The sequence below is a fragment of the Pseudorca crassidens genome, chromosome 1 (genome assembly GCF_039906515.1).
Source record: "Pseudorca crassidens isolate mPseCra1 chromosome 1, mPseCra1.hap1, whole genome shotgun sequence".
Lineage (NCBI taxonomy): Eukaryota > Metazoa > Chordata > Mammalia > Artiodactyla > Delphinidae > Pseudorca > Pseudorca crassidens.
The window spans coordinates 134,406,321-134,478,409 of record NC_090296.1 but is presented as its reverse complement, the minus strand read 5'-3'; positions in this window follow the sequence as shown (position 1 = coordinate 134,478,409).

Here is a 72,089-nt window from a genome sequence, read left to right as displayed (position 1 = left end):
AGCTTATTAAAAATTTAATGCTGTAGCAAAGAACTATTGAAAATGAATCAAACACAAAACTCCTTAGGGTAAAATTCTAGGGTTAGTGTATATTCAGCTCAGTGTGCTTTCTCTAACCACACAACCTTTAATATTTCTGTAATGTTATATGCTAACTGAAGCGCATGCACATTCCTTTGCAAATGTGAACCTCTTGAAAACTCTGGAGGGTGGACAGGACAAGTGTTACTCTCTCAGTTGTAGAGGGGGAACTGAGTTACAAGATGGGAAATGCTCAAGATACAGAGCAAGCCAGTGACAAAGATGGGAAAATCATGTCTTTTATTACTTTTCCTTTCCTCAATGTTATTTCATTCAGAATGAAAAATCAAGTTTTTACAAAAATGATCAGTCATTTTAATACTTTGCTTTTTGTCTGCACTATCTATGACAAGAAAATGAATTAATATGTATAAGGCGGGTTTAAGCTACAGGTGTTAAAACAAGATAGCATTTTGAAGGAGTCTCAGTTAAACTGAAAATTCAATCAAACTAACCTATTCTGGCTGATTGGGTTTTTATAATAATAACAAGTATAATAAAACCCAACCTTGAATTTCCACAGTGCCTTTCCTTTTCCAGAGCTCTAAAGCCATCATGAAGATGATCCCACATGCTTGTGATGGGCCTGAGAAATTTGTCATAACAGCTATTCAGAGTGTGCTGGGCTTGCTACTGACTCTTAAAATTAAGATAATTAATGAATCTGCACTGAGGTGTATTTGCTCTGTACTCAGTAGAAACCTTCATCTTAATGTATGTAATTCATTTAATATTCTAAACATATCATATGCTGCAGAGGCTATTTATAAAAGGAAATACAGAAACCCTACACTGTCTCATATCCCCACCAATGTAGTATAAATATCAATAATATCCTTGATGTTTGTCATACAAAAGTTAGTTCTAAATGCTTTATTTAGACAATAATATTTAGAGAATAAAATCCTTAATTTATAAAGGTTACCTTTTTCCCTGAGATACCAAATGCACGTAAGCTTTTTTTTAAACCCCTCAACTAATTGTCCTTGTCCCTAGTTCTGATGATGGGAGCATATTAATTACTTTAATTCATCATAAGTTGATGCCTATGAATAAATAACAAACCTACTTTTCTCCAAAAAGTGTAACTTACTTTCATGTCTTTCCAAGGAGGAGGTTCACATCCTCCTCTTAGTTGGAGACACAGACGCTTTGACTTCAATGGAAGATCCTAAAAGCACATTGTGCCCATCGACTTGCTCAATCAAGTAAACAATCCTTCACATTCATGATGCAGGAAGGAACTCACCCCAAACTTGGCCCATGGCAGACTATGGGCACCAGGAAACCTGGCTTCTGTGGGGACTTTAAGGGTGTTTCAGATAGTTTTTACTTTGCTTCAATTTAATCTCACTACTCTAGTTTGAAGGTCAAGTTCTGAGTCAATTAAATTATTTTTGCAAAGTCACAGGAAGTGTAGGAATTTTTTCTCAAGATTCAAGATACTGTTGGCTATTGAGTAGCTAAATAGAAAATAAATTGTATTAATAATAACAAATTGAAAGTTGTAGTTGGGGGAATGAGTGAGATATGCAACTGGATAATCAGGCATTCAAGCAACAATTAAAAATAAAACAGTATGGCCATTTTACATGCTCATTACATTCTATTTTATTGCTACCATTAAATATATTTTCATTACAATGAAATATGTGCCACATGGAAAACATGTATAGGCATTTAAACATATGACATGCTTGAAATAAAACTGAATGTGGTCCCATAGGCTATTTCATGATATTGGATTATGAGGCTTTGGAAGTGTATCCAATGGGAAATGGGGATGTATAACACTTTTTGTTTAAACTTAAAATTCCAGAATTCCTTGAAGAAAAGAAAGCTAAAACTTTTAATACAGCTTAGATTTCTTGGCAAGGATTTTTAACTGGAATATACCTTGGACCTTCCCTTGATGGTGAAAATTGAAAAGATCTTATAACTGAGGGTTTTGAGACATATTTGCTGAGAGTTATTTTTGCTAATAACAATAATATCAGGATATGGTGAGTTTATAACTAGGTTAACTTTTGGAAATAGAAAGACCTGGAAGTCATCAAAAATCTTTGTCCATGACCAATTTCAAGATGAGCTTGTTTAAAATTTCCCCCAGCTTTAATTATTAAACAGAAAAGCAGGCAAAGGGAAGAAAAGGGAAGGGAAGGGAAGAGAAATAAAAGAACGTAAGCCAGAACTTTACTCATAAGTGTGATTCACTCTTTCACAGCTTCCCTGAAATATTAAAAATCAGTTAGGAGTGAAGGAAATTCCTCTCCTTGGGGTATAGTTCAATAGCCCAAATTTTTATCCCCCTAATTTAAATTTATTATTTTTCTTTAATTCAAATGGCATATCTATAGTTCCAAGGATGAGAAATGTTGATTTATAAACAATGAATTTTTATCATATCATCATCATCATCATTTTGTAACTGTGAGATGGATTAGGTGATACTGCATATGAAGAGCTCTCTTGATTTCTACTCCACCTAGGCAGATATTTAATAAACTGAACTGGCATATAGAAATAGGTATCGACATCCTTTTGAAGACATCATTCTGAAATTTTTCAATAATCTATTTAGGCCAATTACTTCCTATAAAGTTACATATGGGGCAATACTGTATTTCCACCATTCAGATTTAACCATGATTTTGGTTGACCCCTGCTCTGAACTTGCAGAACAGGACATTGTCATGGTCTCTTTGTTATTGGTGTGATAAATCTCTTCTTTTTTCCTCATCCTCCCCTTGAAAATAAATAAATATTTTATTAAATTATTTACTTATAATGTTATTTATTTATTAATGATGGTATTTATTTTTATACATACACATATACACACTTCTGTATTATAATAAAATACATTTAATAGGTAATATAAATGGAATAAAATATGCAATAAAATTCAAAAGACAAAAAGACTATTTACTGGAAAATTAATCTCTTTCTCCCCTTATCCACTAGGCATCTAAGGTTTCTAGATTCAAGCACTGTTACAAATTTCTTTAGTAATTTTTGAGGGGCTTTCAATGCATTTGCAAGCATAAATTGTCTGTAGGTATATCTGTTGTTATATGCATACCTTATACTGGCAAACATTTCACAGTTTTCAGTAATAATTTGTGTATATTTGTATGTTTAACCATAAAAATATATTTTGGAGAGTTCCTTATAAGAATCGGTAGATCTGTCTCATCGTTCTCAAAGTTGGCATAGTATTCCATTGTATAAGATGCTCTTTTTATTTTATAGTGCTCTTATTTATCCCATTTAATTATTTTTGCCCTAAATTCAACCTTTCTTAAATTAATATTATAATTATTTTGTTTGATTTGAATTTATAAAACTTGTTCCCTAAAATTTCATAATGAACTAATATAGTTTTTTTCTTAGATCCAAATTTTACTGAGCAATATCCTTCATGCTGTTGAACACACCTTTGATTATCTATTCAGTGACCACCTTCCTTTTCCTATGTCTCGCTACAGAAGCAGACATTTCTAGCTACTCCTCTCCATCTTCCCTTGGTGAGAGGGTTAGTTATGTGAGCCAGTTCTTATATGTGAATGTCTGCCGGGGGTGTTCTAGAAAGAGTATCCTTCCAAAAAGAAGGGATGATGTGCATGAGGGAGCCCCATGATGATCTTCTTCCATTGGAACGTGCCTGTGTGAGGATGAAATGCTTGGAGCCACCTTGAAATAATGAGGCTATGGACAACATGACTGGGGGTGTATAGGTAAAAGAGGGAAAAAGCTGTATTTGAGCCACAGTCCCACACCCAGTCCACTAACTTCCAGATTTCTTGCCATATGTGAAGAATAGCCTTTACCTTTACATGACTTTTTGTTAAGTATTTTGTCACTAGCAGTCAAAGACATTGGAACTGACAGAGGCTCCAACATACTGCTAGGCACTAAGCATACAAAAGGAAGTAGATACCGTCTTTGGCTCCTGTATAAGACAGATATTATCTCTTTTTGTATCTGTTAGACTGTTAGCATAACTGATGCCATCTTGGCCCCTCACAGTTCCTCCTGTCCTTTTACTGACCCTACCCAGGAGTGTACTGTGCAGTGAAACAATTCTCTGTCATCAAGGGCTTTGTAGTTAATAGATATTGTTTAATAATCATTAAGACCAGGTAGTCTTTATGTTCTGTTAGTCTCCAAACAATGATGAAAATCTTCCCTGTTGTACTCCTGATATCCATGATACTAATGACCCATTCATAAATCTTAGAAATGCACACGTTATTTCCAAGTACCTACCCCCAAACCCTAGGTTAACTATAAAATTGTCCGCCCCTCCAGGGTGCAGAGTGCAGCTGCTAATGCTTCCTGACCATTAACCACCTAATCCCAATCCCACCCTGTGAATAAGTTACCCTGTAATAAACTGATCCACTGATCATATGGAGTTGCCTCCCTTGTTTCCTTGTTTTTTTGTCTCAAGACGCCTTCTCCATTCGATAGGCACTTTCTGTTCCTTCTGTCCTCTGTCCTCCAACAATATCGATGTTCTGGGTTTTTATTTGTTGACTGACACAAATCTTCACCAGAATCTATGCTAAAAAGTGTTTTGTTGTCACCTTGGATTGTAACCACTAGCAAACTGTATCTATTTGTAGACTGTGATGAAATGGAGATAATGGTCAGTAGCAATAGTACAAATGACTTTTTCATAATGGATTTTAAAGTTCATAAATATATTTTTGGAAGGGGATACAAAATTACTATATAAACTGTCATTTTTACATAATCTTTATTTCCTGGCAAAAAAATGTGAATTTCATTTATGAAATGAAAGTTACTACAGCAAAAAAATTAATGATGTATGATTTTTTAATTGTGTTTTTTGATGCTAATACAGTGCAATATAAAGTGCATTTATGGACTTTATTTTAATAGTTTGGAGAAATGGCACTCATGAAAAGTCAATAATATCATTTGATCTATATATAGAAAGAATAGAATATATTTTATGTGAAATTTTTTTCTCAAGAAGTAGAATGAAGGTAATAAGAAAAATGTGCTCTCAGTAAGAGTATATCTGAATTCTGTCTCCTGCACTCCCATAGATCCTGGAAAAGATACTGGGTGGTGGTTTGGACCAGAAGTTTTGGCTAGATGCTCTCCAGCATAATAATTTAAAGCAAGGAATTGCTGACATGGCAAAACCCAAGCAAAGTTTTGGGGATAAAGGATTCAAGTTTCAGCAACAAAAACTAGAAGGGAACATAAAGTGCAAGGACTTTTGGATTCCTTCAAGGAACAGTAGTCAGCTTCAAACAAGATAGGAAGGAGGATAGGTCAAAAAGAAGAGGGTGGAGCCTAGATGTTAACTGTGAATGATTTTAGCTGCATATGAGTACATGGCAAATGAATAAGTGTGATAACTTTACTAACAGTACAGGATCTGGGCAGATAGGAAATCTATATTCAGAAATTGACTTTTAAACAAAATGTGCTTATTTATAATTCTTCAGACCCTGACTGTATACTATTTCCTCAAATGGCAAAGGTACTTAAAGAAATGAAACAAAGCAAACAACAAGAAACTTTGTACCAAATTGTATATAATAAAAGTCAAAATGAATAAGACTTTCCATAAGATCCATTTCACTAAAAAAACAAACAAAAAAAACAAAAACGGTGGTAGCCTTTTCATCTTAGTAAAAGGTCATAGGAAAAAGTTAATTAGAAGAAGAGTTATGGGGTTAAAGTACCATTGAAAATTTCTAAAGGAAAGAATTAGAAGAGACTAACACAGTCACTTTGTATTTATTTGATAGTCATGAAGTTATAAACTCCATTGAGAAAAAAAATGTTAATTATATGGCAATCCAATTAAAATAACTATTAAATTTTAGAATCATAAATATTTTTACTACCACAATTAGTGGAGAAGAATTGTTACTTTTCCCTGACATCCTTCAAAGTTAGTCTGCATGATCCTGTTTTATAATGCATTTATGACAGCGGATTTTCAACTCTGCTATGTAAATTGAGTTGGATTCCTCTTTTCTTCTTTCGTTTGCGGCACATTTTGCTGGTGGTGGCTAGACAAATATTTCGGTGAAAGTTAATGTGGTTGCCCTCTAGCACTTGAATGTCTGCTATTGCACAATCAAGGAACTGGTGTCACATTAAGGCAATTCTTATAATCAAAGTTTTCATGTTGTGCTCGCCTTTAGATGAAACAAACTAATGAAATGTATTGACCCTCCTCACGCAGTTCCGAAGAAAAATGACTAAGCAGTATTGAGACGACATAAAGTACATTGACATTGATTGTGAAGTCGGCATTTCCCAGTCACACTGGTGGATGATTAAAGTGTCACATTGACAATATAGACCCTTTTGAACAGGAAATTAATATCAGCTTGGTGGCAAAAAGAATTTTCTTCCACAAGGAAATTTGCGTCATCGCTATTCCTTCTTAGAAAAAAAGGTCACATTTTTTGCATTAGCGCAGCCTTGACTTTTCTTGTTATGAAAGAATAATCAGAAGTGTCATCACTGTATTTTTAAAAAATAGGATGTCTATGTTATTTCATGATAACTTTGGTTATGAGTAACTCAAAAATAAGGAGACAATAGAGAAAGAGTAAGAAATTTTTGAACCTTTCATTAACTCATTTGAATGGACATTTGGTTTAAACATTAAAAGGTTAAATTATTATCAATATTAGATAAATATTTAACATCATTCATTTCCTATACATTAAATAAGAAAAGAAATGGCATATTTCTGAAATTCTAGCTGTTTGATATTACCCCCAAATATTTAATTCCATAGGCAGTACAATTTTCTTTGTAGAAGCTACCACCTGCCGCTATTCTAGGATTCAAACTGGAAAAGAATCTACAGGATAAAGGATCAAAGTATGGACACACTTGATTTGCCATCCCCCTTACATCCTGTTCCCCCTTTTCATGGAGGAAGGAAATTATTGCTCTAAGTTTTAGGTTTTCCATTGCTTCATTATTTTCCCTTCCAATCTTGCTTAATAATTCACTCAATAGATAATATAATGTGGACATTCCTTACCTTAAAAGATGAGTAACTGCTGCTTGTGTAGGTTTCCTCCAGCAGAAGGGGTATAAGAGTTATGAGTTGGATTAAAAAACAAAAAAAAATGATGGGGAAAAGTGTGGTTATGTGACTAGGGTTGTCTTTTTAAAGTTCAATCATGATAAGATCAAAGGTAAGATTATATGCAGATCTGAGTTTGTCTTGCTGAATGTAGAACCATGTGTCAGCATTGTTCTTACATTATTTACCATTCTCCTTATGCCAGCTTTCACTTCCACTGAGTTCCCCTCACTGCTGTCCTAAAAAGTTGGGCAATAATTTCCATCTGTGGCTGTTTTTCTCTTTCCCCCTCTCCTGAGAGAATACGTTTGGTTATGATTTGACAGTCTTCAGTCACACTGTGTTGTCATGTAACCAGCAAGTGATTAAGATTCAGTCCCCGCCACCCTCAACCCTACCACCACCAGTTACAATGACCTTATGCCTTGAGTAGCTTTTGCTTGGGCCTGCATGCTTTTATTCTTAATTATTTTCTCTAAAAGCCCAATAACTTTTTGCTAATAACAAATGTCTGCTCTACTTCTGAATGCAGAGAGCTGTTTCATTTATCTGCTAATTTGTAACCCTAGAAAGAAAATGTTAAAAGAAAAAAACAAACTCAAAGGAAATACAGTTTCTTACTCTAGTCATGCCTTCAAATCTTCTGGCCTTCAGAGTTTAGATCTCACCAGTTCAGGCTTCCTAGCATGAGTTTAGTGGAAAAAAAAAAAAAAAAGTTTAAAAAAATGATAGTTGCTATGAAGGATAATATTCAAACACCCTGATGATTACCCTTGGCCCAACATTTAAAACATTATTGTTGAGTTTTAGGAGTTCTCTATATATTCTGGATATCAATCTTTTTTCAGATATGTGTTTTGCAAATATTTTCTCCCATTCTGTGGATAGTCCTTTTAAAACGGTATTGATTGTGTCCTTTGATGCACAAAAGTTTTACTTTTTGATGAAGTCAAATTTGTCTACTTTTTCTTCTGTGCCTTGTGCCTTTGGTGTCATATCCAATAAATGATTGCCAAATCTAATGTGATGAAGCTTTTCCTTTATGTTTTCTTCTAAGATTATTATAGTTTTAGCTCTTACATTTAGGTCTTTGATCCATTTTAGGTTAATTTTTGTGAGCAAAGGACTTGGATAGACATTTCTCCAAAGAAGATATACAAATGGACAAAAAGCATTAAGAAAAGATGTTCAACATCACTAAGCATGAGGGAAATGGAAATTAAAATCAAAATGAGATACCACTTCACACCTAACCTATTACACAAGCAAACAAACAAACAAAAATCCCAGATAATAACAAGCATTGGCAAGGATGTGGAGAAACTGGAACCACTGTGCATTTCTGGTGGTTATGTAAAATGGTGCAGCCACTATGGAAAACAATATGGTGGTCCCTCAAAAATTAGAAATAAAATTACCCTATTATCCAGCAAATTCATTTCTGGGTATATAACGGAAAGAATTTAAAATGAGAAAACAAAGACATATATGGACACCAGTGTTAATAACAGCATTATTCACAGTAGCCAAATTGTGAAAGTAACCCAAGTGTCCATCAATGGATGAGTGGATAAACAAAAGGTAGTATATATACAACAAAATATTATTCAGCCTTAGTAAAGAAATTCTGACACATGTTGTAACAGGGTTGAACCTTGCACACATTATGCTAAATGAAATAAGCCAGTCATAAAAGGACAAATATTATATGATTCCACTCAAATTTTACTACTTGGAGTAGTGAAGTTCATAGAGACTGAAAATTGAATGATGACGGCCGGGGACTAGTGAGGAGTGGAGAATGAGTATTTGTGTTTAATAGGTACAAAGATTCAGTTTTGCAAGCTGAAAAAAAGTAATGTGGATGGATGATGGTGATGGCTGAAGAACAATGTGAATATATTTAATGCCACTTAATTGTACACTTAAATGTAGTTAAAACAGTAAACATTTTTTTTTTGCGGTACACGGGCCTCTCACTGTTGTGGCCTCTCCCGCTGCGGAGCACAGGCTCCGGACGCGCAGGCTCAGCGGCCATGGCCCACGGGCGCAGTCGCTCGGCTGCATGTGGGGTCCTCTCGGACTGAGGCACGAACCCGCGTCCCCTGCATCGGCAGGCGGACTCTCAACCACTGCGCCACCAGGGAAGCCCACAGTAAACATTTTTGTAATGTATATTTTACTGCAATAAAAATAAATAAATAATTTCAAAACACAATTTAGATTTTGACAAATTCTAGAGCAGGAAAAGGCTTAGTTATCTGATTAAATAACCAATTAATTCACTCCACACTCATTATATACTTTTATTTCTAGATACTCTAAATCCAAGTAATTTAGAGAATAAGATAAAATTACTGTCCTTTAGGATCTTACAGTCTAAAGAAGAATCATGCAAAGAAGCATTTACTAAATGTGAAAGTTAAAAATTGGAGTATGCCTACCCCAGGCATAAAATGATCTGTTGAAATACTGTAATATACTAGGAATACTAATTCTCTTAATTTATTTTTAATCTAACTGCTTTATTGAGATATAATTTGTGTATGATGCAATTCACCACTTAAAAGTGCACAACACAATAATGTTTAGTATATTCGGAGAGCTGTGCAACCATCACCACAATCAATTTTAGAACATTTTCATCACCCCCAAAGTAATTTCTTATTCGTTAAGTCACTCTGAATTTTCCCCAACCTCTCTATCCACCTGAAACTTAAGTAATCTCAAATCTACTTTCTGTCTGTATCTACTTTCTGTCTTTATAGATTTGTTTGTGCTAGACATTTTGTATGAATGGAATAATACAGTGTGTGGTATTTTTTTATTGTTATTTTTCACTTAGCATAAAGTTTTCAAGGTTCATCCATATTGCAGAATGAATCTGTACTTTGTCTGTTTTTGCTATCAATCTATTATATGGATATACCACATTTTGTTTATGGACATAAAGTTTCTTTCCATTTTTAGCTATTATTTATAATACTGCTATGAACATTCATGCACAAGATTTTTTGTGGACTTATGTTTACATTGTTTTCGTATGTATACATAGGAATGATAACTCTATATTTTACCTTTGAGGAACTGTCAGATTATTTTCCAAAATGGTGGCATTTCACACTCCCACCAGCGATCTATGAAGTTTCCAATTTTTCCATATCCTCAAACAATACTTGTAATTATGTTGTTTTTATAGTTATCCAAATATGAATGAAGAGATATCTCATTATGGCTTTGATGTATATTTCCTATACATCAAATAGATGTATAGGAAATAGACGATCTCTATTTATTTTTAACATCCTTTAACATTTATATTTTTGTGGGCATTTTTAATTAAAGAGACTACTTTGAGGTAGTAATAAATGTGTGTTTGTTTGTGTGTTTGCATGATAGGGGATGCATAACTAAATTTCTTCGTTGATGGTGTTCATGATCAGAAAATTTGTAGAAAGTAGAACTAAACAATAAATGCTCAATTAGAAGTAAGCAAAGGGTTTAGTAAAAACAGGAATAAAGAAGTTCTCAGATGAAGAGATACTGCAGTTGAATCTTTAGACCCAGTAGGTATGTACTTTGGGGCTTGCAGGGCAAGACAGGGAAGCATTACAGGACAAGAGGATAATATTTTAAAACATTAACAGAGGTGTGGGAGAATTTGCCAGCCTTGGTAATTCTCAAATATTCTGCAAACACTTGAAAGTGCAGAATGTCCTTGAGGGTGTGATGAAAGATGATTCTGTAAAGGAAGGCAAGGACCAATGTGTAAAATTTCTTTCATGTTCTACTCATCTCATGTGCGAAGAGGGAGCCACTGAAGATTTTGAGGCTGATAATGACATTATATAATATTTAAAAACAATTATCCCCATACAAGTTAAAAATAATGTATGAGGGTTAGTCCAAAGCAGAGATATTAATTCAGTGAAAAATGATTAGGACCCACAGCTTGTGATTTATTAGTATTTATTAGTGATTTATTAGTATTTGGGTTTTACATTTATATCTATTAAAAGTTTTCATCCTGGGCTTCCCTGGTGGCGCAGTGGTTGAGAGTCCGCCTGCCAATGCAGGGGACACAGATTCGTGCTCCGGTTCGGGAAGATTCCACATGCTGCAGAGCGGCTGGGCCCGTTAGCCATGGCCGCTGAGCCTGTGTGTCTGGAGCCTGTGCTCTGCAACGGGAGAGGCCACAACAGTGAGAGGCCCGCATACGACCAAAAAAAAAAAAAAAAAAAAAAAATTCATCCTTAACTTGGCTCACTTCTCAAGTATTTCTCAATTGTTTTTAATATATTAATAGTAACAGTTTTTATTGTTAATTTATATAACAATATATCTCTTTCTGAAAAGTATATCATAATTTGAAGCAAGGGGTTTTCCATGGTACTTATTCTATAGATAAGGGTTTCTTAACCTGGGAAGTTTATGAATGGGCACCAGGGAGTCTATATACTTCCTGACATTGTATGAAAATGTATTTCTGTGTGTGTGTACCTACATGGACATTTTCCTGAACAAAGGATCCATATATTCCATTTAACTCTCAAAAGGGTCCTTCAGCATTGATAAAGATAGGGGAGATTTATCGCCCTCACACAAACTAAGGAAAAGGGATCCAGAGTTAGGTAGATGTATGAATGCTAAGCATTGATCTGTGATTTAAAAGAGTTTATGACGTTATCATCCTTACGTAACAACGAAAAAAGAAAAGAACAACTAACTCCATGAATATACTAGTTTACAGAATCTACCAATTAGCAAGACACTAAGTTAAGACACACAGTTTTCAGCCTGCTATGCAGATATCTGTGTTGACTTTGCATAAAGAGACTAAATCTGATGACCTTGCACAGACTCATGTGCTTTTGTTTTTGTAAAACGGACAAGCATCAAAATGATTTCCAGAGAGGTGTAATTGGAAGAGGGTAAAGGGTACTGGACTTTCTTAAAAAATAAACATCTGGACCTAAAAGAAGGATCTCTACTCATTATTTTACATGAAAGCAGATAGTAGATTATAGGTTGCAAATAAGATATTGTACAACAAAAGATTAGGGAACCTCACAGATGATACTCTTTTTCTTTTCTTTTTTTTTTTTGTTAGTGAGAGTAAAGAAAAGAAAGCATTCTTACAGTTGTTCTGTTAAGTCTTCCTTGTCATTACAACTGTAAAATATAATTTCTATCTAGAATTATTATTTTTCTGGAGTTGGGTATGGATGGGAGAGGTAGACTCATAGCTTCTTAGAGGGAAGTTTTCAATGACCATTTTTTTAAAGACACAATTATTGCCTTTCACTATAGCACAAGGTTATTCAGTGGTCAAAGGCAATATTTGTGAAATATGCACTTTCGCATGTAATGTCAAACCCTGGGACTGGCATTACAGTCATAGATCCAGGTGACTAAACTATGGCTTCTTGCTATTTTCATCCAAATGAGCCTTCACTTGTTACAGTGTCCAAGTTTCATAGAAGGGACCTGCTAACATTACCTGATAGCTCTTGTAAGCAATACTCAAATCAACTGATCTTTTGTAGTTCTCTTTAATGGAGTCTGGATGATGAATTTACATCTATATATCAGAAACATTGTCTTCTGCCCTACATTACTAATGTCAGAAAATTGCCTCTATATAATTCATCAAAGTATTTCTATAGCCTCATTCCTTTATTATCTTTTCTCTTGAAAACTGTGTAATTCCCCTTCATTCCTCATCAGGGAAGACCTTTAATCTTGTCTGGCTGCATTCTGTGTGCCTTTTTATATTAAAGGGCTTGAGCAGGTACCACTGCAGGCAGTAAGAATAGAAGCAAACAGTAACTGGGATAGCATTATGGAAGTGACTTAAAAATGACTAGGTAGAAAACATTCTTCAAAAGGATCACAGCCTAAAAAAGTGGTTTTAAATTTGTTTGACAAAAATTAATATATCACTCATATTTACACATCTCTTTATTTTTCCTTCAGAAACCTCACTCCATTATAATGACTTATCTTCCTGGCTTCATCTCCAATACACACATTTTAATTCTTTGTTCTCTTTAATAATAGAGACTAAAGGAAGTGAAAGTCTGGCAACGTAGTGCCTTTCCATTCCAGTGTTATGATGGGACCCTTGGAAATGACAGACAAGCTTATGTGATTCACATGAAACCTTTGATGTCTCAGTGCTGATTTCACTCTTTCCTTGTAGTTTGCCCCAGTGATGTATTGTGGATGTAGGAAGTAGACCCTCTCCTCAAGAGCACACAAACCATTGACAAGTGTATTACAAATAGTGACTTAATACTGAGAAACACATTGAAAAGATAAAATCAATATTCTATCAATATCTTCTGATGAAATAAAAACACATAGATTTTAAATATGACTTTAGAACCTCTACAACAACCCCAATGTATGGATTAACCACACCACAAGAAGTTTTATTTCTTGGTCTGGCAGATTCACTGTGCATAAGAAGGAAAGATCATTGAGTTATTTATGTCCGCAAACTCAGCAGGAATGAAGACGTTCTGACAACGGTACAGAAGATTTGCCTTTAGCTTTGAAGAGTAATGAAATAATTTGTCCAAATAAGAACTGAGAAAAATACAGTACTTTAATAGAGACAGCTTTTGGTTCACCTTTATCTCCCCAAGGACTCATCAAAATTCCTGATACATAGTAACTGCTCAATAAATGGCTTTGGGATTGAGAGGAGGCTTGCACAAGTTATTGGGTTTCTGTGAGTTTTAATTTCCTCATTTATAAATTGAGTATACAGTGGGGTCTAGGAACTTAGGCTGTGGAGTCATACCCTTGAAAGTACTAATCCTAACTGCAGCATATCTCTAAAATACAAGGATAATGGGGAGGGGATTTTCCAGTATCTTCTTCCTATGTGGGCCTGGCTTAGTGTGGCTCTTAAGAGATTTCTGCATGAGATTTAGAAAGTGGAAGTGAAGCATCAGCCAATACATGTGGGAGCTAAATGCAGGCCCCCAGAGAGCACTCCAGGACCAACCATTGTCCCCGGTCTACTATTAACCTCATTGCTGTGGGATCACGATCAGGCTGCTTCAACTTCCTGGAACAGGCATTTTTTTCTATGGGAAAGAGGATGAGTACATCCTGCAGGTCATCTGCCTTGTCAGGTTTAGATGCAGTGAGCAATAGAAACAGGATCCAGTTTGCTTTCATGGGTTCTGCTTTGTTCTCGCAGGTTCCAGATTGCTCTTGCTTTTCATCCAGCTTTTCCCCAATCTTCCAATATTCTCCCCTGATGAGTTTAAGTGACTTCAGGACCACCAGGTGTAGAGGCAAAAGTCTTCCTTAGACCTTTTTACCAGCCTCTCTTCGTGATTTCTGATTAGTGACTTTTCTCTCTTCCTCCAACTATATTCTTTCAGAGCTTTATACTTCTCCAACTTCTTCCACAGTTGTATAAATTCTAATTTCTATAATAAATCTTATTCTCCAAATGACCATTATGATTTTACTCTCCTGGTACCTGAAGAAGTTGCAGTATAGGTTTTCCAAATTGGTTCTATGTTTTGATTCAGTTTAAAGAAATCAAAGACTCTTTTTCCAATGCTAAAAGAACCACTGATTTTTCATGCCATGAAGTAGCAAATATCTTAAGTTATCATCTGTGCACACCTAAAAGTAAGTGGCTGTGGAAGGCATAACCTGGGCTTATCAAGAAGCTGCTGCCATTGCACCTTTCCCTTAAATTGAGTAGGGTGAGGGTTTGGTTGAGTACTTTTAATTGCAGTAGAGAACTTGAGGATCCACAAAACCCAGATTTATGAAAACAAAGCCAAAGTCTCTTTCTGTGGGTTGCTGAATTACACTTCACATGGAATTCACACCCATGCAAAGTCTTTTATGTTATCATTAGGCCATTGATTAAATAAGAAGGAGTGAGTCCCTGAAAATTAGGATGGGGTCTTATGGACAGCTTCCTAATGAAGCTGGAGTCCTTGAACCTCTAAAGTCTGAAAAATATTATTTTTTTCCACTATAAGCAATCTTCTTCTCCTGTCTGAGACCATTCTCCTCTTTCTTGAAGAACTTGTAGTGTCCTCTTCTGTGGCAAATGCCTTATAGAAAACTACTGAACTCCTCAGGGCCTAATCCAGTCACCTCCTATTGCCTCTAGCCCTATAACCAGACAAGATTCAGAAGATACTAGGAGAACAAAAAATTGCTTGATTTTCCAATTTATGCTGTCAGACACTGGGATACGTACATGGAAATAGAACCTAAGGATGTTGGATAAGAACGAAAGGAAACAGTGCTGGATTTGGTCAAATTTGTAGATGTGGTTACACTAAGCAGCATGGTTGGGAGTAGATAAGTTTGCTTCCTTGGTTGTTTGAAATATGGAATCACAGGCGACACTGAATGAAGTTGAAATACGAGTTAGTATGTGAGATTAGTATGCAAGACCTTCTTACTCATCCTAACTATGTCCTCCAAAAGAGGCCAGAGAATACTCCTCTCATCAAAGCTTTGAGAATTACATTTGTGAGCATAACCCCATTATCCTTAAGAATTCTCTGGTAGTTATTCCCTGCAGGCCAAAAGTAAGAGTAGCAGATACTGCCATCAAACTGTGTTCCCTGAATTCTATGAAAATGATGGAAACATGAGGTTAGAGGGATCAAGTGGAAGTTAATCACAGAGACAAAGTGGGTGTGGTAACCATAGGGAGAGCAGAGTCATAGTAGTAATCAAAAGGATTTGAACCACAAAGATCATTGACATTGGCTAATTAATCATGGTGTCCTTCTAAGTTACATAGGTGTGCATCCTACCAATGTATTATTTTATGTGTATGAATGGAAAATCTCTATGTCTAGAGAAAACACATATGAATGAAAAACCACACTAAAGACATGAGTCCTCAACAAATTCCCAATGTTGAGCCAGTGGACAGTCCCAGTGTAAACTTGTATAAAAGTGGGGAGGAGGGAATCAAGTCCACTTTAGGAAGGATCTCACTATACCACCCAAAATTTTATACCATAATTAATTCTCCTAGCCTTATCCAGAGGGATCTGCAACTATTTATCACAGTAATGTTAACCAAGAATAGAGAAATAACCACCCTTTTAGAGAATACTAGCCACTGGCTCTGAATCAACATTAATTACTGAAAACCAAAACACCACTGTGGTCTAGCAACCAGAATGGGAGCTTATTGAGATCAGGTGATCAGTGAAGTCTTGGCTTACATCCATGCCACAGTGAACTCAGTAGATACATGGATCCACCCTGTGGTTATTTCCCCAAATTCAGAATGTATACTTGGAATAGACATACTTAGTAACTGGCAAAATTCTTATATTGGGTCTCTGACCTGAGGAGTGAAGTTTATGATGATAGGAAAAACCAAGTAGAAGGCAATAGAGCTGTCTTTACCTACCAAAGTAGCAAACATGAATAAATAAACATGTTTCTGGAGTGACTGCAGAGATTACTGACATGATCGAGAACTTGAAATGTGCAAGGTGGTGAAAAAAAAAAAAGAAAATAAATTCTTTCATCACCCCCTTCAACTCACATATTTGGCCTGTGCTGAGACACTGTCTCAGTTCAGGGCTATATCAACTCTTCAGTCTTTTGTTCTAGTCTAATCATCAGACATCCTGATCACCCCTACATTCCACAGGACATCATATTGTCCTATTACACAGATATCATGCAGATTAGAGCTGATGACTGGGAAGTCACAAATATCTAGACAATTTGGTAAGACATAAGAATGCCAAAATCCCACAAGAATTCAAGGTCCTGCCGGATCAGTGAACCTTGTAGGGTCTATTGGTTTGAGACTTGTTGAACTATCCCTTCAATGGTAAAGGACAAGTGTTTGCATCTGGCTATAACCACAAGAGACACAATACCTAGTAGACCTCTTTGAATTTTGGAAGCAACACATATCTCATTTTGGTGTGCTATTCTAAACTACTTACCAAGTGACCCAAAAGATTTTGAGTAGAGCCCAGGAAAAGAGATGGTCTGCATCAGATCCAAGCTGCAATGAAAGCTGCTCTGCATGAAGATCAAATGACCAAGAAGATTTAATGGAGATTAATGTGTCTATAGCAGTTAGGGTTGCTATATGGAGAAGTTTTCAGGTACATATAGGTGAATACCAATACATACCTTTTAAATACTGGAGTATAGTCATATTCTCCATTTGAGAAATAGCTTCTGGCTTGCAGAGGACTAAACGCTTGACCATAGGCCGCCAAGCTACCATGCAACAGGAACCACCCACCATGAACTGGATGTTGTCTGACTCATAAGTCATAAATTTTAGCTTGTAAAGCAGCACTCCATCAGCTAGTATATATAAGATTTGACTTGAGCAGACAACCATGACTCCTACTCCTTCTTCCTTGCCTTCTCTCTCTCAACCCGTACATGTGATCTTATATGGAGGTACCTATTTGCAGTTAATTTTTTAAAAGTCTTCATTTATATCTGGTACTTTCACAATATGCTAGCCCCACCTGAAAGCTGACAGCCTGTACAATATTACAGTCTCAGTCTAGGAGGGCCCTGAAGAATAGTGGTGGAGGAAAATTCTCCTAGTGGGTACAACTTCAAACAGTGCCCCCAATTTATTTAGTCTATAATGATAAGTTGTCATGGGCAGTGACTAAGACTTTGACTTAGAGTCCTGGAAAGAAAAAAACTGGAGAATCAGATTTAAGAAAGTCTGGGGAAAGGTTTGAAATTAGACTTTAACTGAGTGCAGAGAGTGCAGAACTTTGTATTTCATGTGAATGCCCACCAATAAGGGATCTCAGCAGAGGAGCATCTTCATAATCAGATGGACAGGATGATCTTTTTCCTGGATGTCTCTCAGTCTCTTTATGCAGTCATCCTTGCCTTTGCCTAGTGAACAAATTAACCAGGGTAGCAGGAATACAGATTATACATGGGCTTAGCAAGACAGACATTCACTTACCTAAGATGACTTGCTATGCTACTGCTAAGTGTCCAAACTGCTAACAGACATCAACACTGAGCTCATTATGTAACACCACTTCCCAGGAAGATCATCCAGTAGCCTAGTAACAGGTTGATATTGAACTTCTTTCATAATGAAAGGGGGAGTGTTTTGTTCTTACTGAAGTACAAACTTACTTTAGATGTGGATTTGCCTTCCCTGTCCACAATGCTTCTGCCAAAACCATCATCTATGGATTTACAGAATGACCTATGAAACTTCACAGTATACTCCAAAGTGTTGGCTCTAACTGAGGAATTCATTTTATAGCAAATAAATTTAGCAAAGGACTTATGCTCATGGAACTCAATAGTCTTACTGATGTTTCTTATCATGCTGAAGCAGCTGGTCCAATAGAATGATGAAACAGCCTTTTTCTGCCAGCGGATGGCCTCAGATTGCCATCATTGCAGGGCTGGATAATGTACTCCATAATGTGTTCTACGTTCTATATCAGTGATGAACATATGATGCTATTTCTTTCACAGCAAAGACTCATGAATTTGGGAATCAAGGGATGGAACTGAGAGTGGCTCTTCTCACTCTTACTGCCAATTATCCATTAGTATAATACTTTCTTCTTTCTCCTATAACTTTAGACTGCTGACTTAGTGGTCTTATTTTCCAAGGGAAGAATGCTTCTACCAGAGTTTACAGGACAGATTTCATTAAGATGGAATGTGAGACATCTACCTAGCCACTTTCTTCCCTTCATGTTAGTGAACAGCAAGAAATGGTGATATTATTGTATAAACTATCATGATTAATCCAATTATCAAGTAGATGAGTTGTTACTATAGTGGGCATAAAGTAAAGAATGGCTGGGATTTAGGATGTCCCTAGGATACCTCTTAGTAGTCCTACACCTTCTGATAAAAGTTACTAGAAAACTACACACCTGAATACATGCAAGACTGCTAATGGACCAAACCTTTTCATTAGGAATAAACGTCTAGGTCACTCCAGAAGACAAGGAACCACAACTACCCAAGGTTCTTGTTGAGAGAAAAAGGAATATGGAAGAGGTAGTGAAAGAAGGAATCTCTAAACATCAGCTACAGCCATGTGCTTATTGCAGAAACAAAGACTGTACAAGTATCTCTACCTTATCATAGTATAGCTATATTTGCATATGTGTTAAGCAATCTTTTTTTCCCCTACTCAGTACTGACTTTACAGGATACAAAATTGGGGGTGTGAGTCAGTTTGAATAGGCATAAGTGTCACCCAAAGATGGATAAACTGAAATTTGGACTTTGTATTATTTCTTGGGAAAGGTTTAAAGAGTTTTCAATTGTAAAGGGATGATTGCATCACAATAGGTAGAAGCATGATTTTGCCATTATCTCTATTTGGAAATTAACTATAGTTAGGAAACCAGATGAATGTCAAGTTGACAAAGTGTGCACTGTGCTCTTTTGTACTTTGTCAGTTTAACTAAGCTGGAACTGCATACCCAAGAATCTCCTCCATATAGAGTTCTGCGTTCAGCATGACACAAGGGAAACTGGCCCAGAATTGGGAGGCAGAGTGAAGCAAAGGCCACTATGCTTAGAAGTTTAGTAGAGGCCCCAGCTGCTGCTGCAGAGTTTGCATAGTGATCTGCTCCTCACTTGATTGGTGTGGGGTTACCGCTGGGTCCAAACATGACTCCAGCTGGAGAAGAGGGCTTCTCCTTCCACTTCTCTGAGTTCTGGGCCAGGTATGTGGGCCACTCTGTGTAGAAGGGAAACTGCCTCCTCTGAGAGTCACCAGATATTAGAGTCAGACGCAGTGAGGAGGTTCCTCTTTATCCTCACGAGCTCTGGTTTGTTCTTGCCTTTCCTCTTTGTGCATCTGTTTTTCCTGCCTGTCTGCCCACTTTGCTGACCTCCAGAAAGATCAGTCACACCATCAGAATCCAAGGCCTCACCTCTTTGGTTTTTTGTTTCTTTTCTTTTCTTTTCTTTCTTTTTTTTTTTGTTTCTGGTTCTCCAACTGACATCTCATGGATCTTTATTTTCCTAGCTTCTTGCATAATTGTGTATGGTCAAATAATTATAATAAGTCCTTTAATGTTATTTCATAATTCCTGATTAAGTATAACTGATACAGACTTTGAGTCTGAATCCCTTATCAAGTGGGGTATCCAATGGTATCCAGGAAAACCATAACACATTATTCAAGTTTAGATTCCTTGAACAGGTGTCATGATGACAAAGGGTGAGGACAATTCCTGGAGCACTGTTACTGGTTAAGCCTGGGTGGGGACCAGTGGGCCTAGAGACAAAACTCACCTCCTTTGCTATTTCATCCATGTCTTATTTTGCATAAACCTATTTATCTTTCTATGTTTGCTTCCTCTGAATTTTACAGACTAAGAGGGGATTGAGTTTTGAGAACTGTTGCAAGAAAAAAAGGGCCGGGGTAAAGCCAGCATTTAACAAAATGCTGCCTGGCATTACAAACAATTAAGAATTTTTACCATCATTTTAATTTATGTTTTATATTATTCTGTACTAAACTCCATATTAAAAACTCTGAGATCTCATCAGCACAAGACGTTGTTGTACCTGCAGTGGGAGATCTCTTTGTTTTCTTAACTCTCTTTAACTGCCTCTGATCATGGACCGTTAAGTCCAAATGGGAAGCCCAGAGGAGCTGGATTTACTTCCTTCTTCTTCATTTGTGTGGCTCTTATTTGTTCTCCAGGACTCAAGTCACATATTAGGAAGGATGGAAAATTATCTTCTGGGACCAGCTGTTTCTCTTCTTAATTGAAATCCATCAATGGTATTTAAGTATTCTGGGAGCCCTCTAAATAATAGATTAAAAATTACATGTGCACATACAACTTCTCTTCCTTTTTTGGGGAAAATATTCATATCATTTATCAGATATCAAGTTTTTCCATTATGGCTCCACCTGAATCTGTATTTAACTACAAAGAGCAGGTGGGTGAGTTGAATGACTTCTTAAGAGGTCATGGTTTTTATCCTAAAAGTGTGTCTTCCCTAAATAACTAATGCTCATGGCTCCAATTATAAATAATTTTAAATATTTCGACCAATTATTATTAAAATGAGTATGATTCTTATTTGTAACCAAAAACTATGTACATAATTTAAGCTCATTAAAGAACTACTAGTATTAGTACAACACATAGAATAAAATGTATCAAGTCAACTTTACCCTGGATCTGTAGAAAAATACAGGTAAAATACAGGCAGAACTTATCTTGTCCTGATGCTCTCCTTAGGTGAGTTTATTCACCTCTGTGGCTTCAACCGCAGCTTAAATGCAAATGCCCCTAACATATATGTCCAGGATCATGAAAATTCTCCACTGAATGTCCCCGAACAGGTGAACTCCAGAGACTTGAGGTCTGTGCTGAAAAAGGCGGACTCTTCACAGGGAACCAGAACCAGAAAACAAGCCACACTAGATATGTGGACATACACACATGAACAGTTGGCAGGAATTGCCTTCCCTGGGATGTCCAGTGCAGTTCTCCTGGCCTATGATGTATGGATGTGAGATGTACTGCATAGGGTACAATAGCCAAGTCCTTTTTTAGCATATAACTGCCCTTCAGTAACTTAGTGTAAGGAATACTATGTTCCTACTTTGCCTGTAGGAAAACAAGATTTTTTTTTTCTTGCAATAATATAGGCTTTCTCATTCCACTCCTTGGTTTAATTCTGCCTGTTGTTCTAATATTTCTGAACCACAAAGCAAGTATACCATTTAAAAAACACCAACAGGTAAGGATAATGTACTCTGGGCCCATGCACACAATGCATGAAAGTAAAAAAAAATAATTAAAAAGGATAAGAGCTTTTCAATTAATTTGATAAAAAATTTAAGTTAATTAAAAGAAGACTCTTTTTCCCTAGAAGGCGACACTGATCTTTATTATTAATGCATACCAGCATTCCATAGCTGTGCATAATGATGGGCTGTAACATCAGGAGCAGTTTCATCTGGAGCCTAATTTGTTATAAAATCTTTTCTAGTATTCTTGAAGTGTGGCCTCTGCCACTGCCTCCCTCCCACTTCTGGGCGAGTTCTGAACTCTGAGAGAATGTCTTCCTTTTTATTTTTACCTGAGAGTTAATTTGCAAGATTGTTTTCAGCTTTAGTTTCCCAACCTTCCAAAAATAAGCATTTACAGGATTTTCACTTTGCTTTCATTTTTTTGCTTTGTGTTCTATTAATAGAAACTATTGTGAAAACATCATACACAAGTTATCTCTTCTGTAAGTACAGTCTTATTAGAGAGAACAAAGAGAAAGGAGATTAAAGCGTGTCACTTAATTCAAATATTGGAGTTAGGGAAGATTAAAATAAATATTCCCGAAATACGGGTATGAAGCTTAATGGAGTAATTTATTCTTATATTCATTCATATGAGTTCATTCATATGAATGAATATTTATAGAGTATTCCCTATATTTGATACTGGGAAGATGTAGATGTTTAAGACAGTTCTTGCAACCAAAGGGATTATGATATTTAATACCTTGTACTTGTCCTAGGTACCACAAAGATAAAAGGAAAATTAAGTTACAGTACCTACTTTCAAGGGATTGCAATTTCTTACAAGTGTGTAAAATAGAGCCCAATATAGAACATTGTTCCAGCTCATGTGTGTAAAACACGTCTAATGTGAAAATCCACGTGGGCCAAAGGGTTTGAAGGAGACTCTGGGAAGGAGATAGTACTTAAATTGTATCAAGACAGATGGGCTGAATTTATGGTACATTAATACTGTATAATATTGTACAGCTGGTTAAAACAATGAGCTAGATGAATAAGTACACATAATAAACTTATGTTTATTGAGCAAAAAAAGAAAGTTGTAGGTAAGAAAAAGAAAAAAATAAACTGTGTGATTCATTATTTGTAAAATTAAAGTCAAAGGCTCTGAAAAGAAGAAAGGAAAGAATGATGGGCTGAATTTGGACAGATGGTGAATAGGGGAGAATATAGCAGACAGAAAAGTTTTCAAATGCCATATAGTGTTCAGAACAGAGAAAAGACTGGGTTATCCACAGTGTATAAAGAGTAACCCTCTCAGGAGAGAAATATAACAATATGACATGAGATTTACACTCTATGTTATAATCTGCAAACCAAAAGCCAAATCAATGGCAATATCTTCTCTTGAGTTAGGCAAAACCCAGCAGTGGTGCAGGACAGGATGTGAGTGCCTAGTGCCTGGAAGTCTGCTTACCTCTTTTGTAAGGAAAATTATGGAGAAAATGGTCAGCTACCCGGAAGAAATCAATCCATGAGAGAGAGGGGTGTACCTATGGTCACATACAACAAAAAGTTATTCAGAGACTAAACAAATGTGTGCAGATATAATATTCAAAGTTCTAGACAGGGAATTTATTCACATTCTACAGTATAAAGCAGAAGAGAGAGAGAGAGAAATATATAGAATTTAATTTAATACCCAAATAGAAGTAGAGGTGAGGAATAAAGAACGAAAGCTAGCCAACCGCTCTGGAGGGGCCCCACCAGCCAAAGCCGTGACAGTCCTTGGGACCGCAGGCCAGTTGTTTCAACAAGTAACTTAAAGACAAAATGGAAAAACAAGGAGGTTGGTGCCAGAGATCATGTTGATGTGAAACCAGGGATGGCCACGTTGTGCCAGTGAGTACAACTTGGAGGAGCTTCAAGATGGTGGAAGAGTAAGATGTGGAGATCACCTTCCTCCCCACAAATACATCAGGAATACATCTACATGTGGAACAACTCCTACAGAACACCTACTGAATGCTGGTAGAAGACCTCAGACTTCCCAAAAGGCAAGAAACTCCCCACGTACCTGGGTAGGGTAAAAGAAAAAAGAATAAACAGAGACAAAAGAATAGGGACGGGACCTGCACCAGTGGGAGAGAACTGTGAAGGAGGAAAGGTTTCCACACACTAGGAAGCCACTTCTCAGACGGAGACAGGGTGGTGGAGGGGGGAAGCTTCAGAGCCACGGAGGAGAGCACAGCAACAGGGGGTGTGGAGGGCAAAGTGGAGACATTCCCGCACAGAGGATAGGTGCAAACCAGCATTCACCAGGCCGAAAGTCTTGTCTGCTCACCTGCCGGGGGTGGGCAGGGGCTGGGAGCTGAGGCTCCGGCTTTGGTCAGATAGCAGGGAGAGGACTGGGGTTGGCGGCGTGAACACAGCCTGCAGAGGGTTAGTGCACCACAGCTAGCCAGCAGGGAGTCTTGGAAAAAGTCTGTAGCTGCCGAAGAGGCAAGAGACTTTTTCTTGCCTCTTTGTTTCCTGGTGCGCGAGGACAGGGGATTAAAAGCGCCACTTAAAGGAGCTCCAGAGAAAGGCACGCGGCTATCAGCCCGGACCCCAGAGAAGGGCATGAGACGCTAAGGCTGCTGCTGCTGCCACCAAGAAGCCTGTGTGCGAGCACAGGTCACTCTCCACACCCCTCTTCCGGGCAGCCTGTGCAGCCCGCCACTGCCAGGGTCCCGGGATCCAGGAACAACTTCCCTGTGAGAAGGCATGGCGCGCCTCAGGCTGATGCAACATCACGCCGGTCTCTGCTGCCACAGGCTCGCCCCGCATCCGTACCCCTCTCTACCCCCAGCCTGAGTGAGCCAGAGCCGCCAACTCAGCTGCTCCTTTAACCCTGTCCTGTCTGAATGAAGAACAGATGCCCTCAGGTGACCTACACGCACAGGCGGGGCCAAATCCAAAGCTGAACCCCGGGAGCTGTGCGAACAAAGAAGAGAAAGGGAAATTTTTCCCAGCAGCCTCATGAGCAGCGGATTAAATCTCCACAATCAACTTGATGTACCTTGCATCTGTGGGATACCTCAATAGACAATGAATCATCCCAAATTGAGGAGGTGGATTTTGGGAGCAAATATATATATATATATACATACATACACATATATATATGTGTATATATATATATATATACATATATATGTATATATATATATATTTCCCCTTATTATCTTTTTGTGAGTGTGTATGTGTATGCTTCTCCATCTGATTTTGTCTTTATAGCTTTGCTTTTACCATTTGTCCTAGAGTTCTATCTGTTGCTTTTTTCCTTTTTTTTATTACTTAAAAATTTTTTTCTTAATATTTATTTTAATAACTTTATTTTGTTTTACTTTTATTTTATCTTCTCCTTTCTTTCCTTTCTTTCTTTCTTTCTTTCTTTCTTTCTTTCTTTCTTTCTTTCTTTCTTTCTTTCTTTCTTTCTTTCTTTCTTTCTTTCTTTCTTTCTTTCTTTCTTTCTTTCTTTCTTTCTTTCTATTTTTTCTCCCTCTTATTGTGAGCCATGTGGAGGACAGGCTCTTTGTGCTCCAGCCAGGCATCAGGGCTGTGCCACTGAGGTGGGAGAGCCAAGTGCAGGACACTGGTCCACAAGAGACCTCCCAGTTCCATGTAATATCAAATGGCGAAAATCTCCCAGAGATCTCCGTCTCAACGCCAAGACCCAGCTCCACTCAATGACAAGCAAGCTACAGTGCAGGACACCCTATGACAAACAATTAGCAAGACAGGAACACAACCCCAACCATTAGCACAGAGCCTTCCTAAAATCAAAATAAGGCCACAGAAACCCCAAAACACACCACCAGACATGGACCTGCCCACCAAAAAGTAAAGATCCAGCCTCATCCACTGGAACACAGGCACTAGTCCCCTCCACCAGGAAGCCTACACAACCCACTGAACCAACCTTAGCTACTGGGGACAGACACCAAAAACAACGGAAACTATGAACCTGAAGCCTGAGAAAAGGAGACCCCAAACACAATAAGGTAAGCAAAATGAGAAGACAGAGAAACACACAGCAGATGAAGGAGCAAGGCAAAAACCCACCAGACCTAACAAATGAAGAGGAAATAGGCAGTATACCTGAAAATAATTCAGAATAATGATAGTAAAGATGATCCCAAATCATGGAAATACAATGGAGAAAATACAAGAAACATTTAATAAGGACCTAAAAGAACTAAAGAACAAACAAACGATGATGAACAACACAATAAATGAAATTAAAAATTCTCTAGAAGGGATCAATAACAGAATAACTGAGGCAGAAGAATGGATAAGTGACCTGGAAGATAAAATAGTGGAAGAAGCCACTGCAGAGAAGAATAAGGAAAAAACAATGAAAGTGATTGAGGACAGTATCAGAGACCTCTGGAACAACATTAAATGCACCAACATTCGAATTATAGGGGTCCCAGAAGAAGAGAAAAAAGAGAGGGACTGAGTAAATATTTGAAGAGATTATAGTTGAAAACTTCCCTTATATGAGAAAGGAAATAGTTAATCAAGTCCAGGAAGCACAGAGAGTCCCATACAGGAAAATTCCAAGGGGAAACACGGCAAGACACATATTAATCAAACTATCAAAAATTAAATACAAAGAATAAATATTAAAAGCAGCAAGGGAGAAACAACAAGTAACATAAGGGAATCCCCATAAGGTTAACAGCTGATCTTTTGGCAGAAACTATGCAAGCCAGAAGGGAGTGGCAGGACATATTTAAACTGATAAAAGAGAAAAATGTACAACCAAGATTACTCTACCCAGCAAGGATCTCATTCAGATTTGATAGAGAAATTAAAAGCTTTACTGACAAGCAAAAGCTAAGAGAACTCAGCACCACCAAACCAGCTTTATAACAAATGCTAAAGGAACTTCTCTAGGCAGGAAACACAAGAGAAGGAAAAGACCTACTATAATAAACCCAAAACAATTAAGAAAATTGTAATACAAACATACATATTGATAATTACCTTAAATGTAAATGGATTAAATGCTCGAACAAAAAGACATAGACTGGCTGAATGGATACAAAAACAAGACCCATATATGCTATCTACAAGAGACCCACTTCAGACCTAGGGACACGTACAGACTGAAAGTGAGGGCATGGGAAAAGATATTCCATGCAAATGGAAATCAAAAGAAAGCTGGAGTAGCAATTCTCATATCAGAAAAAATAGACTTTAAAACAAAGACTGTTACAAGAGACAAAGAAGAGCACTACATAATGATCAAGGGATCAATCCAAGAAGAAGATATAACAACTGTAAATATTCATGCACCCAACATAGGAGCACCTCAATACATAGCAAATACTAACAGCCAAAAAAGGGGAAATCGACACTAACACATTCATAGTAGGGGACTTTAACACCCCACTTTAACCAAAGGACAGATCATCCAAACTGAAAATTAATAAGGACACAAGCTTTAAATGATACATTAAACAAGATTGACTTAATTGATATTTATAGGACTTTCCATCCAAAAACAACAGAATACTCATTCTTCTCAAGTGCTCATGGAACATTCTCCAGGATAGGTCATATCTTGGGTCACAAATCAAGCCTTGGTACATTTAAGAAAATTGAAATTGTATCAAGTATCTCTTCCAACCACAACGCTATGAGACTAGATATCAATTACAGGGAAAACTCTGTAAGAAATACACACACATGGAGGATAAACAGCACACTATTTATAAACAAAGAGATCACTGAAGAAATCAAAGAGGAAATCAAAAAATACCTAGAAACAAATGACAATAAAAACACAATGACCCAAAACCTATGAGATGCAGCAAAAACAATTCTAAGAGGGAAGTTTATAGCTATACAAGCCTACCTTAAAAAACAAGAAACATCTCAAATAAACAACCTAACCATACACTAAAGCAATTAGGAAAAGAAGAACAAAAAAACCCAAAGTTAGCAGAAGGAAACAAATTATAAAGATCAGACGAGAAATAAATGAAAAGGAAATGAAGGAAACGATAACAAAGATCAATAAAACTAAAAGCTGGTTCTTTAAGAAGATAAACAAAATTGATAAACCATTAGTCAGACTTATCAAGAAAAAAAGGGAGAAGACTCAATAGAATTAGAAGTGAAAAAGGAGAAGTAACAACTGACACTGCACAAATACAAAGGATCATGAGAGATTACTACAAGCAACTATATGCCAATAAAATGGACAATCTGGAAGAAATGGAAAAATTCTTAGAAATGTACAACCTTCCGAGAATGAACCAGGAAGAAATAGAAAATATGAACAGACCAATCACAAGGACTGAAATTGAAACTCTGATTAAAAATATTCCAACAAACAAAAGCCCAGGACCAGATGGCTTCACAGGTGAATTCTATAAAACCTTTAGAGAAGAGCTAACACCTATCCTTCTCAAACTCTTCCAAAATATAGCAGAGGGAGGAACACTCCCAAACTCATTCTATGAGGCCACCATCACCCTGATACCAAAACCAGACAAAGATGTCACAAAGAAAGAAAACTACAGGCCAATAACATTGAGGAACATAGATGCAAAAATCCCCAACAAAATACTAGCAAACAGAATCCAGCAGCACATTAAAAGGATCATATACCATCATCAAGTGGGGTTTATCCAAGGAATGCAAGGATTCTTCAATATATGGAAATCAATCACCATGATACACCATATTAACAAATGGAAGGAGAAAAAACATATGAGCATCTCAATACATGCAGAGAAAGCTTTCGACAAAATTCAACACCCATTTATGATAAAAACCCTGGAGAAAGTAGGCATAGAGGGAACTTTCCTCAACATAATAAAGGCCATATATGACAAACCCACAGCCAACATCGTCCTCAATGGTGAAAAACTGAAAGCATTTCCACTAAGATCAGGAACAAGACAAGGCTGCCCACTCTCAGCACTATTATTCAACGTAGTTTTGGAAGTTTTAGCCACAGCAATCAGAGAAGAAAAAGTAGTAAAAGGAATCCAAAATGGAAAAGAAGAAGTAAAGCAGTCACTGTTTGCAGATGACATGATACTATACGTAGAGAATCCTAAAGACGCTACCAGAAAACTACTAGAGCTAATAAATGAATATGGTAAAGTAGCAGGATACAAAATTAATGCATAGAAATCTCTTGCATTCCTATACACTAATGATGAAAAATCTGAAAGAGAATTTAAGGGGACACTCGCATTTACCACCACAACAAAAAGGATAAAATATCTAGGAATAACCCTACCTAAGGAGACAAAAGACCTGTATGCAGAAAATTATAAGACACTGATGAAAGAAATTAAAGATGACACAAACAGATGGAGAGATATACCATGTTCTTGGAGTGGAAGAATCAACATTGTGAAAATGACTCTACTACCCAAAGAAATCTACAGATTCCAAGCAATCCCTGTCAAACTACCACTGGCATTTTTCACAGAACTAGAACAAAAAATTTCATAATTTGTACGGAAACACAAAAGACCCCAAATAGCCAAACAATCTTGAGAAAGAAAAACGGAGCTGGAGGAATCAGGCTCCCTGACTTCAGACTATTCTACAAAGCTACAGTAATCGAACAGTATGGTACTGGCACAAAACCAGAAATATAGATCAATGGAACAGGATAGAAAACCCAGAGATAAACCCATGAACATATGGCCACCTTATCTTTGATAAAGGAGGCAAGAATATACAGTGGAGAAAAGACAGCCCCTTCAATAATGGTGCAGGGAAAACTAGACAGCTACATGTAAAAGAATGAAATTAGAACACTCCCTAACACCATGCACAAAAATAAACTCAAAATGGATTAAAGACCTAAATGTAAATCCAGATGCCATCAGACTCTTAGAGGAAAACATAGGCAGAACACTCTATGACATAAATCACAGTAAGATCCTTTTTGACCCACCTCCTAGAGAAATGGGAATAAAAACAGAAATAAACAAATGGGACCTAAGGAAACTTTAAAGCTTTTGCACAGCAAAGGAAACCATAAACAAGACAAAAAGACAACCCTCAGAATGGGAGAAAGTATTTGCAAATGAAGTAACTGACAAAGCATTAATCTCCAAAACATACAAGTAACTTATGCAGCTCAATATCAAAAAAAAAAAAAAAAAAAAACAACCCAATCCAAAAATGGGCAGAAGACCTAAATAGACATTTCTCCAAAGAAGATATACAGATTGCCAACAATCACATGAAAGATTGTTCAACATCATTAGAGAAATGCAAATCAAAAGTACAATGAGATATCTCACACAGGTCAGAATGGCCATCATCAAAAAATCTACAAACAATAAATACTGGAGAGTGTGTGGAGAAAAGGGAACCCTCTTGCACTGTTGGTGGGAATGTAAATTGATACAACCACTATGGAGAACAGTATGGAGGTCCCTTAAAAAACTAGCAATAGAACTACCATACAACCCAGCAATCCCTTTCTCAGGCATATATCCTGAGAAAACCATAATTCAAAAAGAGTCATGTACCAAAATGTTCATTGTAGCTCTATTTACAATAGCCAGGCCATGGAAGCAACCTAAGTGTCCATCAACAGATGAATGGATAAAGAAGATGTGGCACATATATACAATGGAATATTACTCAGCCATAAAAAGGAATGAAAATGAGTTATTTGTAGTGAGGTGGGTGGACCTAGAGACTGTCATACAGACTGAAGTAAGTCAGAAGGAGGAAAACAAATACCGTATATATGGAATCTAAAAGAAAAAAAAAAAAGAAAAACAAGAAAATGGTCAGAAGAACCTAGGGGCAAGATGGGAATAAAGATGCAGACCTACTAGAGAATGGATTTGAGGATATGGGGAGGGGGAAGGATAAGCTGGGACAAAGTGAGAGAGTGGCATGGATATATATACATTACCAAACATAAAATAGATAGCTATTGGGAAGCAGCTGCAAAGCAGAGTGAGATCAGCTCGGTGCTCTGTGGCCACATAGAGTGGTGGGATAGGGAAGGTGGGAGTGAGGGAGATGCAAGAGGGAAGAGATATGGGGACATACGTATATGTATAACTGATTCACTTTGTTGTAATGCAGAAACTGACACACCATTGTAAAGCAATTATACTATAATAAAGATGTTAAAAAAAAATGCTAGCCAACCAAATCAGTTTAGATACGTGGGAGAAAAAAGTGTAAAATGGAGACCAAATGAAAATCACAGAAAGAAAACTTGCAGTTGCTGCCTCTTAAGGGGATGGGCTGCTTGTAGGAAGGGGAGGGAAGACTTCAAACCAGACCTCCTCCCCTTCTAGTTCTCTTATCCATTGAATCTTTTGGAAGGATGATCTAGTAAGAAAGGTGGAAATTAAATACCTTGAATCATTAAGTTTCCCAGTACTGGCTCATTGGTAACATGACCCAGTATCTTTGAACTTGGCTAGTCCTCAGTAGTTCTCCTCTTAAGAAGTGCCAGGGCGGGTGGGGGTGGTGGTCGGTGATAAAGGGAAGTGGAAAGAGATGAACTGTAAAGATTATTTAGCCAACAAACTCTTGCTTAAGTCTCACAATACCGAGTCATTGCACTTTTCTGTGGGTTAGTTCCTAAAGTAAATGTCTAAGGTGAACACTGTGTTTAATCAAAGTGATTCCTTGTGTGGCTTAGCATGTACACTAAAATGTTGTTAAAAAGAAATCATAAAACACAATGGTTCTCTCAAGCAACGTGTTTGGGTACAGGTAGAACAGGACATCCTGGAAGCTCTGCTACAAGAGGTCACTCAGGGACCCAGGTTCTTTTCCTCTTGTGGCTCCTGTGTATGATCAATGCAGAATCAAAACATGTGGAAGAAAATCAATTTTTTTCAAGAAGTCATATGTGTTTTAGTTCCATCACTTCCACTTAACATATTACTGATGAGAAATTGGTCTCATGGCCACATTGATCTGCAAAGGATGACAGGAAATATAGCCTCTAGCTGACTGGACATTGCCACCCTAAGGAGATAGTGGACCAATGAGAGGGAAAGCCTCGATTATTGGCTTCTGTTTCTATGGAAGAAGAGGAGATGAATTTTGAGAGAAAATCAGTCTTCTATGCTTGTCTGCCTTTCATAGCCAACCAAATCATGCATTACCCTCTCAAAACATATTCACCTTGACTCAAATGGAAAAACTCAGGGTCTCATCCACTTACTGTAACCAGTTAAAAGCCCCAAGCCTGTGAATGATATGGATTTCTCTTCATCAAGTCCAGCTGTGGTTCCTTGCAGTTTAGCAGTCTATAAACTCCTAGACAATTATCTGCCTTCCCTCAATCCCAGTATATCATGGAAATGATATACCTCAACTAAACTCCCATTGGGGAAATGAGAAAAATAGAAAAGACACAGAAATCAGTGATTCATTGTAGTTACCAAATCCTTCTGGGCAGGTATGGCAAATACTCCCAACTTGGCAGCAGAGTTCCTTGATTAGGCTTGATTTGTCTCTCTGGAAGGACCTCTCCTGTCTATTATGCTCCAAGAGTCCTGACTTCACTATCTGAGAGATTCTTCGTTTCCATTACATTTGGGACCACAGCAGAAGATGATGAGGGAAAGTATTCAACCCTTGGAATTGCATAGTTTTGTAACTGTTAGAGACACAGGACAAATATTGCATCAAGGATTGAAAAATCACAGACATTTGTCAACTTGGCTTGCAATCTCTTTGGCAATACAACTCCCTCAGCTGTAGTAGACAGTTTATTTGCTTCCAGTCAGTTCCACGTGCAAGAAAGCAGACTTGAATCTCTCTTCTAGACAGAAATCTGAAGGCTCTGCATTCAATTTTATTTTCTGACCCCTGTACTTGGTCTACCTCTCTCTCCTTCATTTTAGTGGTGATTTCTTGAGGTCCGCTGAAGCAACAAGCTTGGGTGAAAAGGCACCATCATTTTGTCTTTATTTAGACTGACTTCTATTTTCTGGCTGAAAAATCGTAATGAGAAATACTGGAGGAAATTCTGGAATCCTGACACTTTCTGTTTTGGCTACAGAAGTAGTAAAGCTGTTCCATTTTAAAGCTCCCCAATATCTGGATCTCCGTTTGGTTTAAATTTAAGGCATATTTTAGTCCCCAGAGCTCAATTTCATTCCACTTTGCCTGCACTTGGGCTTGTTCTTGCTCAAGCTTTCCCTCTTATAAGATTTTGCCAGAAGCAGCAGGGAGCATTCGACACACAAACTCATTCTAAGTTTTGCAAACAAGTTTCTTTTGGAGTACAGAGTACAGTCTTGAAAAAATCATGGTCTTTCCTGAAAGTTATAACTTGCTTCCCAAGTTGTTGTATCTGTGTTTTTGCCACCCAACACCAAACCATTAAGAAAAAAACCAAATGTTTTAAAAGTTTTGTTATGGCAGTGCACCACTTCCTGGTTAAATATCTGTATGAGTTATATCATGGTTAATGTGCTGTAAAAAGAGATACAAAAATGTAGTGGCTACAACAAGATAACATTTATTTTTTTCCTCCTAGTACAGAACACTTATATGATATATATATATATATATATAAAATATGTATATATATTTAAGTACACAGAGTGCATAACCCATTGTATTTTTTATTTATTTTATAAAAGAGAAAGAGAGCGGGAGGATACAAACAACATAACAGCATGTGTATTATAGAATTTACAGGAAGTTAAATGAAAGTATGCTACATCTTTTCTAGAACATTGTTCTTCTGGGCAAATAACTTACAAATTGTCCTTTATATGCCTCACAATAATTTATTCATTGCCAAATTTTATTCTTTTTTCTTGGTTCTCATCCCAGTTTTGACATCAAAAATGTTTTCTGACACCTGACGTCATGAACATCTTTGGGCCATAGTTTCCTTTCTAAAAATAATAAGTTAAACTATAATGTCTCTGAAATCTCTACCAACTATAAATCCTGTGTTTCACTGTCATTAACATGAGAGCTAGCCCTTGTTTCTTGAGACACTGGGGTGTGTCCTTGCCTTGTAGAACCTGTAGATCTGGTAATGGATGGTGCATTTCTCTTCCCAACAGCAGCCTCTGCTTTGATGCTGCCTTGTCTCCATTTGAGATTCTCAGAAAGCCTTCCTTTAACCGCTTTACCAGCAAGTGCTGAAGATCTAAACGTGAACTAGGTCTTTAAGTCTTTCTTCCAATGAAGCTCAAATTTTATAGATGGATCACTGAGTGGCTTCTGACAACTGTGTAAGACCTTATTGATATGCTATGTACAAACTGTATATTTGCTCCAACTTACCATACTGGCCTTATCTTCACTTATTTTTCATTTTCCAGGTATTTTATTATGCTATATAATATGAATCTTTGAACTTTTCTTTAAATTTCCTTGGAACATTTCACAGATTAATTAATGAATTACAAGCTCACAGAGAAATTCAGAATCATACTCCAAGATCATCATTGATTTTCCACATTCCATATATTTTTCATTTCCATTTACACATTTCCAATGGCTTTTCTCTTTTTCTCAATCTGAAATATTCAGTTTTTCTACTTGGCATCACTTCCCTTCTTACTGAAGATCTTAGTATTTCTTATAACACAATTCTGCTGATGGCTAATCCCCTTACTTTTCTTTTATTAAAAATTCCTTTATTTTGCTTTTAATCTGAAGGAATATTTTCAACGACTATAGATTTCTCTTTGTGTGTGTACATTTTTTTTTTCTTTTAAAACTTTTAAGACATTATTTCACGTTTTTTCTGGCTTCCATTTTTTCTAATGGAAAGCCAGTAATAATTTGAATAATTTTTCCTAAATAGTATGTAATTTTTCTCATCCTTATTTAAAATTTTCTCTTTTTTTTTTTTTTGGTTTTCTGTAGTTTGGTGCTAATATGAAGAGATATGGTAGTATATATGTTTATTATACTTGGGGATTACTGAGCTTGTAGAACTTATAACTGTCTGCCTGGGAAATTTTTGATCACTATATTTAATATATTTTTTTCTGCTCAATTCTGCCTCTCTTTTCCTTCTGGGACTCCAATTATGCCTATGTTAGACATTTTTATATTGCCCCACGGGTTTCTGAGGGTCTGTTCATTTTTTTTCAATCATTGTCATCTCTATCCTTGAGATTAATTTCTATTGATCTGTCCTCATAACAACTTCTTTTTGTCATCTCCATTTTTTCAGTCCATTCTTCTCCAGTGATTTTCCTTGTATATTTCAGATATCTATTTTACATTTATAGAACTTTTCTGCTGAGATTTACTAATTTTAGCTCCTTATGAGCATATTTTCCCTTACTTCCTTAAGCATAGTTATATATACAAACTGCTTTAAAATTCTTGTCTGCATTGCAACATTAGGTCATCTCGAGTTTATTTTCTTTTCTCTTTAAAATGAGTATCATAGTCCTTTCTTTGTATGTAAAAAAAAAAAAAATAGCTCTTATCCTAGCATTTTGCATCAAGTTTTAGGATTATGGACTTTGTCATGTTCTTTTAAAGAGTATTGAGAATTTTTTTAAGCTGGTGGTTAACTTGGCTGAACTCAACTGTAAACTGTCTCCTCTGTGGTTGGTAGTCTGTTCTCAGGCCTGTTCCTTTAGCTGCACTACTTGAAATACATTTTGTACATAGCTGGTTCAAGAGTCATCCAGAGATTTGGGCAGAGTTGTTTTACAGAATTGGAGGCTTTCCATCCTTGCGTTCTCCTTTCCAGGATTTGTCCCCCAATTTCTAATGGCTGAAGTTGCCTGAATTCAATCCTCTGGTTTTTCAGTCCAGTAATTCTGTAGGCTTCAATGTTTTGTCTCTTTGATGTAGCATGTAGACTGGGACTTACCCCCATCAAATAAGCTATGGAAATAGAATATTCACCCAGAATTGTTCTAGAGTTCTCGAGGGAAAGAGAAACAAGTAAGTAGATAGGTAGATAGATACATATGAGAAATTGGTAGATAGATACATATGAGGAGTTGGTTCACATGATTATGGAAGCAGAGAAGTCCCATGATCTGTCATCTACAAACTGGAGACTGAGGAAACATGGTGGAGTAATTCTAGTGTCAGTTCAAAGGCTTGAGAACCAGAAAAGCCAATGATGTAAATTCCAGTCAAAGAGCAGGAGAAGACTGATGTCCCAGCACACGTAGACATCTAGGAAGAAAAATGGTTGAATTGTTTCTTACTCTTCCTTTTGTTCTATTCAGGCCCTCATGAGATTTGACGATGCCCATCCTCATTGCAAAAGGCAATCTACCTTACTGAGTGCATGGATTCAAATGCTAATCTCATCTGGAAACACCCTCACAGAACCCACCCAGAGACAATCTTTAGTTGAGCACTCTATGGCTCAGTTGAGTTGACACAAAAAATTAACCATCACAAAAACCATGCCCTTCTTCGAAGTATCAATTCTAGTCCATTATCTGTCTCTTTTATTCACTTCCCAGTGCCTTTGGGTGGTTGAATTTTATATATTGTCTAGAGTTTGTGGTTGCTTTCTCTTAGAAGTTTTGTCCAATAGGAACTATTTGCTATTATTGGAAGCTATTCTCATCCACCCCCCTCCATTTCTTGCATATAAGGTAATGGTTACACTGCTTAGTCTATCATTCAAGACTGTATAATCTGGCTCTGCTTCAGCTTTAACCTCTGTCTTCTACTTCATCCTTATATAGGTTACCAGCTTCTTTCCCCCTTACACATTGCATCACATCCACTCATTGAGCAAGAGATTTTTGAGCACTTCCTATATATCAGGCAACTAGGAACAAAAGCATTATTACCCTTGCCCTCTTGAAGCTGACAGCATGGAAGACTTGCAAATGTGCTTGATCATTACTGCCCTGACTCTTTGCTGATGCTCAGTTGCCTTCTCTATATTTTAATTTCCTCAAATATTCTCTTCTATCCTTTCTACTTATCAAATCCTACCCATCCCCAAATTCTGTTTCTTCACACCCTATGTTTATTATTTTTTATTACATTTTTTTCTTTTCTTGAGTAAACTAAATAGACACTGTCAGGGATTCAGTGCACTTTCTTTGTGTTGCAGTGTTCAGCCTGCTGTTACTGTATGGGAAAGGTTAGTAAATGAATTAATGCTACTACTTTCCTCATTACTTGATTTATAATTCATCATAACATTTATTGAACTTATAAGTTAGTGGCTGATGAAGCAAGTGATTATGTTAAAGGCCATAAGATTTTCATCCAAAAATGAAAACCAGACTTTATAATAACTTTCAAAGTGTTTTGATGTTTTTATGCATTGATGATAGTTTACCCACATTCTTTCATACTAATCTGAATATCAGCATATCAAGAATAGAGTCATCAGAATTCCATATTGATGTTTTACTGTTAATTAACTTGTTTGGTTCCCTATATCATGATGATGTTTGAAATGCTTTTCAAGTAATTTTCATGCTCTTTCAATGGAGGGGTGAATCAAGAGACTCTGAAGGTCATACAGACACATTCTCTTTATTTTGCCTATTTGCATTCATCAATTTATCTGGCCTCTCATCTGCCAGCCAAAAGAGTTCTCAGCAATTAGTGGTGCAATGGGAGCTATTCATGTCAAATAGACTGGTTCAAACCCAGCAGAGATCCAGAGAATAGTTTTTAATACTTGAAACCATAAGTCTTTACTTAGAATTTATTGTTTATGCATTAGTGTCTTTCTCTTAAAATAAAAGAAAGAAAGAAAGACATATGTCCATGTTCAGATAAAAGCTTGATCACCGTAATCTATTCTATGAGAATCTATCTCCTGAACTACAAATCAAAATACTGACAAAGTTTTCTGTGCCACTGCTAAGTGTAAAAGATGTATGTGAAGTATAGGTAACATAATGAAATGATGGAATTTCAGAATAGTATGGTGGCTAAGACAGTAATAACTACAATTAGAACTGCCCTGAAAAACCCAACACATAGAGCCCTCATAGGTGATTAATTTTAATGTGGAAATGGTGACCTCTATTAAATGCACTATCAAGATTTTGAGTTTCTTGATAGGAAGTCAGTATCTTATTTTGGATCCATCATTGCACATTGTGTAGTCCTGGGAGCACATAGGCAGGGATGACATTCTGCAATGTGCCCCTATGTAGCTAAAACAAATGATTTAGCTACCATCCATTCTGACTATCAGTGCCCATACCATACTAGTTAGTAAATATTTTTATAATATCCTGTCTCTCTCTATTTCTCTCCTTATCACAAAGGTGTTTTATTTTAGAGCACTGATTTTCCCAAGAGGGAATGCAATACATTGCAGCAGGGAGGTAAGAACATGTATTTTTGCATACTGACACAATGTGTTTCTTCTATATTTTATAGGAAGGTGATAAAATACATATATATATATACACACACATATATTGGTATATGTATACATATATGTATGCTATGCATGTATATATACTCTCTAAAGCATATGTGTGTATATACATAACATGCACATGTGCATATACACATACATATACATATTAAGTATCACCTCCCGATAAAATACAGGAGAAACATATTGAGTAGTTGTGTAAAAATATATGGCATTATCTCACATCTGCAGTGTATTCTATTCCCTCTAGGTAAACTCTGTGCTCTAAAATAAAACATTCACCTTTGTTTTTATGAGTGTGTGCACCAATAACAAAAACATAAAACTAGAAGCCCATCACACTTGAAGATATTATTCTGCACAACTTAAATCCTCTGTGCCAACTTGCACAATTGTGACTTAGGAAATTTCCCAGTCATTTACTCAGAATTCTGGATTGTGTACTGACATGTGGATGGGGCAGAGAATGGAGAGTTAAGGGCAGGGAATAGGAAGAGGAAATAGAAATGAAAGCAAGCAGCAGCCGCTTTCAAGTGCCAGTGTAGGTGCTATGAAAGAAACCATCAGATATGGGAGGAAGGAAAGAAGACAAGCAGCCATCAGCTTCAGAATCAGATGAAGCTAAGTGAGTCTCAGTCCATCAGTTTATGAACCCCCTTGATCTTTGTACTGTGCCCACAATACTGCCTCACAATTTTACTATATTGTTTTTCTAGTAAGCAGATTTTCCTACTCTCAGCTAGGAATAGGCAATATCAAACGTTTCCCATTCTTGTCAAGCCCTCAACTCATCCTCTCCTCAACCTATTCTATAATTTGTAGACAAAATGAAAGCCATTAGAGGAGACCTTCCTCAAAACCCACAATCTTCCTGTAGCCATTCTGTTCTTCTATTGTGATGGAAGAGGTGTGTCTTCCCCTACTGAGGCCTGAGTTTCCCAAATAGGCTCTAGTTCCTGTCCCCTTCTGACTCCTCAATAATCTTCTCCAGAAATGTGGTGTGATCCTCTTTCATCCATTGATATTTACCATGGCTCTAAACAACCCTGATAGTATATACACTGAGGAACTTTACTGCTGGGTGACAAAGTACATTAACTTTACTGGATATTGATCAGTCTTTTTCAAATAGCTTAAATCAATTATATCACTGACAATGGATAAGAGTTCCTTTGCTTCACATCCTTGCCAACACAATATTTTCAAACTGCTTTATGTTTTCCAATCTGATGGGAGTAAAAATAGATCTTATTTAATTTTTATTTTATTTTATTTCCCTAATTATTAATGGGATTGAGAATATTTTCATACATGTATTGTCCATTCATATCTCCTCCTCTATGAATTACTTGTACAAATATTTTGCCCAATTTTATATAAGATTTTTGTTTTCTTCTTTAGCATATTATTTTCCCAAAGATCAAAAGAGTTGAAAAGATGTCTTTTCAATGAATAAAATAGAATATATAATGTTAACCTGGACTTGACCATTGGATATTTTTGTTCTTTGAAAAGATAATAACGAAAAGACTAAAGTAAAGTTCATTGCTGGACTATAATAATACTTGGGAATCTCATTAAATTACAAGCTGAGCATTGAGAAGGCTTCTCTTTTGACAGTAATTGCACTAGAGGGGTTGCATTTATCATGGTGGTCTTCTGGTCTGGAGAGAAGCATGATATAGCAATGGAGAATGCCTTGGATGTTTCCAGGGAAGGCACTCTGAAGGTCCTGAATCCAACCCTTACTTATTTTGACTTATCTCTCTGATTATAGAATGAGGCTGCTGTCCAGACACTATTGGCTCTTCCAAACAGATGTGTGCAGGTGGCCTGCAATCTCAAGTGCTCTTCTATAAATAAAGTTTATAGGGGATTAAGTGATCACTTGTCAGTCTTGAAAGGAGTAGATTGGACCCCTGAGTCTGGTTGCTGGAAGATCTGAGGGATGTCCCTGGCATCTCCTTGTTCATGGAAGCTCTCTATTCTAGATCTCTCTTTGTACCTCTAGAGATTTCTGAATTATTATTTTTTTTTTTTTACAAAATACACAGTCCATAAGCAATGTAATGTATTAGATTATATAGGACATAATAAAGTGTTCATGTCTTCCTCTCTCAACAGATAGAAAACAGATGTGTTTCTGAAGCAGCTCAGAAAGTGAAGGTGTAAGGAAGAAAAAACCATATTTTGCAGCCAAGAAAATGAAAGAACTATATTTCCAGACTAGGATCATGATGTGCATATGGGCTCACCTCCACACCTGGGTAAGGTTATTTGTCAACTTAAAAAGGGGAAAAAGTGAGTGGTCCATTTGAGTTTAAGTTATCTGTATATAATATTTGCAGTCACATTGAGATGAACATACAAATTAACGATAACAATTATGAAGCAAAAACTTCTTCAATAAATTGAAGTTTCATCTTAGTGAGTGCAGCTGAGATGACTGAGTCCTCTTCTGTGGATTTTATAGATCACATTACAGTGGGAAATTGTATTAATTTAAGTTTCAATCTCCTGGTGTGTAATATGGGACTGCTGATATTCTGTTTGAGCCCAAGTACTAATCTTAGAAATAAAGTAAGAAAAAGTACAATCTTATACTATCATTTTTGCAGTAAAAAATCACCAAGACCCAGTGTGTTTTTCTGCCTTCCCCATGGTTATACAGCCAATAAGTGAAGTCAGATTCAACCTAACATTAAACCTGGTGTTATTTCTGTTATTATACTTACCTCTCCTCTTGGTACAGTGAAGTTTGATGATCCACTGAGGCAAGGGTATGAAAGTGTTTAAAACAAACTAATCCTGCAGTCAGTTATGTGACTTAGAGTATATATTCTTGAAGAGAGAGAGAAGGAGGGGGTGGGGAGAGAAACAGAGGTATTCAGCCTATGTCAATCAATTAAAAATAAATTGCACATCAAATCTTATGATGGGTGCCCTGGGTCCAGAGTAGGTGTTCTCAACTTCAGCACTTTTGACACTTTGAGTCAAAAAGTCTTTTTGTGGGGGTACCCTGTGCATTGCAGGATGTTTAGCAACATCCCTAGTTTTTGCCCACTAGCTGTTAGTAGCAATCCACTGATACCCCAGTTATGACAATCAAGAATGTCTCCAGACATTGTAAAATGCTCCCTACCCCAACACTCAGTTGAGAACCACTAGTGCAGTGATATGGAATGTGACACTTGTTCTGTAAAGAGTGTGTGCAGGGTACGATAGAGGGGTATGTTTAGACTTGCGGTAATTTTCTACATGGGTATAGTGAATACAAAAGCTGGGAAAGTTAGTATTGAACACATCATGGAAGGCTTTACGTGGGGCACCAAAGAGCTTTGTTTGTGTCTTTAGATTTTTATTCCATAGGTATGAATAACAATTAATTAATTAGATTAATTGACCATAGGTGTGTGGGTTTATTTCTGGGCTCCCTATTCCATTCTACTGATCTATGAGCTTTGTAGTATAGTGTGAAGTCTTGGAGGGTTATATCCCCAGCTTTGTTCTTTTTTTTTTTTTTTTTTTTTTTTTTTTTTTTTTGCGATATGCGGGCCTCTCACTTTTGTGGCCTCTCCCGTTGCGGAGCACAGGCTCCGGACGCGCAGGCTCAGTGGCCATGGCTCATGGGCCCACCTGCTCCACGGCATGTGGGATCCTCCTGTACCGGGGCATGAACCCGTGTCCCCTGCATCGGCAGGCAGACTCTCAACCACTGCATCACCAGGGAAGCCCTAGCTTTGTTCTTTTTCCTCGGGATTGCTTTGGAAGTTCTGGGTCTTTTGTGGTTCCATATAAAATTGAAGATTATTTTGTTCTAGTTCTGTGAAAAATGTCATGAGTGTTTTGACAGGGATTACATTAAATCTGTAGATTGCTTTGGGTAATAAAGACAGTTTAACAATGTTAATTCTTCCAATACAGTAACATGGGATGTCTTCATTTCTTTGTATCACCTTCAAATTCCTTTATCAATATTTTATAGTTTTCAGAGTTTAAGTCTTTCACCTTCTTCATTAAGTTTATTCCTAGTTAGTTTATTTTTTTGGATATGATTGTAAATAGGATTGTTTCCTTAATTTATCTTTCTGCTAGTTCATTATTAGTGTAATGAAAAGCAACAGATTTCTGTATGTTAATCTTGTATCTTGCAACTTTACTGAATTCACTTATTTGTTCTAGTAGTTTTTTTTTGTGGAGACCTTTGGGTTTTCTACATATAGTATCATGTCATCTGCAAATAGTGACAATTTTACTTCTCCTCGTCTAATCTCCTTGTCTTTTTCCTGTCTGATTGCTGTGGCTAAAACTTGCAGTACCATGTTATGCAGAACTGGGAAGAGTGGAAATCCTTGTCTTGTTCCTGACTTTAGAGGAAACGCTTTCAGCTTTTCACTGTTGAGAATGGTGGTAGCTGTGGGTTTGTCATAAATGTCCTTAATTATGTTGAGCTATGTCCCCTCTATATGAACTTTGATGAGAGTTTTTATAATGAAGAGATATTGAATTTTGTCAAATGCTTTTTCTGTGTCTATTGAAAGGATCATGTGATTTTTATTCTTCTTTTTGTTAATGTGGTGTATCACATTTATTGATTTGCATACACCAAACCATCCTTCCATTACAGCAATAAATCCCACCTGTTCAAGTTGTGTGACCCTTTTCATATATTGTTGAAATCAGTTTGTTAATATTTTGTTCAGGATTTTTGCATCTATATTCATCAGCAATCTTGGCCTGTAATTTTTTTTTATAGTGTCTTTTTCTCATGTTGGTAATGGTGGCCCTGTAAATTTAGGAGTATCCCCTCCTCTTCAGTTTTCTGGAATATTTTGAGAAGGCTAAGTAACAGCTCTTTATGTTTGATGGAATTTTCCTGTGAAACCCACCATTCCTGCATTTTTTTTTTCTGGGAGGATATATATATATATTTTTTTCTACTAATTCAATTTCATTACTAGTGATTGGACTGTTCTGATTGTACATTTCTTCCTGATGCATTCTTAGAAGATTGTGTGGTTCAAATCCATTTCTTCCAGGTTGTCCCTTTTGTTGGCATATAACTGTTTTATTCTCATAATTTTTTGTATCTCTAAATATTGGTTGTTATTTCTCTTCTTTATTTCTTATTTTGTTTATTTGGAACCTCTCTCTTTTTTTTCTTAATAAGTTTGGTTGAAGACATCAATTTTATTTATCTTTTCAAAAAGCCAGCTCTTGGTTTTGGTGATATTTATATATGATTTTTGGTCTTTATTTGATTTATTTCCTCTCCGATTTTTATTATTTTCTTCCTTATGTTGAATTTGGTCTTTGTTTGTTCTTTTCCTAATTGCTTATTGCTTGAAGTAGGTCTGTATCTCTATAAACTTCCCTCTTAGAAATGCTTTTACAGCATCCAAAATATTTTGAAAAGTTGTGTTTTATTTTCATTTGTCTCATGGTATTTTCTGATTTTCTCTTTGATTTCTTCATTGATCCATTGGTTTTTCAGTAGCATGTTGTTTACTCTCAACGTTTTTGTGTTTTCCCACTTTTCTTCATGTAACTAATTTTTAGTTTCATACTGTTTTTGGTCAGAAAAAAAAAGCTTGATATAATTTCTTTTCTGTTAAATTAGTTGAGGATTGTTTTGTTACTTAGTGTGTAATCAATCCCAGAGAACATTCTATGTGCACTTTAAAACAATATGTAGTCTGCTTTATTTGTATAGAATGTCATGTAGATATCTAGTAAATACAACTGGTCTAATGTGTCATTTAAGACCACTATTTCCTTATTGATTATCTGTCTGCATGTTCTGTCTTTTACTATAGGAGGGTGTTAAAGTCCCCTAATATTATTGTGTTATTGGTAATTTCTCCCTTTATGTATTTTAATATTTGCTTTATATACTTATTTTCTCATCTATTAGTTGTATATATGTTAATGAATATTATATCTTCTTGTATTGATCCCTTTATCATTATATAATGGCCTTCTTTGTCTTTTGTTGTATAGTCTGTTTTAAAGTCTACTCCATCTGAATATTGCCAACACTACTTTCTTGCTGTTTCCATTTGCATGAAATATATTTTTCCATATTTTTACTTTCAGACTGTATATGTCTTTAGATCTGAAGTGAATGTCTTGTAAGCAGCACATATATGAATCATGTTCTTTTATTCAATCAGCCACTATGTGTCTTTTGAATGGAGCATTTAATCCAGTGATATTTAAAGTGACTATTAATGGTTATGAACTTGTTGTCCATTGTTACTTGTTTTCTGGTTGTATTTGTGGTTCTTCTCTGTTCCTTTCTTCTTCTTTTAGTCTTTTCAATTGTGGTTTGATGGTTTTCTTTAGTAGTATGCTTGTGTTCCCTTTTTTTCCTAGTTTTTGTGTATCTATTGTAGGTCTTTGATTTGAGTTTACCAGACAGTCATTTAAGTTTGAATACATTTTAAAGAATCTACATATTTTACTCCCTCACATACATTTTGTGTTTTTTGATGTCATGTTTTGCATTTTCATATTTACCCCTTAATTGTTTATTGTAGTTATAATTTATTTTTACAATTTTGTCTTTTAATCTTTATACTAGGTTATTTAAATGGTCGATCCACAGCTTTTACTATATATTTGCCTTTACTAGTTAGATTTTCCTTTTTATAAATTCTTACTTCTTGTTGTATTATTTATTTTTCCACTTAGAGAAGACTCTTTAATACTTCATTTAATGGCCAGTCAGTATTGATGAAGTCTTTTAGATTTTACTTGTCTGAGATCTTTATCTTTCTTTAAATTCTGATGACAAATTGCTGAGTAGGGTATCCTACATTGTAGGTTTTTCTCTTTCAGCACATTAAATATATCATGCCACTCCCTTCTGGTCTGCAAAGTTTCTGCAGAAAAATCAGCTGATAGTCTTATGGGGGTTCCCTTGTGTGTGACTCTGTTTTTCTCTTGCAGCATTTGAATACTCTCTTTGTCTTTAATTTTGTTATTTTAATTATATGTCTTGGTGTGGTTCTTTTCTGGCTTAATCTTCTTTGGAATCTCTTTGATTCTTGTACCTGTATTTCTGTTTCCTTCCTCAGGTTCTGGAAGTTTTCAGCAGTAATTTCATCAAATATATTTTTGAACATTTGCTCTCTCTCTTCTTCTGGAACCCCTATAATTTGAATGTTAATATAGTAGATGTTGTCTCAGAGGTCCTCTAAACTATCCTCATTTAAAAAAATTTTCTTTACTTTCACTTTCCTGATGTGGTGATTTCATTATTCTATATTCCAAACCACTTATGCATTCTTCTGCATCACCTAGTCAATTGTTATTAATTTCTAGTGTACATTTCATTTCTGTTATTTCATTCTTCAGTACTGACTGGTTCTTTTTAGTTTTCAATTTCTAGTTAAAATTCTCAGTGAAACTGCAATCCTTCAGCCTGTGCAACAAAAAGCACATTCACAGAAAGATAGACAAGATGAAAAGACAGAGGGCTATGCACCAGATGAAGGAACAAGATAAAACCCCAGAAAAACAACTATATGAAGTGGAGATAGGCAACCTTCCAGAAAAAGAATTCAGAATAGTGATAGTGAAGATGATCCAGGACCTCAGAAAAAGAATGGAGGCAAAGATCGAGAAGCTGCAAGAAATGTTTAACAAAGACCTAGAAGAACTAAAGAACAAAGAAACAAAGACGAACAATACAATAACTGAAATGAAAAATACACTAGAAGGAATCAATAGCAGAATAACTGAGGCAGAAGAATGGATAAGTGACCTGGAAGACAGAATGGTAGAATTAACTGCTGCATAACAGAATAAGGAAGAAAGAATGAAAAGAAATGAAGACAGCCTAAGAGACCTATGGGAAAACATTGAAAGCAACAACATTCACATTATAGGGATCCCAGAAAGAGAAGAGAGAGAGAGAAAGGACCCAAGAAAATATTTGAAGAGATTATAGTCAGAAACTTCCCTAACATGGGAAGGGAAATAGCCACCAAAGTCCAGGAAGTGCAGAGTCCCATACAGGATAAACCCAAGGAGAAACACACTGAGACACATAGTAATCAAAGGGAAAAATGACAAAAAAACATACAAGGGAACTCCTATAAGGTTAACAGTTGATTTATCAGAAGAAACTCTACAAGCCAGAAGGGAGTGGCATGACATATTTAAAGTGATGAAAGGAAAGAACTTACAACCAAGATTACTCTACCCAGCAAGGATCTCATTCTGATTCGATGGAGACATCAAAAGTTTTACAGCCAAGCAAAAGCTAAGAGAATTCAGCACCACCAATCCAGCTCTACAACAAATGCTAAAGGAACTTCTCTAAGTGGGAAGCACAAGAGAAGAAAAGGACCTACAAAAACAAACCCAAAACAATTAAGAAAATGGTAATAGGAACATACATAATTACCTTAAACGTGAATGGATTAAATGCTCCAACCAAAAGACACAGGCCTGCTGACTGGATACAAAAACAAGACCCATATATATGCTGTCTACAAGAGACCCACTTCAGACCTAGGGACACATACAGATTGAAAGTGAGGGGATGGAACAAGATATTCCATGCAAATGGAAATCAAAAGAAAGCTGGAGTAGCAATACTCATATCAGATAAAATAGACTTTAAAATACAGAATGTTACAAGAGACAAGGAAGGACATTACATAATGATCAAGGGATCAATCCAAGAAGAAGATATAACAATTATAAATATATATGCACCCAACATAGGAGCACCTCAATACATAAGGCAACTGCCAACAGCTATAAAAGAGGAAAAAGACAATAACACAATAATAGCAGGGAACTTTCACACCTCACTTACACCAATAGACAGATCATCCAAACAGAAAATTCATAAGGAAACAGAAGCTTTAAATGACACAATAGACCCGATAGATTTAATTGATATTTATAGTACATTACATCCAAAAACAGCAGATTACACTTTCTTCTCAAGTGCACACAGAGCATTCTCCAGGATAGATCACATCTTGGGTCATAAATCTAGTCTCAGTAAATTTAAGAAAACCGAAATCATAACAAGAATGTTTTCTGAACACAACACGAGGAGATTAGAAATCAATTACAGGGAAAAAAATGTAAAAAACACAAACACATGGAGGCTAAAAAATATGTTACTAAATAACCAAGAGATCACTGAAGAAGTCAAAGAGAAAATCAAAAAATACCTAGAGACAAATGACAATGAAAACACGATGATCCAAAACCTATGGGATGCAACAAAAACAGTTCTAAGAGGGAAGTTTATAGCTATACAAGCCTACCTCAAGAAACAAGAAAAATCTCAAATAAACAATTAACTTTACACCTAAAGGAACTAGAGAAAGAAGAACAAACAAAACCCAAAGTTAGCAGAAGGAAAGAAATCATAAAGATTAGAGCAGAAATGAATGAAATAGAAACAAAGAAAAAAAAAGATCAATAAAACTAAAAACTGCTTCTTTGAGAAGATTAACATAACTGATAAACCACTAGCCAAACTCATTGAGAAAAAAAGGGAGATGACTCAACTCAATAGAATTAGAAATGAAAAATGAGAAGTTACAACAGACACCGCAGAAATACAAAGCATCCCAAGAGACTATTACAAACAACTGTATGTCAATAACATGGACAATCTGGAAGAAATGGACAAATTTTTAGAAAGGTATAATCTTCCAAGACTGAAACAGGAAGAAACAGAAAATATGCACAGACCAATCACAAGTAATAAAATTGAAACTGTAATTAAAAATCTTCCAACAAATAAAAGTCCAGGACCGGATGGCTTCACAGGTGAATTCTATCAAACATTAGAGAAGAGCTAACACCCATCTTTTTCAAACTCTTCCAAAAAATTTCAGAGGAAGGAACACTCCCAAACTCATTCTATGAGGCCACCATTACCCTGTTACCAAAACCAAACAAAGATACTACAAAAAAAGAAAATTACAGACCAATATCACTGATGAATATAGATGCAAAAATCCTAAACAAAATACTAGCAAACAGAATCCAACAACACATTAAAAGGATCATGCACCATGATAAAGTGGGATTTACCCCAGGGATGCAAGGATTCTTCAATATATGCAAAGTGATCAATGTGATATACCATATTAACAAACTGAAGAATAAAAACCATATGATTATCTCAATAGATGTAGAAAAAGCTTCTGACAAAATTCAACACCCATTTATGATAAAAACTCTCCAGAAAGTGGGCATAGAGGGAAGCTACTTCCACATAATAAAAGCCATATATGACAAGCCCACAGCAAACATCATTCTCAATGGTTAAAAACTGAAAGCATTTCCTCTTAGATCAGGAGCAAGACAAGGATGTCCACTCTCACCACTATTATTCAACATAGTTTGGGAAGTACCAGCCATGGCAGTCAAAGAAAAAGAAATAAAAGGAATACAAATTGGAAAAGGAGAGGTAAAATTGTCACTGTTTGAAGATGACATGATACTATATAGAGAGAATCCTAAAGCTGCCACCAGAAAACTACTAGAGCTAATCAATGACTATGGTAAAGTTTAAGGATACAAAATCACTTGCACAGAAATCTCTTGCATTCCTATACACTAATGATGAAAAATATGAAAGAGAAGTTAGGGAAACACTCCCATTTACCATTGCAACAAAAATAATAAAATACCTAGTAATAAACCTACCTAGGGTGAAGAAAGACCTGTATGCATTAAAGTATAAGACACTGATGAAAGAAATTAAAGATGATACCAACAGGTGGAGAGATATACCATGTTCTTGGATTGGAAGAATCAATATTGTGAATATGACTATACTACCCAAAGCAATCTACAGATTCAATGCAATCCCTATCAAATTACCAATGGCATTTATTATAGAACTAGAACAAAAAATCTTAAAATTTGTATGGAGACACAAAAGACCACAAATAGCCAAAGCATTCTTGAAGGAAAAAAAATGGAGCTGGAGGAATCAGATTCCCTGACTTCAGACTATACTACAAAGCTACAGTAATCACGACAATATGGTACTGGCACAAAACAGAAATATAGATCAATGGAACAGGATAGAAAGCCCAGAGATAAACCCATGCACATATGTTCAACTAATCTATGACAAAGGAGGCAAGGATATACAATGGAGGAAAGACAGTCTCTTCAGTAAGTGGTGCTGGGAAAACTGGATAGCTACATGTAAAAGAATGAAATTAGAACACTCCCTAATACCATACCCAAAAATAAACTCAAAATGGATTAGAGACCTAAATGTAAGACAGGACACTCTAAAACTCTTAGAGGAAAACATAGGAAGAACACTCTTTGACATAAATCACAGCAAGATATTTTTTGATCCACCTCCTAGATTAATGGAAATAAAACCTAAAATAAACAAATGGGACCTAATGAACCTTAAAAGCTTTTGCACAGCAAAGGAAACCGTAAACAAGACGAAAAGACAACCATCAGAATAAGAGAAAATATTTGCAAATGAATCAAAGGGCAAGGATTAATCTCTAAAATATATGAACAGCTCATGCAGCTCAACATTAAAAAAACAAACATCCCAATCCAAAAATGGGCAGAAGACCTAAATAGACATTTCTCCAAAGAAGACATACAGATGGCCAAGAAACACATGAAAAGCTGCTCAACGCCACTAATTATTAGAGAAATGCAAATCAAAACTACAATGAGGTATCACCTCATACAGTTAGAATGGGCAGCATCAGAAAATCTACAAACAACAAATGCTGAAGAGGATGTGGGGAAAAGGGAACCCTCTTGCACTGTTGGTGCAAATATAAATTGATACAGCCACTATGGAGAACAGTATGGAGGTTCCTTAAAAAACTAAAAATAGAATTACCGTATGACCTAGCAATCTCACTACTGGGCATATACCTAGAGAAAAATCATAATTCAAAAAGACACATGCACTGTAATGTTCATTGCAGCACTATTTACAATAGTCAGGTCATGGAAGCAACTTAAATGCCCATTGACAGATGAATGGATAAAGAATACATTGTACACATATGCAATGGAATATTAGCCATAAAAAGGGCCGAAATTGGGTCATTTGTACAGACGTGGATGAATCTAGAGACTGTCATACAGAGTGAAGTAAGTCAGAAAGAGAAAAACAAATATCATATATTGATGCATATATGTGGAACCTAGAAAATGGTACAGATGAACTGGTTTGCAGGGCAGAAATAGAGACACGGATGTAGAGAACAAATGTATGAACATCAAGGGGGAAAGTGGCAGGGTGGTGGTGGTGGTGGGATGAATTGGGAGATTGGGATTGACATATATTCACTAATATGTATAAAATAGATAACTAATAAGAACCTGCTGTATAAAAAATAAAATTAAAATATTAAAAAATAAAGTCTCACTGTGCTCATATATTCTTATCCCAAGTTCAGTTAGCATTCTTACTGTTTTTAATTAATTAATTAATTAATTAATTAATTAATTTTTGGCTGTGTTGGGTCTTTGTTGCTCCACACAGGCTTTCTTTAGTTGTGACAGTCAGGGGCTACTTTTCATTATTGTGTGCAGGCTTCTCATTGTGGTGGTTTCTCTTGTTGTGGAGCATGGGCTCTAGGTGTGTGGGCTTCAGTAGATGTGGCATGTGAGCTTCAGTAGTTGTGGCTAGTGGGCTCTAGAGCTCAGGCTCAGTAGTTTTTTTGCACAGGCTTTGTTGCTCTGCGACATGTGGGATCTTCCCAGACCAGGGCTCAGACCCGTGTCCCCTGCTTTGGCAGGTGGATTCTTAACCACTGTGCCACCAGGGAAGCCCAGCATTCTTAGTACTAATGCTTTGAATTCTTTACCTGGCAACTTATTTATCTCTGCTCCATTAGTTGTTTTTCTTTTTTTTCTTGTTCTTTTGTTTGAAAGAAATTCCTCTTTCTTCTCATTCTGTTTAACTTTCTCTGACTCTATGAAATTTGATTAAACAGATACCCTTGAAGGGTTGAATTAGATAAAACATCTTGAATTAGATTATTATTATTATTATCTTGAATTAGATAAAACAACCCTTGAAGGGCTGTCCTTGTGTAGGAGTGTCCCTATACAGTCTACATGTTTCTAGTGGCTTTGGTTGGAGACCTGCATCTGACATCACACAGATCACATCTTTCACCAGGGTGTGCTAGCGGCTATCACCTTTGTGGGAGGTGGGGCTGGAGATGGAGAGGGTAGAGCCAGAGCCAAGTGTGAGCTTGGGTTTTTCCTATGCTCAGTGGTCATCACTGCTCTATTTGGGGTGTGTTCAGGTCCCAAGCTGCTGGAGCAGAAGTCCTGAGGTGTGTCTTCAAGCTGGTTGCATTCCCTCTAAGTCTGTGTTCTCTATCTTCTCGATAATGGCATATAAGCCCCAAAGGGGATCAGTGCTGGAGAAAGTGGGATCACAGTAGGCACCTTGTGTGGGCTGGGGAACACAGTGGCATGGTCCTGGGAAACCAGTCAGAGTTTCAGACAGCTCCTGATCTGTCATCTCTGTGAGTGTCAGCAGTGGCCACCCTTGCCCCATTAAGTTGTAGTGACAGGTCTGAACAGGCTCTGTCCTCCCCAAGTGTGCATTCTCCTCCTCAGCAACAGCAGCCCTCACCCTTGTAGGGAGCTCTGCCAGAGCTAGAGTGGCAGGGATGCACACTGGTATGTTCATGGGAAACTGGCCAGAGCCCCAGGCAGTTTCATCTGCTTCCTCTACCTTGTTCCCAGGAGTAAGGGAGCCTGTGGGTGCCCTCTTCATGAGCAGAGTGTAGGTTTCTTACAGCCCTTGTATAAATCCCACCAGTTTTCAAACCAATTAAGGGACTCATTCATATTCCTGGTGTCAGACCCCAAGATTGGGGTGCCCAATGTGTGGCTTGAACCTATCACTCCCCAAGGAGGATCTCCAAGCCCGTGATATCCCCTTTCTCTTCTGTGTCCCCTCCTAGGGGTTGGGCCCCAACCTGATTGCTTCTCCTCCCTTCCTACCAATTGGGGTGGATCTTTCATTACAACCTTGGTTGTAGAAGAGCTTTTCTGCCAGTCTCCAGTTTGTTTTCAGTGAGAATTGCTGTACATGTACATATATATATATTTTTTTCTTTTTTAAACATCTTTATTGGAGCATAATTGCTTTACAATGGTATGTTAGTTTCAGCTTCACAACAAAATGAATCAGTTATATATATACATATGTTCCCATATCTCTTCCCGCTTGCGTCACCCTCCCTCCCACCCTCCCTATCCCACCCCTCCAGGCGGTCACACAGCACCGAGCTGATCTCCCTGTGCTATGTATATTTTTGATGTGTTCATTGGGGGTGGTGAGCTCCACGTTTTCCTACTCTGCCATCTTGATTTCCTCCCTTCACTACCTCCTTTTAATAGACAAGAAACTGAGGCCTGGGAAGCAGGAAAGACCTGCCCCCAAATCAGCCCCTTCTGAGCCCAGTTTTGTTGAGTTGCAATGTGAGATGCACTCTTACCAGAGGAAGCCCCCTCTTGGATAATTTACCATTTTGCCGAACACTGAAGACGCAGTTGGACCACAACTCAAGTTGCTTTATGTAACAGGATTCTGTTTTGTTTGCCTGAGTTGGCAAAGTTTCTCTGTGAGAACTGGGAAATCTCTGCAGCTTCAGCAGGAGGCCTGCTGTCAGAGAGAGGGTGGTAGGCAGGAGTCACTGGCTGTCAGCCTGTGAGAATGCCTTCAGGTGGCCACCACATCCTAAACACAGCCCAGGGAGAGCTGACATCTCCTGGAAGGGCTGCCAAAATATTCCCACACAAATATGGAAGCTTGAGCCTTTATTAAGTAGCTTACATTTTCTGCTTCAGCAAATTCAGCCCACTGCTGTGAAGATACACACCATGCCTTGAAAGTGATGCAAAAAGTTCAGCCAAGGAAGAGAATGTTTTGGGGAATCTTCATTCTAGTGGAGAAGTCACCTATCCTGCTACCATTATCTCAACTGGGGAACAAAACTGGGAAAAACAGGTAGTTGTGAGTCACTCTCTCTCTTTCTTCCTCTCTCTCTCTCTCTCTCTGTATTTGTGAATCCACATTTAACACATAATACTATTTTTAAAAAAATATTAATTTCCTTGATTTAGGAAGGAAAATCTAAGTAGAATTAGCTTGTCAACATGAAAGCATTACTGGTTATAATTTATTTCAGAATGTTGGAAGTATTTGGCGTAAGGAGGCACACTTGGCCAATAATTTGCAATATTTTGTACCCTGTTAATGACCTTTTACATATGGACTTGAGCAGAGTCCATGAGTACAATATATTTCCAGAGTCCCAGTGAGTCAGGCCTAATTGATATCATTAGCGTCCCAGTCCTTTCGCACATGGCCTTGGAGATGTCTCTGTTACTAAGAAAGCTGCTTTTGATTTATTTTGCTTTTCTTCTTCATTCTTTTCCTCTTTCTTTCTTCCTTTCTCAAGTTCTGCTCAAAGGGCAAACTTGTGAAGGTTAAAAACCCACAATCCAACTGCAGGGTTGGAACATTCTATCTTGCAAATCTGTTTCTAAAGTCGGGACATCTAACGAGATGCCCTTGGCATGTCTAACGGGTAGTGAGCCTTTTTTATTTTTTTAAAGGGGGCATTCTATGTGTAAGACACACTAAAACATTTCAGTCATTTCTCAGATGTTTCTTGTTCCTGTTGGAAGAAAAGTATCTTCTGGCTCAAGCTGAAGCAAAAAACTTGAGGTCTCTAAATGATCTTATAAAACTTTTCTCTGTTCAGGTTCAAGTTCTGTGTCCCCTTGACTCTGATATACGTTTTCATCCTCAGTCTTAAACTCACAATGGAACTTTTATAGTGATTGGTGAAGGTTTTAGGTTTGACTTATTTTTATTTAAGCTAAAACAATCCAATAAATATGTTCAAATTGATTGTGGTAATTAAGCTTATGTGTTTTAGATTATTCTCAAATTTCTCCACCTGTCAAGAAGAGGGATTCTGAAAGCCATGAGCCAGAGATCATGAATTTCAGTGGATTCTGGCAGTAACCAATGTTCAAGCATGCCATCTAATAGATTCAATTATTTAGCATTTTATTTCTAACAATTGGATTGCATTAAAATATTAAATGCATCATTTTTTATGTTTAATTAAAATGGAGATGTGAAAAATATACCATTCATTGGAATTTCATCCTTGAGATTTTTTTTGGTACTTCTTATATTTATAGAGTACAGGATAGATTACAGAACACTTTCACAAGCTCTTACTTAATTGATGCTCAAAACCATGTAAGGTATGCAGAGAATTCCTGTGTTATATATATGGAGACTGATAATTAAAGAGGCAAAATTTCAGTAGTTAGCCTCAGTCCACACAGCTGAGAAAGAACGGAGACTAGTGCTCATTCCCAGTCATTTCTAGTTCAGGGCTATGTCTACTACCAATAGCAGTCTGTTTTTGGAGGTATGCCAAACTCATAATGTAGCTTGAAAAGCTGTGCAGAGTCTGTACAGGTCAGCTTCCCATGCCCAGGCTTTGTTTATATCACTTCATGTTCTGCTAAATCAAACTTACCATGACAATTTTTATTTGTTTGTTTGTTTGTGTGTTTCTTTTTTTCTGGGTCTTCTCTGACATTCTTCTCTCTGCCGGAAATATTCTTCTTAGTATATTACTATATATGCTATGGGGGAAAATAAAGTTACATTCCCCAGTTAGCAAACAGTGTTCTTTATTGCAGGATTTCTCAAGGTCTTTAATAAGCTAATAAATGTTGTCAATCTCCCAGAAGCAGACAGACTATGAAGAGTTTGCCTAACAATCTTGGGAGGTAAGTGATTTGCCCAAGATCGTGCAGCCTAATTAGTGATTCCACCAAGTCAGCCTCTGGGTTCTCAGCCCAGGGTCCATGTCATCATGTCATACTGACTCCATGATTTCTCTAGCAGTCATTTGTCTGTTCACTTTGGTCAGAATATTGTTTGAAAGTAAGGCAATGATAGAAAGAAGATGGCATTGAGAAGGAATTGAGATGGTATAAAGAGAATCTCTTCCCAGCTTCCATACTGACTGGTAATTGAAAGTGAGAACCTTCTGAAGCAGTGAGGGCTTAAGAACATATCTTTGTCTTGATAGCAAGTTCTTCAGATGCAGGGGATTGTTTTAAGTGTTCTCCAAATCAGTAGCAATGACCAGATCTAATTTGTCACTAATAGATTGTTCCACATAAAATATTATTATCTACAAGATTAAAATTGAAATAGACAAGCATACACCAATATCCTGCTCTCTCCTCTCTTATAGGGAACAGTTTTCTTTTACAAAACATACTTTAGAGAACATTAGTACCTCCTAAGTCTTATAAATTGGAAGAGTCTGACCGTTTGTACATTTCAGGAAGAGAAAATAAATGAGAAAAAAATCTGACACAGCAAGAGATCACAGGGAACAGAAACTTTATCTTCAAACTCATATCACTGATACTTCTGGATTCCTTGGCTGCAGACTCTAGTCCATTCTACACCTTTATGCATATTAGAAAAAGATACATCCCTTGGGCAGAAACAACCTCATAGCTAAGGCATCTCTTCTTCCAGGAGAACCCAGCCCTCTTCAGGGCTCAGAGCTTGGTGAGCTGAACTCAGGCTGGATTCTAGCCCCCACCTCCCCCTTAGCTGGGTGTCCTAGTGCAGAGAACTCCCTGAACAACTGCACAGGGAGCACTGTCTATAAGGACCCACTCCTCCTCTTCTTTCTCCTGCTTCCTTCAAAATCTGATGTGTCATGCTCGGGCAGGGAACATAGCATTATTAGGGACCATTACCACCTAATACATTTTTATGGGCAACGAGTATTCTATAGACTTCCCCCTTGGGTGCAGATCACATAACTATAAATTTCCCCAGGAGCTTTCAATTTCTTTTTATGATGATACATACCCTCTCTATCCCATCGATCCCGTTCTCTGGAATTCTCTTTCTTATTCATCAGGTTTCCCTCTGTCCTAGCTCTCTTTTGGCATATGCACTCTGACCCCCACAATCCTACACATGTGTAAGGTACAAAGAGCTCCTCGGCCATGATCAACAATAAATAAATCCCAGAGGAAGCATTGAATTACCACAGTTTTATTTCCACCATCATTCTCCCCTGCCTTTGTCCTTTTTCTCAAAGTGTAAAGAACCTTAATGTTGTTGGGAAAACAGATGAGTGGGTTCAGTTAGCAGAGATATAATACTCACACTGTTTCTTTGGGAGATCTGAGGGCTAAAGTGCACAGGAGCTTCTCTTTTAGGTCAGGGAAGGGCACCTGAGCTATTTGCTTTAGAAGATATTGTTGAGAATTAATCAAAATGAAACACAGGTTTGCATTTTCTTGGGGAGAGGTTAGAGCCAGAAGTGAGGTCGACCTGAGACTGAATCTTGGTTTAGTTGCAAACTGCATGGGAGTGGGCCAGACGCTTCATCCCGCAGCTCAGTTTCCTAATCTGCAAAATGGGATCTAAAGCGCCTACCGCTGGACTTGTGGGAAGAAATGGACACAGTGTTTCTTGGGATTCCTGACCCTGCTCTGTCCTGTCTCTAGCTTCTCTCTGGCATTTCTTCCTTTTTGACCTTCCCTCTTGCCAATGGCATCTCTCTTCTTTGCTTCTCCTCTATTCTCTTCTCTTCCTCTTCTCCCACCTTCCCAAAAGAAAGTGGCATTTTTTTCCACCTTATTCTTTAGAGGATTTTATTTTGCAGGATGATGTCACAGCTTTTCCCCTCCTGTGAATAGAACCATTTTGATCAAGACAAAACTACCATAGGAGCCCAGAAAAGGTCACCTGGATATGCCTTGTATACAACAAGCCCCACAAAGAGACAGCCCATCATGAAGAACTTTTGAATTGAAAAGAATGTTTCTATTCACCAGGACATCTTTCCATCTTAACAAGGGGGAAATTAGAAGACTCACACCTGAACTTAAGGAGCATCACACTTTACATATCATGCTTCATTGTAACCCTAGAACAGTAAACCACTCCTGGAAAAAGGCTTTTATGGCCATTGCAAGAGAAATACCCTGCAACTGATTAAGGACCTGACCCAGCTGTAAAGCAAGGGATGAGTATTTTGGGTGCTTTCTCCCCTGGGGTTATTGTCCCTGAGTCGGTGAGAAGCCACTTATGTTTAATAGCTTTATATTGATTAAAAGAAAATAACATTCTACCCCATCCACCCCCATCTCCAACCAAAACCCCTTTGGGGCCAACTCAAACCTTGCAAGTGAACAAATTCAGTATTATTTCACAGCATTAAAAAAATTTCCTTTTCTCCCAATTAAAAATATATATACCCCAGATTGAGTGTCTGAACATTATTATGTAGATCTGTTAGAGAAATGAGACGTGCCAGCATTGAGTTGGAAGGGAATATAATTTATCATTCCTGTTTCTACCTCTGTCCTAGTTTTTTTTTCTCTTTCTGCCCTGGACTCTTCTTTCTTCTTGGCCTCACCAGATACGCTGAATTGTGGTAAGCATGTCTGACAAAGCCTCAGCAAAACACAATTGCCTTTCCAAGAACCAACATCTTCCTATGAATTTATATGTCAATTCAGTTAACTTGTTAAATCCAAGCTGCTTTATTCAAAAGCTGTTTATTCAAACATTTTTATGAAGCAAACACCCAAACCACCTACTGTCAGATGCTCACATCTATGCACACTTAGACACCTCAATAGCAGCCCACGTTAACCTGACAGTAGGCATGGCTGCTATATTTTACTAGTCTTCCATAAATTAAACATGCTCTACACAAAGAAATATGACTGTAAGAATTATAATAATTAGCACCTATTAAAGGAGGGGAAAAACACATCGCTACCTTGTAACAACATACTGAAATCAGTATGCCCAATTTTTCAAGACTCAGTGCTGAAAGGAAAAATCCCACTCTAAGTTAGCATGATATGGCTCTCATGGTGACTCTTGCCAGCACTATGATATCAACAAATGGCTTTTAGTTCTTCTATAACAGGGAGACAATCTTCTTTGGGATTCCTGGAAGGAGATGAGCTAGAAAGTAGACTGTCCCAGATTCTAGTAATTTAATTCCTAGGTTTTGAGGTTTACACTTCCTTTTCTAGTTTAATTTGGTTGTTTGATTTTGTTTTTGAATGCAGAGTAAAATGCACTTATCTGTCAGTATTAAGCCATGTTCTTTCTCTTTCTGCATAGATGTTCCTTTCAGTCCATCCCTGAAGACTATGCAAACTTTAATTCTCTGATATGTCTACTATGATGTAAGTATTCTACTCTTATTTTTCACTTAAAGGAAACAGCATTCAGAGTGGCTGACATTTCCAAATGCAGAGATTGATTTAATGGAGAGGCCAGGCTTATTCCCTAGCCTCTCCCCCAATTCTCCCTTTGGGTTCACAATGTGGTTTTATAAAAACAAAAATGTATTAAAATAATATACTTTTAGCAGACAGTGAACCCAATCATGGAGTCCTAACTGCACAATTTAAGTTGACAGCAATGGGATTTCTTTATACACAAGAGTCAACGAAAATTATGAAATCGGGCCCTGGGTAAATTCAGGGCATTAACATTCAGAAACACTTTGACATTTGCAACAGAAATGGTCCAAGCACTCTGTTAAGGACACCTCTTAGCTCATCATGTAAATTCACCTCTCTTTTCTCTTGATTTCAAAATAAGGAGCTCAATGTCTTTGCTTCATCTTACAGGGCTGATTAGCTGGCTAATGGACCACATTTCCATGGTTTCAGTTTTCTCATATTTCATTAAATACACAAGACTTCTGTATTGCCAGTTGCTCTCCAGAGAACACCTGTTTTGTACACAAAAGTATTTACGTCTCTTCTCTGTTTTCCAGAAATGGCATAATTGTTTTAGTCCTCTAGTCACTGATAAATGTCTAGTCCATTAAAATAGGCCCTGAAATTGGCCTCCATTCCCCCCAGATTCTCAGCTAAGTGTCAAGCGTCAGTGGGATACTGTGTCCCTGAAGCCACAGGTATCCCTGGCCCCCAGTGATTGCCCACTCTGCCTTGCCAAAGCAAGGGACATCCTTTTGCCATCCAAATGGAAACCTTCATCTGGAGCCTTCTCACCATCTCTTCAAAGCTTCACCATCCCCTGAAGTCATCCATATTTCATGGAATGTGTGTTTGAAGCAGTCGACTGGGGAGATAAGAGTGGTTTTCTTTCTCTTTTACAATCCTCTATGGTAATTGAGTTCATGATTATGATTTCACACACAGGGATCTGGAATCTTCTGAGAAGTTGTCAGAAAACCCATATAAATGAAAATGTCAAGACCAACCAAAAACCAGTGTGTGTGTGTGTGTGTGTGTGTGTGTGGGTGTGTGTGTGTGTGACCTACTTATCAGCTGCCATTTCTGGGCACATATGATTTTGGTCAGTTGTATTGGTAAGCATCACATGGAGATGTGTGAATCATGGCCCTGACTTCCAGGACTTTAGAATTAGGTTGTAGTTAGGAATCCTACCTACGACGGGTTATTTTCCTGGTTGCAAGGCAATGAGTAATATATCACCCAAATTTAGGAAAACTTAGTTTTGTCACAGATGAAATGAATGTATGGCTATTTCTTGGGAAATGACTCATTGCCCTCTCAAGGCAAATAGCAATAAGGCCAAAGTTAGGAAAAAAAAAATGGAGTAAATAAAACTCCAGTCTTAAAGGCATTGAATAGTAGAAAGATTACTGAATTAGGTACCTGAGTTAGAAATTCTAATTTGTTCTTGACACTGAAGAGATGCATTATTCAATGAGTAACAGAAGAAATGTTTCTCTGTCTTTCTCTCTCTCTCTATATATATGTATATATAAAATATATAAATTATAAATATTATATAAAATTATATATTATCTAAATAATTATATAAAATATATAGTTATTACCTGTTATCATAGAAATATTAAAAAATAAAAAACTACTGTATCAGCTGGTCTTTTCACTACATATTGATAAGCCAACAAACAAACCAAAAGGCCCCGGAAACTAGTAGCTAATAGCTAGACTGTGTACTGAACATACACATTCCACAGAATGTCAATAGTAATTAAACAAGGTCACTCTGAGATTGTGATGAAATTTCACAAAAAAAGGTCACTCTATACCTGAATATACAGCAAAGACAAGGACATCATTCAACAAAAATAACCAAATATCTTTCTCTATTGGTTAATATCAGTGACTAGGACAGCAATGGCAGCTTCATTTCTTCCATCTACTAATAAAAACCATTAAAATACCCAATTCCCAAATGCCCCTATTTCAAGAGAGCACCCAAGATCAAGATCAAACCTCACTTTCCTAAGCCCTTTCAAAAACTACCCAACAGAAGCCCAAACCTTATAACAAGCTCAGCTCAACACCCCATCACTGAGAAATACCTTGTGTGTGTTTTCCTGTGTTGCAAAGAGTTAATATAATTTCGACTACAGGTATACTCCCTGTGTCCATTGTCTGGGGCATTAAACAAATACACAGTGTACATAACTTTTTTTTTTTAACAAAATAAGGATCATGGTTAAGACCTATTTTTAAGCAATTCTCATTTTATCAGTCTTTACAAAGATGATTTTTAATGTCTGTTTAGTATCCTATCATATAGATTTTATTCCCTTTGAAAATATATAAAATATAAGAATTATACAAAAGTGTTATGCTTGCCAAATTATAAAGTATGCCACAAAATTTTCTACTTTTTCTCCCCAACTTTATTGAGATATTATTGATATATAACATATGTAAGTTAAAGTGTATAATATGATGGTCTGATACACCTACAGATGTCCCTTGGTATTCTCAAGGGATAGGTTCCAGGACACCTTACAGACACCGAAATTCAAGGATACTCAATCCCTTATATAAAATGGCACAGTATTTGCATATAACTTAGGCACATCCTCCCTTATACATTAAATCATCTCTAGATTACTTATAATAACTAAAGCAATCTAACTGCTATGTAAATAGTTGCAAATACAAGTGCAAAATCTATGTAAATAGTTGTCTGTGTGTGGCAAATTCAAGTTTTGCTTTTTGAACTTTCCTGGAATTTTTCTTTGAATACTTTCGATCTTTGGTAGGTTGAATCTATGAATGCAGAACCACGGATACGAAAGGCCGACTGTATATATCTATTTTGCAAAATGATTACCACAATAAGGTTAGTTAACACCTCCATCCCCTCACATTATTATCATTTGTGTGTGTGTGGTAATAATATTTAAGATCTATCCTTTTGAAGACTTTCAAGCATAATGCAGTACTGTTAATTATAGTCACCAAGCTGTGCATTAGGTCCCCAGAACTTATTCATCTTGCAAATGGAAGTTTGTAGCTTTCCACTAATATCTCTCCACTTCCCCCACCCTCTCATCTCCTGGCAACCACAAATCTGTTCTCTATTTCTATGAGTTTGGCTTTTTTATATTACACATGTAAGTGGGAACATACAGTATCACAAATTTTTTTCATAATTTTATCCATGCAACAACTCTGTAAGGTAAGTATATAACTATATATGTACTTAGCTCCTTTTAAAGATGAGAAAATTAAAATTTAGTAAAAAAAATGACAACATACCAGTAATTGACAAGGATTGGACTTCATTCCATGTAATTTAGTGCTGTTGATGCCATGCAATATAATATCTCTCCTAACTTAAAAATTCTTCAGGGTCTAGCTTGTCTTTTTGTATATAATATGGTTTATATATTATTATAATGTTATGGATGGCTCATAAATCTGATATTTCATAAACCTGATCATTCATTTGCAATGGTTTAAGACCTCAAGTGTGGCAAGATAATTTGTTGCATTAAGTGAACAGTGTAGAGGTTAAGAGAATAAACTCGTGTCAGACAGCTTGGGTTAGAATCCTGGCTCCGCCAAGGCTTAGCTAGCCTTGGGTGTTTCTTTAAATGTATTTGTGCCTCAGTTTCTCTTATGCAAAAATAGAGATAGTGGTATTTTTCACAAGATTGCTGCTATTAATTTTTTAAAAATATTCCTGCCTGTTTAATAAAGTAAAACTTTCCTTTTGGACAGCAAATTACATTTCTGAAGACATTGTAAATTGCTTCATAGCTAATAAGCAGTCCAGTCTAATAGTTCAAACATTGTCACTGGAGTTCTACATCCCAAACGTGTATGATGTTTAGCGAATGACTTGGCTACCTCTCAGGTTCATGTCTCCATCCAAAGAAGGAACATAAATGCCCAGTTTCCACAGGGCAAGAGTCACATTATTTCTGAGACCTCAGATCCTACACAAGTCCTGAATGAAATTGTTTCAGTGAAGGACTCCAAGATGAGTCCCAGTGTTCCTCCACTGTGGGTGTAGTACAGGAATGCACTCAAGAATTTGGATAGAGAAAGATAAATGACAACGACTAAGTTTTTAGGCTCAAGTAATATTCTAGTGCTTGCTGGAGAAATACATAGGTACAAACATCAGGCTTACTGTAGATTTCAATATTTACTATTTTTTAATTAATGAAATTTAAACATATAAGAACTGTGTCACACAATGCAGGCCCTATTTTCAATGTCATATTAAAAGAAATATATGAAGAACGTGAGCCTTAGGGAATAATAACAGAATAACACCTATGTATTTACCTAAAAGCTAATCCTCCCATAGAGGTATGCTCATTAAATACAGTTCAGAAAATTGAAAAAAGTTTAATGTTATTTGTAGTACCATGTATAATTGACCACCATTTGAGGGAAGCAAGGGAGTTAGGGTTTTTTATGTTTGTTACTCCCTGTAAAACAGCCTATGTGGGATTTCGAAATAACATATTAAAGGGAAAATCAAGGAAAAACATGTAAAAATAGGTTCATTTAAAGGGATGGTGACAAATTGTACAATTAATTCATTTTGTTACCAGCCAGAATTTACCTCTGCCCTCCAAAGCCTACAGTGCCCTCACTTCCAATCTCCATGTCCAGGGCAGGTGCACTCTGTGCAAGTGAAGGTCAGTTCTGATGCGGGGAGAGTTCACATAACACTGTAGGTGCTAATGCTGTATTTTTATAGTCATCATGTCCATATTATATATACGTGTACATATAATGTATTTTTAGGTTCTGTATATAATATTAACTTTATTTTATAAATTTATAAATTGAAAATTGAAGCACTTAATGACTTGGTCAGTGTCATGCACTTAGAAAGTCATAGGACTTGACATTATAATGTCCAGAAACAGAAATTACTGACCTAAATTGAGTTTTATTTCCAATAATGTTAGAAAATTTGATTGTATTATTCATCCTAATGAAAGAATTTTATAACTAGAATATCTAGTTAAATAGTTAATTAAATTCCTATTGAGCTATTAAATAAAATTACCAGGGTGTTTATACAGAGAAGTTTTTTTTGTTTTTTTTTTCCCTGTTGCATTGTCTGACAACAAAGAAGAGATTTCCCTTTCGATAGGGCAAAGCCTTTTGCCTTGAAGGTAATTTGCCTGAGAAGGCAGTCATCTGAGGCCAAAAACTTGGCTGAAGGCACTGAAAGAGTGAGGCCTCAGCCTTATTTTGTATTGAAGAAATTATAATAAATGCAATGTTACTAGTCCTCTATTTAACCCATTAGAGCTTTCCCTTATTTTACTCAAAGGAAGTAATTCCAGTCAGTAAAGTATTTTAGTGAATCCTTGTCTATTTGAAGAGTATTTTTCTTTATCAAGTCTACAGATTCTGAAAAGAAACCACTTTGTGAAGAGTAAATATTTTTTAACCTATGAAGCATAAGAATTGTGAGAAATGAAGGATTCTGATTACATGTTCTCTTTCACCGGGGAAAGTGGGACACATGTGCCATTCAAGGATGACAGCAGGTATAGATGCGCCAAGGAATGCCAAGGATTGCTGGGGCTGCCAGAAACTAGGAGAGGGCTGGAACAGATTCTTCTCAGAGCCTCCAGAAGAAACCAACCTGCCCACAACTTGATCCTGAACTTCTAGTCTCCAAAAATGTAAAAGAATACATTTCTGCTGTTTTAAGCCAACACACTTGTGATACTTTTGTACAGCGACCCTGGGAAACTAATACACTAAATAAACTCATTTAAGATCTATTTTTTCCTTATTCTTTTTTTTTTTTTGTGGTACGTGGGCCTCTCACTGTTGTGGCCTCTCCCGTTGCGGAGCACAGGCTCCGGACGCGCAGGCTCAGCGGCCATGGCTCACGGGCCTAGCCACTCTGCGGCATGTGGGATCTTCCCAGACCGGGGCACGAATCCATATCCCCTGCATCGGCAGGCGGACTCAACCACTGTGCCACCAGGGAAGCCCTCTTTATTCTTTATGAAAAAAAAAAAAAGAACTTGAAAAGTGAAAATGTCAATTGTCCTCAATTTCTTATTTGTCTCTAATAAATAAAATCTAGTGGACTACATGTTTCCATGTTTGATTCCATGTAATAATTTCTTTTATTAAATATATTTGAAGAGTAATTTGTGCACTTAGACAAATCACTTTTCCATTTTCTAAGTCTAGATGTCACTTAGGAATTTGGTAATTATCAGGAAATCAATTAAAGTAGAGGTTTATAAATTTGGAATGATAATTCATACAGCAATGGAATTTAGAATGAAATATCCAATACTCCAAATCTAACACTCTATCTTAAAGATAGTTAACCAACTCAGTTGCGGGGATTTCTACACTGTGTAGCTATTAAGACTGGGGGACTCTGGAGACTCCAGAGCACTTCTATGTGAATGGAAAGTCTGTGTTCCCCAGTTTTAGTCACGGAACTTGGACAAGTCAATTAACCTCTGTATGCTTCAATTCCCATTTTTATAAATATGGAAATGATAGCTGTCTCATTGGATGCTGTGGATTAAATGAGCAAGTACATGTAAAGCTATTAAGAACAGTGTCCAGCATGGATTAAGCTTTGATGTTTACTATTACTGGGGTGACTATGTAACTTATCCACTTTCAGTTGTGAAAGTGGGTGGTGCTCTTACTATAATTAACCTGGATGATGTAATATAAGTGTCTGGGGTACCTGAAGCATATGATAACAGAAAGTTTTAATAGCTCTATGGACTGAAAAAATTCATCACAAAGAGTTTAATATAATTTTGAATAAAGTTTTAATAACTTCCTTAGAAAGTCCTTATGGATTTCCAAGTCTGCAAGTCCTTTCTGTCATTCTGAAATCCAAACAAAAGTTTGAACTTTTGAACTGAACCCCAAAAGTTGTGAAAGCTTTTCTTCATTTGTTTTGCTTTTCATAAACATGTGAAATTGTGAACTTAATTTGGACTGTCTTTATTTATTCCACTTAGAAAGAATGCCGTTATATTCCATGGCCTGAAATATTAATGTATTTAATACAAAGGACAGGTGAGCCTAGCTGGGTGCACCATTTTTCCTTTCTAAAATCAGAAATACTCTAAATTCAAAACACACCTTGCTGTAAAGTTTTCTGTTAAGGAAATGTGGACATGTGTTATTTAAATTCAAATGATTGTTAAAATTCTATTCTACAAGTTGGCCAATTTATTAAGCATCGTAATGTGCAATTAAAAGTAACTTAGACATAGTCCAAGGAGGTCAGAAAAAAAAATTTAATTACTGGAGGAAGGAGGCACATAAGCTTTCATCTGTGATACAAAGCACGTTGTCTAGTTGTTCAATGGAAATACAAACACTGAAGTTTGGACATGAGAACTTATCAGAGAGGGCTGCAAGAAAGAGGAGCCATTTGACCCAAGTTTTGAAAGATGATTAGGATTTTATTAAACAAAAAAAATAGAAGAGTGCTTTTGATCTCAGGGACCAAAACATATTTGATATGTTCAAGGCATGCTGAGTTTTGAATAGTATGACCAAAGCAAAGGATGATGACAGGAGGTAGTAAAATCTACTGAAAAGATTAATTTTTGATGCCTGAAGAGAAAAATAATATTATTTTAACTCTTTTAAAAGATACTTCTTTCCCCTGTTATTAAGAGAAGAAAAAAGACATTTTTGGGTAGATATTTTGTGTGAAATATTTCTTTTCTAATAAAATTGTGTATTTTGAATGGCACAATGTGGCATTTTTGATTTGACATCTTGAGATTGCAAAGAGAGATAACAAACAGATAGAAACTTTAAAGCCTATCAGCAATACCATTTCATAGAAGATATGGGATACTGGATATAGAGGTTTGTTCCTCAGGAAGGTTAAGATTGTAGAGTAACCAACTCATCTGCTTTGGTGGCCAGTGTAAGCCAGTCTTTGTGGACCAGGAGGTAGTTTTCTGTTTCTGGAAGCATTAGAGTATCCTCGTTCCTGACTGGTAAACACAGTGTATAATATAGGAGGGTGATTTTTCTATTCTACCAGGGAAATACATACATGGGCAACCTAGGTAGCCTTATCATCACAGGTCTCCATGTCTTACAGATTGTAATCTGAGTGGATGAGGGAAAGTAAAGATGTTTTATGTATTAGTTTAGCTTCTTTGGGTTTCAAGAATTGGGAACCAACTTAAACCAGCATTAATAAAAGTGACCATTGTGGGTATGATCTTTGAATATTCTGTATAGAAGTCAAGGGGTCTCGAAGAATCCCAAAGTTGCATGCTATATGACCTCAGAAGGGATTGCCACAGGGAATTAGCAAACCCAGACAACCTGTTCTTCCTCTTGCTTGTCTCTTAGTTGTCTGCATCTACTTATTTCTTTTGTCAAGGCAAACTGGTTGTCTCTGCTTCTTGTTTCTCAGCCTTCATGGTAGAAGATGACTATCCCACAATGTCCAAATTGCATGTTTCTCACCACCAGTCATGCACAGGACTAATTTTCTCTGCATTCCATTCCCCAAATCCAGAGAGCTTAACTGATCAGTCCAGCCAGGTTGGTCCTGATGGAAATCCCTGAGCTAGTCAGTGCTGGCCTGGTATATGGAGAGCAGGGTGGTATCACACAAATAGAGCTGCTAGTTCACATGCATGTAGGAGAGGCTGAGAGAGCAGAGCATTTGCAGTGGCTGGAGACCTAGTAAGATATCTTGAAGAACATCTACTCAATAATTTTGTTAACTTCTTTGGTTCTTTGGATGATATTGGGGAAATAATATTAAAAGTACAGTTTATCTTTTGTCAAATCCTCACTGTGTATATAAGTCAACCTGTTGTGCAATGTTGGTGCCACCACTGGTTTTGGTAGCAGACAGACCTGGGTGCCAGTCAGGCTCTACAATTTGGGGATGTGTATTTTTGACCTAGTTCCTTAGTCTCTTTAAGCTCAGTTTCCTCATCTGTAAAATGAGGATGATCAGGCCAACCATACAGGGTTGTAGTATGTATAAAATAAAAAATGCAAAAAAAAAAAAAATCAAAATAAAATACTCAGCACAGTATCTGGCAAAAAGTAGGTGCTCAATAAATAATAATTGGTTTCCATACAAATTGTGAATTTTTTTGTTCTAGTTCTGTGAAAAATGCCAGTGGTAGTTTGATAGGGATTGCATTGAATCTGTAGATTGCTTTGGGTAGTAGAGTCATTTTCACAATGTTGATTCTTCCAATCTAAGAACATGGTATATCTCTCCATCTATTTGTATCATCTTTAATTTCTTTCATCAGTGTCTTATAATTTTCTGCATAGAGGTCTTTTGTCTCCTTAGGTAGGTTTATTCCTAGATATTTTATTCTTTGTGTTGCGATAGTAAATGGGAGTGTTTTCTTGATTTCACTTTCAGATTTTTCATTATTAGTGTATAGGAATACCAGAGATTTCTGTGCTTTGATTTTGTATCCTGCTACTTTACCAAATTCATTGATTAGCTCTAGTAGTTTTCTGGTAGCATCTTCAGGATCCTCTATGTATAGTATCATGTCATCTGCAAACAGTGACAGCTTTACTTCTTCTTTTCCGATTTGAATTCCTTTTATTTCCTTTTCTTCTCTGATTGCTGTGGCTAAAACTTGCAAAACTATGTTGAATAAGAGGAATAACCAAAGCAATCTTGAGAACAAAAAACAGAGCTGGAGGAATCAGGCTCCCTGCCTCAGACTATACTACAAAGCTACAGTAATCAAGACAGTATGGTACTGGCACAAGAACAGAAAGATAGATCAATGGAACAGGATAGAAAGCCCAGAGATAAACCCATGCACATATGGTCACCTTATCTTTGATAAAGGAGGCAGGAATGTACAGTGGAGAAAGGACAGCCTCTTCAATAAGTGGTGCTGGGAAAACTGGACAGGTACATGTAAAAGTATGAGATTAGATCACTCCCTAACACCATACACAAAAATAAGCTCAAAATAGATTAAAGACCTAAATGTAAAGCCAGAAACGATCAAACTCTTAGAGGAAAACATAGGCAGAACACTCTATGACATAAATCACAGCAAGATTCTTTTTGACCCACTTCCTAGAGAAATGGAAATAAAAACAAAAATAAACAAATGGAACCTAATGAAACTTAAAAGCTTCTGCACAGCAAAGGAAACCATAAACAAGACGAAAAGACAACCCTCAGAATGGGAGAAAGTGTTTGCAAATGAAGCAACTGACAAAGGATTAATATCCAAAATTTACAAGCAGCTCATGCAACTCAATAACAAAAAAACAAAAAACCCAATCCAAAAATGGGCAGAAGACCTAAATAGACATTTCTCCAAAGAAGATATACAGATTGCCAACAAACACATGAAAGAATGCTCAACATCATTAATCATTAGAGAAATGCAAATCAAAACTACAATGAGATATCATCTCACACCGGCCAGAATGGCCATCATCAAAAAATCTAGAAACAAAAAATGCTGGAGAGGGTGTGGAGAAAAGGGAACACTCTTGCACTGCGGGTGGGAATGTGAATTGGTACAGTAACTATGGAGAACAATATGGAGGTTCCTTAAAAAACTACAAGTAGAACTACCATATGACCCAGCAATCCCACTACTGGGCATATACCCTGAGAAAACCATAATTCAAAAAGAGTCATGTACCAAAATGTTCATTGCAGCTCTATTTACAATATTCCAGAGATGGAAACAACCTAAGTGTCCATCATCGGATGAATGGATAAAGAAGATGTGGCACATATATACAATGGAATATTACTCAGCCATGAAAAGAAACAAAATTGAGTTATTTGTAGTGAGGTGGATGGACCTAGAGTCTGTCATACAGAGTGAAATAAGTCAGAAAGAGAAAGACAAATACCATATGCTAACACATATATATGGAATCTAAGAAAAAAAATGTCATGAAGAACCTAGGGGTAAGATGGGAATAAAGACACAGACCTACTAGAGAATGGACTTGAGGATATGAGGAGGGGGAAATGTAAGCTGTGACAAAGTGAGAGAGTGGCGTGGACATATATACACTACCAAACATAAAATAGATAGCTAGTGGGAAGCAGCTGCATAGCACAGGGAGATCAGCTCGGTGCTTTGTGACCACCTGGATGGGTGGGATAGGGAGTGGGAGGGAGGGAGATGCAAGAGGGAGGAGATATGGGAACATATGTATACATATAGCTGATTCACTTTGTTCTACAGCAGAAGCTAACACACCATTGTAAAGCAATTATACTCCAATAAAGATGTAAAATAATAATAATAATGATTGGTAAAAGTATTGTTTATTTGGCATATGCACCATTGTTAAAATAAGTTCTTGCACCAAACCCATTATTAGCATTGACCTCACATTGATTGATATTCCCATGGTCAACCTGTCACTTCCACATATTCTAATGAGATGTTGTGATGGGATCAATCAGCTGATTCTGCTGCTCATTTACCCTTCTACAAGACCTCTCCATACAAAAAGGAAAAACTGCAATGAAATGGAAGAGTCACCTTGGCAGGTAAACAGAGGTTATCATCCATATTTTCTGGTTAAATGTTGCAAAAAAATGTCAAAAGCAGATTGTCAAAATTCAGCTAAAAACAAGAATCCCCAATTCATATATTGACTCACTGATGTTATCAAAAAGGGATCAAGTGATGACCCTTCCCCAGATGAGTTCAACCCAGAGCAAGAAGGAGATAACATTGAGTAAACATTTTTTAAAGGGAAACTGTCTTCTACACTCAATAAACTTTGTGCTGTCACGCCCCAAAAAATGGAGGAAGAAGAGTAAAAGATAACGTACTGGCATAACTAGTGGTTTCTGTTTGCTTTGTGTTCCAGGATGTAGCCAAGACAAGTCATCAGGTTTCAGAGTGAATTTTCTAGTTACCGTGGATGATGCATTCAGTCAGCTGTGGTGACGGATTGTTGGTATTAGTGGACCTGAGTGTGATTAATAAGGCTGCTCTGTCTCTGACAGAGTGGGAATGGCACCACTAAAATTGAATGGAGGCAATCCTACTAAAATCTGTTAGGGATGCTCCTTGGAGAAAAGAAAATGTTACAAGGGAAGTACCGGGAGTAGAAGCATCAGTTCACCAGCTGTAGCCCCATAGATCAAAGCAAGATGTCAAGGTCCCATTAAACAGAAGAACCCTGTGCTTCTCACTTGGTCTTCTTAACAATGAACAAACCTGGATTCCTTACCCCTTTCCACAGAGGCATACATTTATTTATAGCAGGGTCATGTATGTACCAGTGTATATATTTGTGTGAACTGTTACGTGTATGGATGGAAGAAGAAAATCAAAATGATAATACATTTGCTATTGAGTATATTTTTGTTTTAAAATGTGTCAACTGTCAGGTTTGAAATAAAAAGAGAGAGAAAGGGAGAAAGAGAGAAAGAAAGAGAGTCAATGTTTGGTCTATTAACAGATGTGTTTAACATTTAGATACTATAGCCAGGGTTTTATATGACATAAAATGAAAATATATTCTCTTATGACAGTATACCTTTCATCACCATTAAAATACAATAAAACTGTACAATGGAAAAGAGGAAATATTTGAAAAGCTGGGTGAGGCTGTGTCATATATTGAGTTAATATCTGAGAGTTATGTTTCTGGTTAAGCCTGTATCAGGAGACTTAAAAGGAGTAAAATATACCTTTATCCATCTCTCAGAGTTTCAGAAATTGGAATGTGTGCTTCTAAAATCTATTGATAGTCTATCTGGAAGAACTGACAGCAAAGAGCTTGCTACTTGGCTGGTGGGCAGAGTAGTGGGGGCTTACAAGGTGCTATTACTGATCAATTGCCTTGTATGATCAATGTGGACTTTTGAGAAATGTCAGTACTATCTCAATACAATTGCCCCTCAAGGGTGGTGGAGTCTTGTAGAGCAAAACCTTTAGTGACAACATTATCATTCATAATGAGGGTCTACAAGATGCTAGATGAGCTTCTATTTGTTCTACATAAAATAAACACAACTCTAATGGTCTGGACCTTTAGTTCTAAGCAGACACTCTGGAATATTTTACCTTTATAAATAATTATTATTTTATTATGTTTATTTAATATCATTTTAGTTGCAGTTAGGACAATTTAGCAATGGAAATAATTTATATCTTTATGACATTTTACAACTTACTAAGTACTTTGTACATGTAATTTTATTTGAGCATCACAACTTTTTGAAATATATTGGGCTTTTAAAATATTTTTTCCCCTTTTTCCCCCCCACAAGTTATTGAAGTCTGGGAGAAGGAATGGAGAAAAGTTGAAGATTTATATTCCCAGAAGATGAAGATTATCTGAGATTTGGAAGTTGTTCAAGGGTAAATTAAGTAATGAGACAAGTAAGATGTTAATTCTATATGTTTTTCATGTTTCAACTGGTTATT